General features: G+C 37.3%; 1 protein-coding gene across 1 annotated transcript; it reads right to left on the minus strand.

The window, feature by feature from the left end:
- Positions 1-19288: 19288 nt before the first annotated feature.
- Positions 19289-50462, minus strand: LOC149283232 (mast/stem cell growth factor receptor-related protein Kit-like). Its single transcript, XM_089497784.1, has 22 exons — positions 50401-50462; positions 38298-38362; positions 36833-37105; positions 36019-36300; positions 33667-33798; positions 30756-30917; positions 29164-29353; positions 28813-28928; positions 28600-28714; positions 28036-28220; positions 27334-27440; positions 27114-27240; positions 26336-26440; positions 26132-26242; positions 23827-23977; positions 23050-23129; positions 22640-22767; positions 22356-22478; positions 21110-21221; positions 20912-21011; positions 20252-20357; positions 19289-19411 (listed from the first exon to the last, which is right to left on the minus strand). The coding sequence occupies exons 1-22, from the start codon at positions 50460-50462 to the stop codon at positions 19289-19291; spliced, it is 2955 nt and encodes a 984-aa protein (XP_089353910.1).
- Positions 50463-72089: the final 21627 nt, after the last annotated feature.

The following is a 72089-nucleotide window of genomic DNA, read 5'->3' on the forward strand; positions in this document are numbered from 1 at the left end:
TAGATCAGGTTTGATCAACTGTTTTTTTCGTTAGATCTACTCTAAAATAGGCAATATTAACAATCTTTTTCAGGGGGGGCTAACCCGTAGCCAGCCCCCCCTCAACAAAAATTTCAACAAAATGTTACTGATTATGATAGCTCTACGTTAGATCAGGTTTGATCAGACAAAATTTTTGTTAGATCTAGTCTAATTACTGAGATATTGCATATTTAATGAGGGGGGGCTGGCCCCCCCTCAACTGAAATTTTGATTTTTTTTAATGGATCTTGGTAGATATTCGTTAGATCAGGTTAGATCAACAGTTTTTTTCGTTAGATCTACCACGCAGGAGGCGGTATTCACAATCTTATTTTGTGTGCGGGGGATGGGTACACATACGGTCTGGCCCCCCCTCAACTGAAATTTGGATTTTTTTTAATGGATCTTGGTAGATATTCGTTAGATCAGGTTAGATCAACTGTTTTTTTCGTTAGATCTATCACACAGGAGGCGATATTCACAATCCTATTTTGTGTGCGGGGGATGGGTATACATAGGGGCTGGCCCCCCCTCAACTGAAATTTGGATTTTTTTTAATGGATCTTGGTAGATATTCGTTAGATCAGGTTAGATCAACAGTTTTTTTCGTTAGATCTATCACACAGGAGGCGATATTCACAATCCTATTTTGTGTGCGGGTAATGGGTATACATAGGGGCTGGCCCCCCCTCAACTGAAATTTGGATTTTTTTTAATGGATCTTGGTAGATATTCGTTAGATCAGGTTAGATCAACAGTTTTTTTCGTTAGATCTACCACGCAGGAGGCGGTATTCACAATCCTATTTTGTGTGCGGGGGATGGGTACACATACGGTCTGGCCCCCCCTCAACTGAAATTTGGATTTTTTTTAATGGATCTTGGTAGATATTCGTTAGATCAGGTTAGATCAACAGTTTTTTTCGTTAGATCTATCACACAGGAGGCGATATTCACAATCCTATTTTGTGTGCGGGGGATGGGTATACATAGGGGCTGGCCCCCCCTCAACTGAAATTTGGATTTTTTTTAATGGATCTTGGTAGATATTCGTTAGATCAGGTTAGATCAACAGTTTTTTTCGTTAGATCTACCACGCAGGAGGCGGTATTCACAATCCTATTTTGTGTGCGGGGGATGGGTACACATACGGTCTGGCCCCCCCTCAACTGAAATTTGGATTTTTTTTAATGGATCTTGGTAGATATTCGTTAGATCAGGTTAGATCAACAGTTTTTTTCGTTAGATCTATCACACAGGAGGCGATATTCACAATCCTATTTTGTGTGCGGGTAATGGGTATACATAGGGGCTGGCCCCCCCTCAACTGAAATTTGGATTTTTTTTAATGGATCTTGGTAGATATTCGTTAGATCAGGTTAGATCAACAGTTTTTTTCGTTAGATCTACCACGCAGGAGGCGGTATTCACAATCCTATTTTGTGTGCGGGGGATGGGTACACATACGGTCTGGCCCCCCCTCAACTGAAATTTGGATTTTTTTTAATGGATCTTGGTAGATATTCGTTAGATCAGGTTAGATCAACAGTTTTTTTCGTTAGATCTATCACGCAGGAGGCGATATTCACAATCCTATTTTGTGTGCGGGGGATGGGTATACATAGGGGCTGGCCCCCCCTCAACTGAAATTTGGATTTTTTTTAATGGATCTTGGTAGATATTCGTTAGATCAGGTTAGATCAACAGTTTTTTTCGTTAGATCTACCACGCAGGAGGCGGTATTCACAATCCTATTTTGTGTGCGGGGGATGGGTACACATACGGTCTGGCCCCCCCTCAACTGAAATTTGGAATTTTTTTCATGTATTTTGGTAGATATTCATTAGATCCGGTTAGATCAACTGTTTTTTTTGTTAGATCTATCACACAAGAGGGGGTATTGACAATCCTATATAGTGTGCGGGGGGATGGGAATACATATGGGTTGTCCCTCCAACCGAAACAAACTGTTGATCTAACCAGATCTAACGAATATCTACCAAAATCCATAATTGTTTTTCCAAATTTCAGTTGAGGGGGGGCCAGCCCGTATGTATACCCATCCCCCCGCACATAAAATAGGATTGTGAATACCGCCTCCTGCGTGGTAGATCTAACGAAAAAAACTGTTGATCTAACCGGATCTAACGAATATCTACCAAAATCCATTAAAAAAAATCCAAATTTCAGTTGAGGGGGGGCCAGCCCCTATGTATACCCATCCCCCGCACACAAAATAGGATTGTGAATATCGCCTCCTGTGTGATAGATCTAACGAAAAAAACTGTTGATCTAACCTGATCTAACGAATATCTACCAAGATCCATTAAAAAAAATCCAAATTTCAGTTGAGGGGGGGCCAGCCCCTATGTATACCCATCCCCCGCACACAAAATAGGATTGTGAATATCGCCTCCTGTGTGATAGATCTAACGAAAAAAACAGTTGATCTAACCTGATCTAACGAATATCTACCAAGATCCATTAAAAAAAATCCAAATTTCAGTTGAGGGGGGGCCAGACCGTATGTGTACCCATCCCCCGCACACAAAATAAGATTGTGAATACCGCCTCCTGCGTGGTAGATCTAACGAAAAAAACTGTTGATCTAACCTGATCTAACGAATATCTACCAAGATCCATTAAAAAAAATCAAAATTTCAGTTGAGGGGGGGCCAGCCCCCCCTCATTAAATATGCAATATCTCAGTAATTAGACTAGATCTAACAAAAATTTTGTCTGATCAAACCTGATCTAACGTAGAGCTATCATAATCAGTAACATTTTGTTGAAATTTTTGTTGAGGGGGGGCTGGCTACGGGTTAGCCCCCCCTGAAAAAGATTGTTAATATTGCCCATTTTAGAGTAGATCTAACGAAAAAAACAGTTGATCAAACCTGATCTAACAATGATCTAACAAATGCCATGATCTTTTGTAAAAAAATTTAATATGGGGGGGCTAACCCGGGGGAGGTCAACAAGGTAAGTAGGGTGAGGGAGGGGGGTGCAGTGAGAAGGGGCAGAGGAGGGTGAGAAATGGGGAGAGGGGTACATATTGAGAAGTGGGGAAGGGGGTACATAGTGAAAAGGGGGAACATAGAAGGGGCAGATAAGATGGGGAGAAGGGGTAGTGTGAATGCGTATGACAATTAATGAGTTAATGTGTGGATGAATTGCTTGAATGATTTGTGAGACTGCATTAATGAATGTGTTAATGATCTGTGTGAATGAGTGAGTAAATGCAAAGATGGTACATGAAGGGTGGGCTTTAACAATAAATAAATAAATAAATAAAAATGGGCTGCTCTGGCTTAAATGCCCGGGCCTAATTTTTGTGCCAGTCCGGGCCTGCGGGTGACATTCAAATCCCTGATAAATACACACAGAGAATCATTAAATAAGAGGTGGGTTATAATAACACAACCATGTCCGAACAATATAACAACTAACTTCTGTTAAAATAACAATGGTGCATAAGCAGGGCAAAGGGTCCTATACAATCATCTCCTGGGACTGATTTATTGTCAGACTTAGATAATAGTGTCCTTCCTCTGGAAAATATCTGGCTCAGTCTGAAAAAATGACAAATAAATAATAATTATTAGACAATGTGTAAATATATATATATATATTTACAGTTCTAACATAGGTAATGGGCATGAAGATGTATCCTCTTTTCATGAATTTTTTTCAGTGATGCACTATACTTGGTACTTACAAGCTTAAAAATGTAAGACAAATAATAAAGCATTATTAATTGTTATTTTACAGCTGTTTTTGGTGAGATTTATTTTAATATACATCATAACCTTCCAATTATGTTGAAATATTATTGACACATACAAGAGATCATCATGGGCAGCAGCCAAACTGCACTGCTTTAGAACAGGACAAGTCCATTCATTGGATGCAACCATCCAATGAATATAATATATAGTTCTTAAAATATGTGCTGTTTTAATCTACAATTTACAAATCCCCTTCTTACACATAAAATCTTGAATATGTGTGACGGCTCTGCGATGTACATTGTACACTGTGAATAAGAATGGAGATCATTGTTTGTTTCTTTTCTTTTTTATTATTCTTGATGTATATATATATATACATATATACATTTTATATATCCACAAAACTCATTGAAACATAAAATATTGGTGGTTTTGTATACGTGCCAAAAATGCTCAATCTTAATACTACTACAATATGGGTAGACAATCGTTAAGATGACATCATAGTCACTCAGTATCAAAAAACGCAGCTGTTGCTAAAGTCAGCTTGTATAATCTCATCAGACAGGACTAAGTCTTCTTTTGTCTTCGATTTATACTTTTTAGATGTTTTCATTTTCTGTGTATCTCTGCAATTTTTCTTCTACGCCTTCTTATATATGATTGATATAATAGTGGGTAGGATCCACCCGCAGTATGGTTGGTAACGTTATTGGAGAAAAAGAGTGCACTTGCTCTGCAGATCCCGTTCTTTAGCATCTGGCGGCTGGCAGGATTCACGCAGCCATACACTGAAATAGCGTGTTGCATGAGTGTAGCGTGTGGCCTTAAATTGCCAGATGGATTTTAATCCCTAGCCAGGCCCTTCTAATGGTCTTCATGCTCCAGTGCTAGTGTCAGTGTTAAGATTCTAGAATGTTCCCTCATGAGGTTACACAAAAATGGAGGTTACTGTATATAGGATCAAATTCACCATAAAATTCTTCAGGAGACCACAAAGTCTCGTTATATAAAGAAAAACTTTTTTTTTTTTAGCAGAAGGTTAAATCCTCCTAGATCACAGAATAATTCTTGAACCCTACACAACAACCAAATAATACGGTACTTAAGTCTGGCCTACAGGCATTACATTTTGTTTTTCCAAAACAATTTAATGCTCTTCAGAAAGAAAATATACCAAACGTACATGGCGCCCACATTGTGTTCATCTGTTTTCCGACGAATTGACAGGAACTAATCTCATTTACAAATACATTGATGTGTATTATCTCTGTCAGAGAACTAGGAAGTTGTGATATGTGTTAATGTGGAAGACAATGGTTTGAGTGACATTCTCAATAGAAGGTTCCCAACTGTTCTCACTGTTGTGTGATATTAAAAAGATTAAGCCTCCAAGGGAGTCATTGGAAGTGGGTTCCATCCTCCCGCACACATACAATGGCCAATTTGAGTACAGCAGATGGTATATTATCACATTTTATAAAACTGTAAGGGAATATGGTTTACACTGACACCAATAATGTATACCTACACAGAATGTCCAAAGATGGATAATATCGAATATTATATTTGTATTTTTGTCTTGTGTTACAAAGTAAACATGAATTTTTACTTTTTTATATTTAGGATTAAACAATAAGATTTATTATTACATATGGTCCTGCTCACTGCCTTTTAGATGGTATAGGTAATACTACTTGAACCTGTATGGATTTTTGGTGAGTTTTTCTTTGATCAATATGACGGCTTGAGGCACTATACCCAGTAGGCAAGAAACAGTTGTATCCAGGAGGCAAGAAATGTTACAGTGGAGTTGCAGCGTTTATTTATGCTTCTAGTCATGTTGGACATCTGCAGACATATATTGAACCGTTCCACAATATTACAAACCACACATTGACCGTTTGAAGATGACGCTGCTGACATTAATTGCTAATGAATTCTTTAATTGGTTATTGCCAGGCATTCACAAAGGGTTTGTCATATTACTGGCTTATTTTACTATATAATGTACAGCTAGTGTTGTCTCATTGTGTAGTACAACTGCATGTGCAGCAGCATATTCCAAGACACACAGTAACAACTTACTGTGGATCCAAAACATTATGCATACATGAAGAGGGGGGGGCATTGGAATGTTATATGTCACTTCATTCACGGGCGTAGGAACCGGGGGGGACGGATCCCCCCCAGGCTGCAGCTGCATTAAGGTCACACTCACCAGTGTGCTGTCTGTAACTGAGCGCCGGGGCGACGGGATATGACGTTTATATCCAGCTGTGCGCAGCCGCACTGCACAGACTGCGAGCGGCAAAAAGGAAAGTTGGAAGAGAAATCAGAAAGGAGGAAGCGAAAGCATAAAGGAGGAAGAGAAAGGTAAGAGATGTGGAAAACGAAGGTGGGGGGGTATGATGTGGAAAACGAAGGTGGGTCAGGTGGGTAGGTAGGTAGGTGGGTGGGGGGGTATGATGTGGAAAACGAAGGTGGGTGGGGGGTTATGATGTGGAAAACGAAGGTGGGTAGGTGGGTAGCTGGGTGGGTGGGTGTCTTGGGTATGATGTGGAAAACGAAGGTGGGTGGGTGTCTTGGGTATGATGTGGAAAACGAAGGTGGGTGGGTGGGGGGGTATGATGTGGAAAACGAAGGTGGGTGGGGGGGTATGATGTGGAAAACGGGTGGGGGGTCTGATGTGGAGAACAAAGGTTGTGGAGGGGGGTCTGATGTGGAGAACAAAGGTTTGGGGGGTCTGATGTGGAGAACAAAGGTTTGGGGGGGGTCTGATGGTAGATTTGTGTGTGCATATACATATGGTGAGGCATGTGTATGGGTACTTGGGCAGGCATATGTGTTTGTGTATAGGGCAGCTGTGTATATGTGCATGTATGTGCATACGCGTGTATGGGCAGTGTATATGTGTACGTCTGTATGGGCAGTGTATATGTGTACATCTGTATGGGCAGTGTATATGTGTACGTCTGTATGGGTAGTGTATATGTGTACGTCTGTATGGGCAGTGCATACGTGTACGTCTGTATGGGCAGTGTATACGTGTACGTCTGTATGAGCAGTGTATACGTGTACGTCTGTATGGGCATTGTATACGTGTACGTCTGTATGGGCATTGTATACGTGTACGTCTGTATGGGCAGTGTATATATGTGTATATAAGGAGTGTATTTGTCTTATAGTGTATACGTCTGTGTAAGTATGTGCAAGGGCAGTGTATATTTATGGGGAGGCGTGTGTGTGTGAGCAGTTTATGTATGTTTGGGCAGGCGTGTATAAGGGTAGTGCATTTGTGTGAGTGCTGGCAAGTGTGTATCTGCAGGCAATTGCAGCGTATATGTGTGTTTTTGTGGGCAGGCATGCGTAAGAGCAGTGCATATGTGTGTGTATGAGCAGGCATGTCATACTTAAAGGGAAGATAATGATTCCCTGTAACACATGTTTAACCCATTGTGTGTGTGTATGTTAGTGTGTGCATGTGTGTGTATGTTATTCAAGTGTTTAAGCGTGTGGATATGTTCCTGTGTGCATGACGTGTTAGGAGTCTTAGATTGTTCCTTCAGTACATCATAGTAGTCTCTGTGGCCGTGTCCAGTGGGGTCCATCTGTGGTTGTAAGATTTTTCTTTTTTTGTGAGTTTCTGTGGGAATTTTCTCCCATTCATCTTTTATGAGCTGAAGGTGATAAACCAAGACATTTTAGACAACACTATGCTTTTAACTTTGTGAGAACAGTTTTGGGGACGGTCCTTTTCTATTCCATCATGACTGTGCCAGTGTACAAAACAAGGTCCATAAAGGCATGGTTTGCAAAAATTCCCCACAGAAACACTCCAAAATCTTGTGGAAGTCGTTCCCAGAAGAGTGGAAGCCGTTATAGCTGCAAAGGGGGACCAACTACATATTAATGTCTATGTATTTAGAATGCAATGTCATAAAAGTCCCTGTTGGTGAAATGGTCAGGTATACCCTACCAGTAAAAAAGCTATCCCCCCCAGATTTTTAGGGGTTCCTACGCCCATGACTTCATTGTCTTCTCTCCGTGGTGTCCTGTGTCTTAGTTGTCAAAGAGGAATAGCATTTCCAAGGCTTTATTACCATATTTTGGTCAAGGTTTAAGGAGACAAACCTTCCTTGGCAAGTGCATCTAGCCTTCTTACGTGTGCTTGAAGGATGACATTTTGTCCTTGCAGTGTTTGTTGTTAACCATATATTGTCCATATACTATATTTTAAAGCTGAACTGATATGAATCCATAAGCTATAAGAACTTGTTTTTTTCTTTTTCGGTTCCGTAAGAAGTAGAGCATGTAAGTGTCAACTAGATATGACACAGGGACACAAGTGTTCAACGGGGCACAAAGTTGTAATGTTAGCCCTAATGCAATGTGGTTGGATTTCTTTATGTACATGCTTATATACAAATCTGAGATCACTTAAAGCTTTGATTTCAACACAACCTGATTTTAACTTTTAGCAATTGTGACAAGAAGACAAGTGGTTAACATTTCTTGTATTGTCTATATTTCTCAGTTCCTTTTCTCTTTCCACTAAGGAATGCCAGGTTGGTCATCTAACATACCGGGCCGATGTCCTAACTCCAATGGCAGATCAGGTTCTGCAGCATGTGGCCACCGGCTAGAAATGCAAGCATAAAAATGTAATGCGCGTCCTGTCATATCCAGCCGTTGGCTGCGATTTTGTCATTAGGTGGCGACTGACCCTAAAATGCCAGGGCTGTTATCTCTGGTCTGGCCCTTCCACTAAGCCTCGTCCTGCCACTGAGAAAGTGCTGTTCCTCCTACTGTACCGAAAGCGTTAAATAAATCTTGCCTTACAATACTTAGATGACTATATTTGAATCCGTTTACACGTCACGTTTCACAAATGCTGTACATTACACTTCATTTAATCATGCATTCTAATTTATTTTATATTATGTGTCATAATCAATGCCATCAAAGGCATTTAATTACGAAACGTAAAAGGTATGTTGTTTCTGCTGCACTTTTCTAAAGGGATAGAGTGACAGTGTTTACCAGAAAATAGTGTCAATTAATGTATCTGGTTTTAACTGAATAGTGTGTTAATTATTAATGACTATGTCTTGCATATAATGGGATAATTGCATTTTAAACTGCAGAGCCAAATTACTATTTACATAGATTAGAGGAGAGCAGGCTGTACATAAATTTCTTGGCAGCTTGTCATACCTGAATTATTAATCTGCCTTAAAGAAAAATAGAAACATAGACAGTGACGGCAGATAAGAACCAGTAGGCCCATCCAGTCTGCCCAACGATGATGATGGAAATAGTCTGTAGTTCAAACTGTTGTGCTATGGTACTGGATAAATTTGTGGTTTAGTTGTTATTTTCTGCTGGATTGGAGCTCATCTTTTTAGATCATCACGTAATACTTTGGTACCACCTGCGCTCACCAATTACACAGTATTATTATTAGTTTATCATGTCCTTTTTCTCATAGAGTGTCATTATTATTATACTAATAAGACCCCATAGTCCAAAAATCTAGGTATTATAAAGATTACAATTTAAAAAGAATAAAAATAAAAAAATAAAAATACAAATAACAATAATACCGTATTGGCTCGATTATAGGTCGCACCCTAGTTTGGTGCTATTTTAAAGAAAAATGTATTTTTAAAGAAAAAATACACAGGGGAATAGTAAAACCTTATTTTATCTAATGAACAGGAGGACATGTATTTTAACATTTTTGGTATCTATTACACAGTTATTCAGCATGTTGTTATATACAAACAGAAAACCGATAGCCATTGTAAGGCCCCCCCACCTTAATTGATAATACACCTTACTTAAAAAATATGCCACTCTACCCCCCAGATATGCCACTCTGCTCTGCTGATATGCTTTATGCCTCACAGATATGCTTTGTGCCCCACAGATATGCCACTCTGCCCCCACAGATATGCCTTTTTTGACCCATAGGTATGGCACTCTGACCCCTGATATGCCACTCTGACCCCCTGATATGCCACTGCATGTCCCAGGCTTAAAGTGTGTGTGTGGGGGGGTGGCCTATAATCGGGCAAATACCGTAATTAGAATAATAAATAAGTACTTACAAGTTGCTTACTCGGGGCAGTGATGTAGTTAACCCTCCTCGGCTGCCTTACTCACTGCAGAGCACCAGAATAAAGGCGAGAGAGGACGAGTTGGCCTCTGGTTTTGTGGCAGAGGAACTGCTGCCCTCTGGACTTGCCTTCCGAGGCCTAGGCCAGAATATGTTGCTGCTTCGATGCATTCTACTGGTATAAGTGTGCTCTACAACTTCACATGGAAGAATGAAATATTACTGCCACACTAATAAGATATGAATTGTAGTCTAGATCATTTTATCATCTATAATACAGAATCGTATGAGTTCTGAAGAGAACTGGTTCGGATACCAATGCTTAGTGACTTTGTTATTAATAAAAGGGTACCCAGATGAGTTAAGTAAAATATTGATATGGTAGCCTATCATAAAATGACATCACAGTCTTGACAAAAAACAGTGTAAAACTTTTTTTCTGTTTAACAAAGAAAAAGTACTTTAAATATTTTTAATGATGGTTGCTTCATTGAATCGTTGACAAATTTCTATTGATACATCTGCAGTAATATAGGGGAGTGAAACTTTAAAAGGGGCACATTTGTAAAAATGGCAGCACATACAGCCAGATTCGATTTAAAATAATTAGTTTCTGTTTCACTTAAAGAGATTTTTTTCTTTTTAAAAAAGAGAGCTTTTGCAAAGTTGATATGCTAGAAAATATCAGTTTTCAGATGTTCTGTAAACTCAATTATGCCATCTACTTTACCTGTTAAACATTTCAACTTACATTTCACTTTGTTTTCTGGTGATTTGCTTAAAAAAACATGGCTTGCTGCAGGCAACTTAGTTTCCCACAGTGACAACCATTTTTTCTTCTTTTTTTTTCTCCTTTGCTGGGGTTTTAAATATACTGTAAACAACCCCAGATATAACTGTTAAACGCATCATTTGTGATGTGATACAGGGCATTGCGTAGAAATCTCAGTTATCACAAGTATAGTTTATTCATTCTTGGACATTCTAACTTTAGGACTCACAAAAAAGTACAAGGAAGCTTTAACCCTCTGGCTGCAACTCCCAGCAATATTCATTGATTACTTTTGTTCCAGCTTTTGTTCAGTTTCTCTTTCACGTCTCATATCATGACTAGGAGACCTGAAGCTTTACGAAACAAATACTCATCCATTTATAAGATACCATATAACAAGATGCTTGTGATCAGTCCATGGTCCCGCATAAAGGTCTTGGTTTAGACAAGAACATTGATTAACTGTTAGGCAGTAAAACTGTTTATATACTGTTTATATGTGGATGGGCACCTTACATTATTACCCTTTTTCGTTCCTTTATATATAGAGTGTGTTTTTCTGTATAAAATACAGGAGTGATCTTGGGTACACATCCCGCTATAATACTCATATTTTACTTAGAACAAAGTATTCATTAGCATGTTACACAGAAGTCATGTTATTTTGGACTCATACATAAAACACACTAGTCACTAAGTGTCATAAAAGGGACAAAATTGTATTAAACATTACATTTTTAACAATATCAAGACCATTACTATGTAATACTACCATGCCACCAACTAAAAATGAGCTTTATGTGTTCCAAGGTTATTTGCTAACTTCATATCTTATATTATATATGAAACTCTGGACCAACGCCATTGTTTAATCCGTTCAAATATTCTATTCAGTAAAATAACAATCTGTATCATTCAAGAAAGTATCCTAACCCACATCAGTGTCCATGAGACAGCTTGTAGAAGTCAAGTCTGTTGTTGCCCACCCCTGATCTCAACTGGCAAACTCTATTTGCACCTTCAAAGATTAGCCCACCTTTCAATGGGATCCCATTAAAACATCTAGTCTAGATTTCATTAATCTGCATTGTTGTCCTTGCAGTTCCGCAGTGTAATGTCATCGTTAATGATCTTGAGTATCAATGACACAAAATTAGGTAACATAACACACTCTAAACTAGACTGTAAGGAGATTTGTTCCACAAAGTGGCAGGTGAGTTTTAATGTTGATAAATGCAAAGTTATGCATTTTGGGGGAAAAATACATGTTTAAATTATACCATAAATGTGGTCGTGTTGGGAAAACCATTAAACGAAAAGGATTTAGGAATAACTGTAGACTATAAACTAGCAACAGTGTTCAATGTCACGTAGCTGCTGCAAGGGCCAGTAAGATATTGGCATGTATAAAAAGTGGAATTGACTAATGGGAGGAAAATACAATCATAAGAACCCACCTTGAATGTACAGTGTAAGTCTGGGCATCTGTTCTTAAAAGGATATTATGGAGCTTGAAAAAGTGCAGAGGCGGGCTACAAAGTTAATAAGAGAAACACCGTAGGTATACGGAAAGGCTAGGGAAGTTAGATTTGTTTACATTGCAAGATATGATATTATTATACAAATACATATGGGGACAATACTAAATGCTCTCTGATGACCTGTTGGTTAACAGGACTGTGCAAAGAACAAGAGGTCATACATTCAGACTTAAATAAATAAATTTTCACTTATAGCAAGTGAAAAAGGATTCTTTACAGTAAGAACAATAAAGAATTCACTACCCATTGTCCTATCAAATTTAATAGATGCCTTTAAATACAGTATGAGCTTGATGACATTTAGAAAGAAAAAATATACAGGAATACAATTGGCTTTAAGGACAGGATTGGAATTCACTTCAATGCATTTTCCATATACAACATATGTAATGTGTCTACAAAGAAGACCGTCCCCCCATTTCCATCCCCTTATGTGCTGGGACAGGCATTAATTTGGGTATTATACATTTAAAAATGATGCCAGTCACCAAAATTGGGATAGCATACAGCCTGGACATAAAAAGCTATTGCTCCCTTTTTTGCAAAGTTGCCTTTGTAAGCAGAAAAAGCAATTGGAGTTTAGGACAGAAAACGCATTGCCACGGTTCTCTTCTTCCTTGAAGTAAAAAGATCCCTTGGTTGTAAACTCACCAAAACAATAACACTGAACAAAAAAGCAAAAAAAATATTTTCACAAATCGGTCTCCTAGTTGAGAGAAAAAACCAGAAGACTCAAACATAATTTGAGTATTATTAGATTGATGAAGAAATGTTAACAATTGTAATATTGTTAAAATTACAGAACACTTCTGGTTGACCGGGGTATCTCAGATACATCGCAGGCTAGATGAACTTAGTGGAAAAATATCAGCCATTTCTGTAATCGGCGCCTTGAAGAATTTTACTAAACTTAATTTCCTTTGACCATTTTAAATAGGACTGGCTTAGGCCTGGCGTATGATAATCATATGACACAAGCAGATGAGCATTACACAATCACTGCCATACTTCATAGAGTGATTACGGGAAAATGTGCTTGATTTTGGAAACATTAACATAGCAGAGGCTGTTATATCTTACTGGAATCCCAATACAATGTTGCTGTTCTGTTTAATCATCTAAGTAGGGCACACAGGAAATTATATGCACCAATATGAGGAAGTATTCTAAGATCTTAAAATGTCATTTGATGTTATTTTCTCAAATCTTACTAAATCTGTTCAAAACATAGCACCTTGTGGTCATTGTAGCACGAAAAGGTTGCAAGTCTGTGGAACTATGATACTTCTGCACCTGTAATAATTACAGTCATGACCAAGAGTCATGAACAACAGTCTTCAGTAACGGTCCTATTACCATAGATGGTAAAAAAAAAAATATTTTCTGTTTTTTTCAGAATATAGAAAAAGTCAAGGCCGAGGTAGAACTTGAACTACATATACAGTAGCTCACAAAGCAAATATATCAGTAAACAAGTCCCCGTCATACAACGCTGCAAAAATGATTATATTTACTATCAGCGTGCATAAAAATTCTCCATAGGATCCACCATCTGGTGACATATACAGGCAAGAGTCATTATGTCAGGTCTTGGGAAAACATGAGTTTGGAACAAGAGGCAAATATGATTAAGACCTTCTGGTGCTAATTTGTCATCATTCTGACCCTGGTAGTACCCCAACTCTTCCTCAATAAAAGGACACACCTGACATATTCCAATAAGGAAGCCAGTCCAAAGAGTCCAGTAGTGCCACGTTTATGGCAGGCAGTCATTGGCTTAATGAGGGATGCGCTAATGACTTCCAGAAGACTTGTCACAAACAACAAGAGCCGTGTACAGTGTGATGGAATCCCCAATATTTATGCCTTAGATAGGTGTTTTTTGAACGATATTCGCTGGCATGAGCTGAATTCTTTCTTGTTTTAAACACTAGCTATGCGTATTGCTGTATTTATCAGTCCATTTGTAAGAAATATGTACACAATTATTGGGTTATGGATTTTCATTGATAAATGTAGTTTAAATCTTGAAACAATTGGAAGGGATTTCAGAGGTATCTCCTTCAAATGAAATATATTAGCTACAACTTGCCATTAAGTTTTTAATCGGTTGACTAGGTAACAAGTCCAAGAGGCTGTGCCTAGATCACCAAGAACTCTTGGAGATGCCATGTTTAACTACTAGTGGGAAGATCCAACACAGGGGGTTCCTGCAGCGAAAGAAAAACTACGTTTTGGTACAGCTACCCTTATCTCCATTATTGAAAACCGTCTAGTTCTTCCCTTTCTGGAGAAAACACATGCATTGAAATGTATTTGTATAGAGGTACGACTCTCTGCACTGAGCTGACAATCCAAGGTGATAAACATATGGTATTCATTTTATCGTTTGTTGCTTAACACCAGACATCCACCACAAGGTTCTTGCTGAAATGTACTTTGAAAGAGACGGTTAGTACAGACACAACCTTTGATGTTTTGTTTGTGGTTTTTTCCCTAGGCTTGTACTCTATTCACCATATTACTCTAAATAACTTCTCTGCCACAAACCACAGCATGCAGAAAAGGTCAAGCTCATAAAACATTATCATGTTACTGTTGTGAAAGTAAAATGTTGGAGTCCAGCTGAATGGTTCAGTATCTGTGTATTTTATGCGATGGAATATAAAGAAATGTAATTGTAAGCAGCCATGGACTCACAAACCAGAAAACAAAACTGTATATGGTAATTTGGACCACTTACCACATTAACACTTTTTTTTCAAATGTCTCATTTGACTGTTACTGGTGTAAGAGATGCCATCACAACATTTTAGAAGGTAAATGCAATGTGTTCTCTGAACCTTCACATGCTAAAGGTAACCTTTCCAAATTTCTATACACTTCCACATATTTTATCAACTCATTTGCCATCTCATCTGTCTGCATACATTTGTTTATGCAAATATTCTTAGAACAACTTTTCATCCACATGTAGGTCCAACACACTGAACATTTCAGATTTAACTATATATTGCAGGAAACATATAAAATATCCTTATTTATTAGCATATGCAACATGATCCAACATACAAATTGATACAAATTTATTAACTAAGGCAATTAATGTTTTTTTAAGGCTGGCTAGCAAATATTCATAATTTTGTTGTACAAACCGCATCAGCTTGCTAAGACTTCGTTTTTAAATTACCAACCCCCATCCCGTACCACAAGCACTATGCATATAAGCTAAGATACATTTCTTTGCCAACACTGGAAACCTAGGCTATCTCTGTTCTAATGGCATGTATGTCCCATGGATGTTTATAGGACAGTGGTTGCTAGCAGATTTGCGCATTGGTTTCCCTACAAATGCATTTTCGGGCCAAATTTTACATTTTCGTCCATTTGTCTGAATAACGAACCAACAAATATGTGCAATACAAAAATCTTTGCCCACTTGTTTATTGGTTCCTTGCTCCAGCTGCCATTTTAACACACTAAAGAGGAGGAGAATCTTACCATTTTGCCTGCGCTAAGAGGAGGGACATAAAGTGAGCTGATCTTCGTTTGTCCGATCAGCTCACTCCTGTCACATCATGCTGAGGGTTTGTCCAATGGCTGTGCTGCATCTTTCAAAGAAAAAAAAGCAGACTAGTAATGAAGAGAGCCTATATAGGAGCAGAGCAGACAGGGGATCCGTTCATTTCACTGTGACTGCTTTATGTGCTGTGCTGCATCTGAGAATTTACAGACAGATTGTTCTGTGAGACTTAGTGAGCCCCAATCTGGCATTTCTCACAATGTCTAAGACTCTCTAAATTTTGATTGGATTAAGATCATAAATTAATTTAATTAAGATCATTTAACCAGTCTACTAATATCCTTAACCTAAACCCTGTAACTCTAAGCTAATTTTGACCCACTTTCTTCCATCCATTGGTCTCAAATTCCCTATTCAACTTCTTTCTTGTTTCCATGGCAACCAGACGAACAAATGGAATTTTTGAAAACTAAAAAGTTGGATGAATTTCGTCTGAACCCCCAAAAGCGAACATGAATTTTCTGCCGGCACTAAAGTCTAGTTCTTAGTAACACTGGAAAGCTTGTCGTACGTATTTCTCATCGTATTTTCTTGACTCATAAATGAAACCATACAAAAAAAGTACTGTATGGAGGCTTCATCAAAGGTTAGCCTAGATTCTCACAAACAGGTAACAAAGTCAAGTTAGGGATGTTCCTGTATAGCCCACATTATTTTATATTCATCCCATCGCTTTAATGTTGTTAAATGTGTGACAGTTGCAGCCATAATAATCCCACGCTTGGTGACACAAAATGCTTGATTACATAGAAATAAAATAAATTACTGTACTTTCAGTTTTACATGAAAGTAGACAAGTAAATAAAACAAACTATGTATCAACTTTAAAAATGTATCTTTTACTTTGAACACTGGGGCAAACTGTCCAAATACTTACCCTGCTCCTAATTGTTATTGTGTATTTCTGCTGACAAGAGATGTGGATACATTTTAGAAAAACATTTTTTTTAAAGTAACACAAGTGCTCAAAAATTAAAGAAAATGTTCTTTGATCCAACTTCTTACAAGTAAAGAAAAATACTGCATGTGTGGTCCCTAAGTGTTCCTTGTTTGACATACAATACTAATGTTCTGTATAAAGAAAACATTTGTCCTAACACAGTCTTTTGCTGCAGAGACCCAGACTACTTCTACAGGCAACACCTTATTTAATGTATAAACCTTTCAAAACTATAAACTTAAAAAAAAATACTAAAACAACTGAAACAGAGTATCACTAAGGAACTCACATTCCAGAATACTTGTGATCACACTTACGTTTAATTGAGCAATTTTTTTTAAATTGATGAATAAAGTATATCATGTATATTGTGTAGGCCTTTTATATTACAAAGGCTAGACCAAGAAAACAAAAACAATAAAATATAATAGGATAGTGAATATTTTTTTTTATTATTGCGAACTGTGTAACGCATACTACACATATTTACATACATATAAAAATACTATAATTCAGGGGCCGGGCACTTTGCAAAGAAATTATTGCTACAATCTCAATATTTACAAAACTTAAAATAACAACAAAAAAATGAAATTTAACATCCAGTCACAGTGAAAAAAAAGCTGTTATATTTAAAAAAAATGTACAAAAATAAAACCTCTCCGAACCTTTAAAATATAGGTGTCGAAATTAAGTGCCCTAAAGTACCGATAGAACAATGATATTAACAAGTAGTCTGTATAACAGCGATCAAACAGAGGGGTTTTACAGCAAAACCTGTGAAGGTGATTCACTGGCAAAGACATATAAGACAGTGGGTTACTCCGTAAGGCACACAGATCATGTGCCCATTCCTCAAATGAAGAATATATATATATATTAATCTATTTTTTTGTCTAGAAGGTAGATAGACACTCAATACAGATTCACAAACCTGCAGTAACATTCAACCTCCTGGTCTTATTTCTTTCTAAGTAAATCTATGCATCTGTCTACATAATTCACTTTCCCAGAAGCTATATGTTCAATGTATGATTTCTAGTTTACTCACTAAGGAGAGACTATGTAAGAGAGTCGTGTTCCAGCTTCTTGACTTCATTATACATTACAAAAGTCCAACCCCAGTGAGCTTCTGTTGTAAGGGGGGGCTTGGATGGCCGTGCATAATGTATAGCTAAATTAACAAAATGTCTTAAATGTCTCACACAGTGAATCATTTATTATACTGAACCAGTTCAGCCTGGCTAGACAAACTGGCCTAATATTGGCCCTTAATCAATAGTTAAGTGAGCAGAACCAGACTAGCCATCTGGCATTGTTGGCTGGTTGCCGAAAGGGGCCAACATTGGCGCTCCAGGGGCAAATCAGCTCCAGAAACATAACTAGCGGCTGTACATATCCAGCTGATGGTCGCATGGGTCAAGGCCGCTGGCCTTAAAGTCTCTGGGCTGCTAAATCGTCCCCACTCTGGCCCTGGAAGTGAGAGTTAAAATCACAACTCTCCTGCAAACTCTCCATTTAGATGACAAACCCATTTGTTTTCTGAGAATATAAAAACTAACTCAGAACTGAAAAAAGGTGCAAAGATACAGAGTCCAGTCCAGTGCAAATATGAAGAAATGCAAAATTGCTTTGAAACATGTACATCTAGAGTAACGCAAGACTTAAGGTTGGCTACTACGTCTGCACTAACATATGACCTACAGGAGACTTGGCAAACCTCTAGTATTAAAGCTGAAGGTTTTATAAACTGATAAGTTAAAATAAATACCGTAATGACTGTATCTATCTCTACGATCAAGTGCCTGAGAAATATTAACAATGATATACAAAATAAGAGTGAACATGGATATGAGGTGAACAGATCCTCATCGCAAGACAGCATGCATTCTGTTGTAAAGTTTTGATCTGCGTATATGTATGAGTGTAGAGACAGACAGACATAAATAAACACATCTGAATATACGAGCAAGACACAGCTATCCGAGGAACTTAGCATCCCGTAAGAGTAATTGAGAATGCGTTTTTTTCTTTCCTTTCGGCAGACTTGTACTGGATACGGTTTAAACCCGTCTTCGTGGTTTTGGAGGATCAAAAGTTTTTTTTTTTTTCTAACGGGTTTAAAACATTGTTTCAGTTACAGGAAATTGTAGAACATTTTGATGGCCAAACGTTTATCATGCAATAAAATGCTTAGTCCGTGACGAACAGAACACGCTGCCAAGCAGTATTTTGCTTTTTTTTTTTTTTTTATAACATCGTCCAACATTCTGTAGCAAAAAGAAAAATAAATGCGTTGTAACAGACAGGTACCACTGCACATGCCAGTCATAATGTGGTGGCAGAAGTGAGGTTTTCTGTTGCCACAGGGGTTGGATAATCATCACTCTGAAACACCTTTCACCCCTTGGCAGGTAATCTTCTGTATTCCCATCGATGCTGTGGTCCTATTTAACATACTGGAATTATTTTAACATTAGAACTGATTCCCCTGACTGTTCATAGGTAGATGCAGCTGAAGAAACGTACATCCAGAGCCAACAGAATCCATGCTGCTTTAGAGTTCTTAACTATGCTGGCTCAGTGGTCTCCAGGTACCAGTAATGGTTGTGTTGAAGATGTGCTGCTCCCAATTGAATTTATACGCACTGAGTGATCCAAGGGTACTTGATTCGTAATTACAGGAGAAGTATTTGAGAGTGACTGTTCCAGAAAGAAAAAAAAAAAAAGAGACAGATAAGATTTAACTAACAATATAACTCTGCATTACAATTATTTAATTAAAACTAATTAAGAGAATGTTATTAGTATTACACCACTATTTCTATACATGCAATATTATCACTTTGGCTGCTCTAGTTGGCCAAAGGGAGAATGAATGGTAGGGTACTATTCCAATGCTAAGTCAGCCATATCTTGGTCTACACATTAAACGCTAGAGTTTCTAAGGTTATAATTAAGTTGTCACACTTCTAATGAAAAACTATTTAGTATAGCTAGTATATCAGTACCAAAGTAACAGCTCTTATGCCTTAAGGTGTAATACCCTGGTATTAGAGTAATTAGCAGAGCAACTTGTCAAAGCAAGAACCTATTTGTGAGGTACCACACAAATACGTGGACTGATAAAATCAGAGTGTTTAAATGAGAGAGGGACATGTAGACAGTTAAGTTAACCATTTTTTTACAAGACATTATTTGATCTTGGAAGGTCCAGACCTTGGGGTTACTATTTTACAGAAGGACTAAAACATGAATTGGATAGGCTTCCAGTGGAAGGACTTCAGGAATAAAGCCTTACTAAATAACATATAAAGTATGTAAATAAGTATGATGATCTCACTAATATAAGGCATATAGCTTGGCTAAACAGTAAATCAGTCTACAGATACGAGAAATCTTAAAATGTCAGCTACGCTAAGATTCTAGGAAGTGAAAGGTATTGGGTCCACTTGAAACCATTAACGTGATTAAGCAGCATTTGGTCCATAGATCGCTCTTCACAGCAATATTGGGCTATAGGTGATAATGAAGTGCACTTACACGTCCTTTGCCATCTGACAGCTGCTGTTCCACCATCTGTACAATTTGTTTAAATGTTGGTCGCTTCAGTGGGTCTGCATTCCAGCAACTTTTCATTATTTCGTACCTGGAAAAATAATCATTTCTCTTATTAACAAAAAAAAATGAACATCTCGTTTAATGTAAATTGCATTATAGTTGCCTTTTTAGATATCCCCTTAAAGATCTTACTACACATTTACTATACTACTGAATATAACTGTTCAACCCAATGCATTTCTAAAGCATCCCAAACTCACTAAGACAAACAATACTCGTCTTTGACGTCTTTGATCGATATGATCGATATGATCAGCTCTATACGGTGACAATCTGGGAACTCTATCTCCTCTCCTCAAATTTAGAGATACCATTTTGATAAAAAAAGAGTGTACAAATTTTAATACAATCACTCTGATATATACACTACATATTCTAAATGATACTGCGACTAAAGTATATATGTGAATATATAAAGTGAATATGTCCCTCTCAGATATTGCTTAATTTCCTTAATAGGAAGTTTCTAGAGCACTAAGCCGCAGACCGTTCATTTTTTTCATGGGAACATCCTGCACATTGTAAGAACAAACAAAAAATGGCCCACAAGACAATGGTAAAAAAAGCAATTCTGGTTCTTACAATTCAGCTGGTGCACATTCTGGGTTTAGCATTCGATATCCATCCTTTATCATTTTATAGAACTTGGAATCCACCGGAATTCTGGGATATGGGCTGCTCCCTGCCAATACATTAATTACAAATGAATATGCGATAAGGAAATAGGCAATTAAAAATAATCATCAGTGTCCAGAGATCAATTAACAACTCGATAAGTACCTAGAGAAAATATTTCCCAGAGGAGTATTCCGTACGACCAGACGTCACTTTCGAATGTGTACACACAATGGAAGATGCTTTCAGGAGCCATCCACTTCACAGGGAGCCGGGCCTAAGAAACAAATTACAGAAAAATATTAATTTACACAAGAAAAATCGCATTCACAACTTTTAGCAGAAATACCGGTAATTGCATTTATCCAATGTTACTAATTTGGTGATATTTGTTATCTGTAAGGTGCTATTTTTGATCTAAAGAAAAAATAATTGATAAATGCTGGTATCAATTCAATTTAATTATTCTGTCCGTGTATATATATATATATATATATATATATATATATATATATATATATATATATATATATATACACGGACAAAATAATTAATATATATATATATACATACATATTTATTCATATGATTGATAACACAATGTTGTGCATTTATACACGCAGCTATAAAACCCAAGTAAATCTTTTATTACACGATTTTAGGTTAAAATAGGTTACCCCTCCCTGTTTATATAATATTTAATACAACAGAGAGAAATGTGAAATGTGTCAGACACGTGTAAATTGTCTTCTTCCATTCCTATTATACAGACCAAGAAAGCTATTGATTTGTATATTCCTTAAGTTGAGGTTGATACCTTGTATTAGGCCAACATTGAAAGAAATGTAAAGTTACATAAGCTTTGAGTACCTCAGTGGTCTCATCATTTTTTTTTATTCCATCTATAGAAGAGACCACCAAGGTCCCTAAAGCAATCTAACTAAAGACACCATTTTCTCTTGGGCTAATACAGCTATATCCATTTTCTTTTCTGTATTCTGTCAGAGAACCGAGTTGGATTTGGTTTCATACATCCATGAGAATGTACTATAAAGTGGTTCATGGAGAAAATTTCGACAATAAACGTCTTCCTTATAGACTCTTATAGAAGGAAATACAAGAATCGCATTTTTCTACCTTTTTTGACTAACCTATTTAAGAAAATCAATACATTTTATTCTTCCCTAAAATGCACTTTACACACAATATCTGCATTATCTACAGCAAAAATGTATCTATTAGCTCTGGTAAAGTGTAATTTTTAAAATAAAATACCTCATTATAGCGCCCGGTCATTATATACGCTGCAGGAGAGGGTATTCTGATGCAATTTGCTGTCTACTCGATTTTTGTCTAAGTGAATTGCAAAGTGCTTAGTAGCACTAACCAGATTACACCTGCTTGGACTTACATTTCCCTTGACCACATAATTCGAGTCGTTCTTAATGTCTCTTGCGAGGCCGAAGTCACAGATTTTGGTAATTCTGCCGTGAGTGAGGAGGATGTTTCTCGCTGCTAGGTCTCTGTGAATGCACTGTAGAAAATATGACAGAAATAAATATTTTTAGGCATTAAGAATATTAGCTCAGGACGTAGTGCTATCTACTATGGCAGGTCCGGGGGGGGGACGACCCCATGAGCCACCCGGATGTCCACTGCTCACACTAATAACCCAAACTTCATAAAAGCGCTTACATTTTTAGAAGCAAGGAAGTTCATGCCCTGAGCAACTTGATACGAAAAGCTGATGAGATCCTCTGTATCCAATGCTAAATCATCCTCTTCGGGCATAGCAATGCTGACCTCCTGATCAACATACGAACCTATTATGGAGATTATATCAAGTTATAAACTTTATTGTACAAGACTTTCAAACAAGTAGTTCTTTTGGCCACTATAACGACTCCATTATTCATCTGAGCCATGGCTCTAACTCTGTCAAATATGCAGAAAGTAAACAAAAATGCAGAGCGTGAACAAAAACAGAATTTCGCAAAAATGTAATTATTTTATTTTAGCTTTGGGATAAATAATGTGCCTTTCCCGTGGCGTCCTTGTAAAAAGTGACTATTTCTTAAGACCTAGTGGAATTCTATGAAATCTACCTGATCTCCTTTTGTCTTTTTTAGGCGGGACAACGTAAGATACCCCTGGCTTCATGTCCATGTATTCACTCAATCCTTCACTGAAGAACAAGAGGAAAGATTGGATTCAAAACATCGTCAGTGTTTACATTTTCACAAATAACGAAACCACGAACAAAGAAAAGGATCCGATTTGTTTTATTTGGCAGGGAGACGCGCATTGCAAGGCCTGACGTTCGTATTCTTGCCGTACAGGATGCAAGTCTAATTGCAGGAGATCGGTGACCCACCACTACACATGTCAACAACAAAGCCAGCCGGGACATTAAAGAAGAACATAACCCGTCGCAATGAATCATAATATTGCAGGCATTTTACCGAGTTACACTGAAACCCCACCTGCACCTTTTGGCTTATGCAATTTCTTCCCAAATGCCATATGCTGGCTTGTTTACAAAATATTGTAAGACCAGGGCCGGCATGCCGTATATACTTTTTACAGATGTTAGGAACAGAAGTTAGAACAATTTGATACTATCAGTACGGGGATGAACAACACGTCTGTCTCAAGGGATCTTGTAAACCTCTGTAACTTACATTAGCTACACAATCTTCCATACACTGTACAAACGCACTCAAAGTATAGGTTTTACACGGAGAAAACACATTAACGCACACATGGTTTAAAGATTATTATGTGTATCAGTATATAAATATAGATACATGGATGTACATATATATATATATATATAGAGAGAGAGAGAGAGAGACAGATACTGTTATGCATTTAATTCTTACCAAATGTGATCTCTTGAATTAAGAAGGTTCTTATAAAGTGCGGTGTCTGAATGTTCTTCAAATTTTGGACAAATAAACGAATCCCGCTTTCTTCTCAAAAAATTCAAAAGATCTCCATAACAGCAATATTCAGTGATGACGAGGGTTGGTCCTGTTAAAGAAAAAGTATTTCATTACAAATAGTAGTCTGATAAACAGACATAACATTTTTTCTTTTCAAACATCTTTACTGTTGTCCAAGCAGGAAAGTTTTACATATAGCTTTGTAAATGCTTTTGGAATCTTTTTTTTATTTATTTGAATCTTTAATTTGATCTCGCTAGTTCTGGGAAGTAGCACATTCTCAATCTTTATTCCATAGGGAGCTATCTGCTCCGGTCAAGGACCTGACTAATATAACGTCTATATTAGACACATCAGTAAGTTGTATATCATCGGACGCTTCAGCCAGCCTCCAGATACATCGACGTGTTTTCAAAGGTTCATACTAGAATTAGAATGCCACTTAATAAATCATCATGCAATGAAATCGTCTCTCAACAATGCAAGGACCAGCATGCTTTAAATATTGGCTTCCAACTATGGAACAAGTTGGAACAACTGGAACAATTACAGCCCCTGGTATATGAAAAGGTGATGGATTCACACAGATGGTGAACATGAATTGTCTATTGAAGCAGATACTATTAACTGTAACAGAGTGGTAGCGTCTATACCTTACTAAAATACATCATTAAAATGACATTGGTAAGCTTTAAATAACAAGTCTGAGAAATGATTCTGCTTAAATTTTTGTTATTCACTCAGATTAAAACGCTATGTTCCTTGACTTTTCAAAAACTCAAACGTGTAATATCTGCTTTATGCCAAGTCCCTCTTATCTTGTGAGCAGCAGTAACAACCTCTGAGAACATGACATGGATTACAAAGGAGTAATCCTCCCTCATACGATCTCTGTTATGTGTCCTGTAATTAGAGGTCTTGTCTGTTAGTATTGTAAATGATACCTGTGTCTGAAGCGCATATGCACCAAGAAGAGGGCAGGTAGAGATCACTCAATCGCTATTTTTAACATTCCAATGAAATGCCAAAAATACCATGGCCACAAAATACTTAGAAGAGGACTTTCATAAAAATGTCTCCTTAGTTATATTTACTAAGCTGCCATCGGCTTCATTCCTCTAAGTCGCAGCCGACCCAGCTGTTACTATTTCCATCACCCACACATGGGGGGATCCAGAGCCTGATCTCGTCAACTCCCTACTTGCAAGCCGACATACAATGATCGGCCGCTATTACAAACGAGTGGTCATCTCACTTCATCTGAAATAGCTGGCAATCATTATAAACTTGCAAGTAGAGAGTTAAGATAAATTAAGTTTTCTGTCCCTGGTAGCTGTTTGAGTAAAAAATGTTCTGCTGCCTCTGCTCCTAAAAAAATGGCAAAATGCCACCCAGTCGCCCTCCTTCTGAAATATATGTAGTCAGTCTCACCACCACCATAAAATAAACTCAATAACAAAACTCAATATTTTATGTTAAAAAACTTACAATAAACGCCTGATTATGCTCCTTGCCAGTAATGTGGGGTGACGTTATGTCATGTGGGGTCACACACAAGATGGCTTTCTTAAGGGGAAATGGAACACCCAATTTAGCCCTATTGCTGAACCCTCCCCGATCTGCCCATGCAACCTCAAACATCAAAAAGCCGTATCAGCTGTAGGATCTCTTTATCATTGCGCCAGCTCAGGAAGCTGCCAACGCAACCCACAAAACACCACGTCACAGGGTGTGCTCTGCTTTCATGGCTGACACCTCGGTGGTGACCGTATCGACAGGCTGTGTATTCCAGAATCACACTAGACACTGAGCCCCTTTCTATTAAGAGATGAGAGTACACACAGAGGCACATGCGTGTTTATCACTTAGCGTGGCAGACACACGCAGCAGATTGCAACGAAGCATCCTGCTCCAACTCACTGCTGAATAGATAGCGTGTCCTAAGCGCAATGATTGATGCATTTGCTACGGCGCAGGATGGGGCAGGACAAGTCCACAATAAAGCTTCAGTTGTCATGGACTCCTTAAAGGCTTAGTCACAGTGAGGATTTAAGTTTAAATTGTAATTATCTTTAACCCCTTTGGGCAGCCAGGTGGCTAATCGAGCCAGGTTATAAGCATAGAACAAAAAAACAAACAAAAAAACCCTATTTACCAATATTACCGATACAGTCTGGGGTACTGTATTTGTTTTTGTATTTATCTAAAAATACATAATAACCATTCCAACGTAATAATTTACCTCCCACAGTGCAGGCTCCCAGGAGATTCACAATATTTTTGTGGTGTCCAAGATAACTTAAAACTTTCAGTTCAGACATAAGGGCTTCTCTCTCCGTTGCGTGAGCACTGGCTGCAAAAGAAAGACAGGTTTATGTTAGCATCAAGTTTAAAGCTTCAATGTGAGAATTGGGAGGCCGAATATAATGGATGCCCGCAGACTTACGTTTCAGCATTTTAACGGCCACTGTCATGGTGGTGTCTGGTTTTGAAAGACCGTAAGCCGTAGCTTCGACCACTTTTCCAAAAGCTCCAGCACCTAAGATTTTACCTAAAAAAAAAAAAAAAAAGGTACACGAGATATATGAGAACACGAATTTCTCTTTAATGGAACACACTGTTTACTTCATTCCGTAGTTCCATTAAATAGAAAAGAAACAGTGATCGTTTGTAATTTCTTACAGCAGTCAGATTCTAAAAAAGGTTAAAAGGGAATATGTAATAAACACATACAAATTATATTAAAACTCCTACGTGTGAAGATAGTAGCACTGGGGAAAAATAGATTTAATAAAAAGTTTTTTCATGATTTGTTTACATTTTTTTTTTACCCGTCTTATTCTTAAAATTAATTGTCTTTTGGATCTATTAGACCTCATACAGTGCTTTGTAAGTAGTACTGCGCGGAAGCCCAATTTTTTACATTTATGCCACAATGTTGCTTAGGGGTAGCGTGAGCTATATACATATATAAGGTTGGTAATGTATCATTTTGGGAAGTGAGTTGAAGCAGTACTGATAAGGATAACTTGCTAGGAACCTTTATCCATATTAAAAAGGCGCAGATTCAGCCATAATCCTGGGTTTGGTTCATGGTCTTGTTTAAGCGGCCCCTTTGTCAAGTAACGTTGTGTGGATCCGGGAAGCGTGTACCACTTTCTTACGAGTTCGATGACATGAAACAAACTACAAACATACAACGCGTAAATACATAATAAACTAACCAAAGCAGAGTCTATCTCTGGGAAACTCCCACTTGTTATCGTAAGGAAGCTGTGTTGGGTCAATATAAACATAATTATTGCCATTGATTTCTTCTACCACTTTCCACTGTATCTCATACTTTGGTTTCTGTAAAGAAAAAATAAAACATTGTTAAAGGCTCGGGTATAAGATAAGTAGCTACTAAAAAAAATAATAATAATTAGAAGGAAACTGTCATACCTGCATGTATTTGTACATAAGGACTACAACAGCAATACACATCAGTACCGCGGCCACAATAAAGCCAATCAGCAGAGGAGTGAACAGGGTGTGGGTGCTAATATTTTCTGGGAATGAAAAAGACATGGGAATAATGAGCTCAAATAGAATTACAATGCGATAAATATTAAAAAATGTAAAAAGAGCCTTTACCAAAAAGACTAACAAAATCCCCTAGAATTCTTTAAATGTCCAAATATCACCAATGGTTATGTCATCAGAAATACAAAAAAATTGATTATACAGGATTATAATAATAACATAGAAGGATAGTTAAATCTTCAAACAGAACATTATATTAGACTTTATGTAATTTCATGCACACGGCTAGGTTTCCCCATTATTAAGTAGGCTAGAAAGCTGGTTCTCAAACTGTTGGACACAGATCACCTTTGGCCTTCTTGACCTTTCGTGGTGGATCTCAGGGTGATCCAAATAGCATGATTTATATATGTATGGAAAACAGCAATTAAGAGATGGAAGAAAATATTTACATTATCAAGAACTCTAGGTATTTAAATCCTTATAGTTAGTTAAATTCTCTGGTTTTTTTATGGCTTTGAGGGAATCCATCAAAGAAACATAAGGAAAACCAATACTGTTGTTTAATCCACTATGTACCAGAGAGCTCCGAACCCAGCTTCGCTTATGCCGTTGAATTACCTTGAATAGCCAGGCTAAAAACCGATGAGCTGCTATGAACCTCATTGTAAGCGATGCACTGCACTGTGCCGTTCTTCTTAATAGAACTCACGTCAATGGTACTTTCTACCACCATGCGTCCAAGTGATGAGTTTTCCTGGCTGATCTTAATATCCACTGGTGAAATCACTGCAGAGTCTTGGCACCTGGAAAAACAGATATGGTAAATGCTGCTTATTATTGTCTATTATTTACTCAAAAGGCATTTTCAGGCAACAGATCAATTTTAATAAAATATTCAACATTTTCTCTGGGTCTCTCCCTAGTCCATGAAATATCAAGTGAAAGTGAGTTGCTGTCATAGTGAAGGAATACTGTATGGTTTTGTTCACCCGAGAACCATATGGGGTGTTGGGCTTTAACTCCTAGTTTCCAATCTATTGTGAAATATTAGACCCTCATGAGGCCATTTACATGTCTTAAGGATGGATATTCCCTAGAGCCTTCCTTTTGAACATTCCAACATACTAAACTACTAATTAGTAGACCCGCACTTCAAAGGTGTTGCTCGTTCAATGAAGTTACCTTTGCTCACTTCCAGGACAAAAATACCAGTCAATGGATGGAATGGGGAATCCTGCCGCGACACACTGCAGGAGCCCATCACTGATTCTCACCGCTGACACGATTTCCGGCCTTGCTGTAAAGAAGAGAAACAAATTGGTGTTTACCGCCAGCTGAACAACATGCGGTAAAGTGCATCGAATGGCGCTATACAGCTGATAGAGGACAACTTACTTTTTACGAAAATACTGAAGGTGACAGAAGTGTTGGCATCAGAGTTGGAGACGTAAAACGTGTAATCGCCTTTCTCAGTTCCTTTCAGGCGAATTAAATGTAGCTCACTGACGTACCTGAAGAAATAAGAAATCCACGTTCACAAATGTATTCATTTCTGTTCTGGTTTGGGGGATAATCATCACGTAAGCTTGGGAGTTTAAGTGGCATCCTGCGCTATCAGGCAAAAGCATTTTACGTTAATCTTATAGTCAAATTGTATTGTATTGTTCACCCCCTACTGTAATAGCGCTATGGAGTCTGCTTTGTATACAAATAGGTCACTGACAATTCCAAGCAACATCGTTTTACCTGTTGAAGCCGTCCTCATGTGACTGCACAAAATGGTCCGATGTGTTTAATAATGTTTCATTCATGAAAGTCCATACTTCTTCATCTGGTCTGGGGTACGCGTCGATGAAAACTTTTAAGACAAGGTTGTCTCCTGCACTGACATCTATAGTGGTGTTATCTGTGATAGTCAGGCTGATGTACCCCGTGTCTGATTATAAAAAGAAATGTGTATACACGTTATATGAAACGCACAAAAAAGAAACATTAGACTGTGAAGAATATACAAAGTAGCAGCGACTGTATCTGGGGCGTTCCAAATAATGGAGAGCAAATTTGTCTTTTGTAATTACCAATAATGTCTTTAAATGTCCCCCATACCAACTTTGTCTTGAAAGTTAAACTTCAAAGAGGCGAGGATTAACGTAAAAAAAATAAAAAATGGGTTTTCTTCTTTTCAAGGGAGGAGACATACTGCATGAAGTAAAGATTGAAAAACAAGTTCCTAGGCTTTTTTATTGAATCCCTTAAGATAACATCTACACTAATTTGCCTAATGGTTTTCTTTTTAAACACAGTGCTGTGTATAGAAGACCGCTCTTCCTCCAATCTTATGGAAAATTAAGAGTAAGATGTGTATAGGCACTAATGTATGAATCAAATACACAAAAAACAAAGGCAATAGTGCATGTTACCATCACATCAAAGATATAGGTCACCAGCAACTATTCTTCATATATCACCCAAAACATCTCCTGCTACTGCGACTATTTGGGTTACAAAATAAAATGTTCCTTCCAAATTAAATAGGTCATCAGCAAAAAATAGCTATGCAGAAAAAGTGAGCCACAGTGATATAGTATATTTATATATATTGTGACAGAAAGCAGGGGATGATAATGGAAGGAGTGTATATATCCCCTTATATTTTGCAGGGTGGTTACCCACAATAGGTTTTCTAGCCCCAGGGAAATGTACTGTTAATATTGGACTTATTAACGTCTGTTGTTATTTGTGTGTTTTGGGTCCCTGGGGTGGAGCATTTGGAGAGTAGGGCGGGCCAGTGCTCCACTCCACAGTTTATGAGCAGCCGAAGACCAGCAGGTGGGAATCCAGTCCGGAGATTCCTGGATACTCTCCTAGTACTCACCTGGTTCCACTAATTAATGGGAGAGGCAGTTAAGTAGCCTCCTGGTCTCAGTGCAGAGGAGAGATCATTTGGCTCCCTGAGAGAGAGGGAGAGAGCTACCAAAAACACTAACTGCTGCTATTATTGCATATACTCTGTTGTTTTGTTTGTTGGGAACGGATAAGCCGTCCAACTGTAGTTAGGTTGGAGAACCGTGTATTAGTTAGTGCTCACAAGAGCAAGGTTTTTGTTTTGATTTGTTTATTTTTCCTGTTATGCCTGTGACGAAAAATAAAAACAGGCCCAGCCTTTTATTTTACCCTCCTCGTGTCTGAGCCGTCTCTGCAGCCTTGAAGACTGTGTGTAAGTAAAGATTCCCGGACAGAGTACCAAAGTGAAGGGGTATTCTGTCACAATATATATATATATATATATATATATATATATTATATATATATGTATAAAGTGAAATATAGTAATATACCTATAACTTCTAAAGTGAAGGTGACGTTCACTTGACCAATGCTGTTCTTCGCTTGGCAGGTAAATGTTCCCGACTCATTAAACTGAGCGGCATTGCTCTTCAGAGTTAAATTCCGCACGTAGTTGTTCGGAGAAAGATAGCGACTGTTTTGCATGACGTTCTGTCGAGAAATGATAAAGTTGGCTTAAGTAAATGAAGTAGAATTCCCTCAATTTATTTTAAGACGATAAATTAAAAATCTTAAATAACACAAGATATAAAACTTTCGACCAGCAGAAGTAGATGGTGGGTTCAGCGTTACACACACACACACACACACACACACACACACACACACACACACACACACACACACGTGTGACTGCGATGTTTATAGTAGTTATCGAACCATTACTGATTATACTGCCGCCTTTCTTTCTTTCTCCATTAACATACACTAAATAAGCATCTTGTATCTTCTATATCTGTGAATGCTCAAAGGAAATGTACTAAATCCGCCTTAAGATAGGAAATGATAAATTATGCTGTTGGGGATCCTATGAAAGGAAGGAAGGAAAAAAAGGCCACATATAACAAATTAACTGTTCACTTTCTTTAAAATGCCAGAACATGCTCGTTGGGACAGAGTATTTTTTGGTCCATTAATCATTACATTTCAGTATCACAGCTAATTAAATCTAAATATATTACGCAATAAGCAAAATAAACCAAAAAGCCCTGTTTTATTGTATGTTTCTATTTATTGAATTTATCCAATATAATGTTATAATATAATGTTATGGTCTGGTACGATAATCAGAATTATGCCCTGGCTCCTACTCCTTGACCCCGATATGATCTACAGCTACAGTAATGATGCTCTACAAACCACCACGCTTATGCTTTCATGTCAGCCTCTCAACATAATCATTCTATAAATCTATAATCATTTCTATAAATAGAAATTAATGAGTGTTATCAGTGCAAATATCGCCTCACCGATATGCTTAATTGACGTTTATAGTCATATGACACAAACTCATATGATCCAACTTTGATATCGTGTTTATGACGAAGAGCTAAAAACACCAAATAATAATGTTTTTACATAATTAAAAATAACTAATCTGTTTATTACAGCCCTTAGCATTCTAAAGTGGAACAGAACTTTTAATGGGCTACAAACAGAATATAATCAACCAGTGGAACTTTCTACAATGTATAATTTGGTTAAATAAAGTCAGAATATTTATTGTCCTTTACACCAATTCTATGTAATATATCACATATCAATCATTTAAAATGATTATTTATTGCTTTCACACTAGCACAGATCTAGAACGGCAGAACCATTTTAATCTTTACTCACGTCTCTATTTAACATTAAAGGAACATATCGAGAGAAATCTCCGACGATACGGCCAATAATATCATTATGTATCATAGATATAGAGGTATATGAGATGTTTTGGCTTCCCGCTTTTACTCCACAGCCCCGAAACATTCTAATAATAAAAACAGCATTCTCGTAGTTACGTCTGCGTTAAGCCAATAGTCTCATAAGGAAGGCCGTCTCTGTAAATTAATCTCTCGTGAAGGAGCAAATAGTCGTTTATTAAAGCAAACACTAAATATTGACTCTAGCAAACTGAAGAATATATTCATCTGATGAACAAAAAACGATTACGTTCACAGAAATGTAAACAAGCGCTGTATTCCAGCATCCGCGGGGTCTGCACCTTACAGTTTAAGAAGTACAAGATGTATCATATCTTATCACTAGAAATTGATCTTATCATAAGAATTTCAATGTATATTCGTTATCAGGAGGCAGTATATCCCATATTAAACAAATCTAGAACTGACATCTTCATAAACAAGGAACAAATCACTTAAGCTAAAGTTTTTGATGGTAATCCTTTTTTAGGGTTAATTTTGTTAAAAAGAGGCTTATATTATTTGTAAATCTTGTACGCATTGCGGAATCACTTTGTACCTCTCACACGCCACTGCGCTAATATTTCTTTTCAATATATCATGAGATTCATCATCACCTCTACACTAAATAAAGGTAGAAAAAGCCTTGAATATTCTATGTAAATGTGGTTGGTCTTAAAGCTCCTGAGTGTTTTTGTCGACCTAAGATGAAATTTCTAAAATAATTTTATTTCAAAACAGGTTGTTTTTTTTAAGGAATGAATCGTAAAACTCACCAACTGACCTGAACGTGAGTTACTGATCGTAAAAAACAACCTTTTCAATCTCTTCTCTACTGTCTTAAGTAATTGTTTATAATACAAATAAAACTATATAGACGTGCGTATCTATACATAAATATAATAAAAATGCAGATGGGTTTACGACCTGTTTATACTTCTGAACGAAAGCAAACGTTCGCGTTTAATGCTCATTCTAGTATTTTCATTTCAGGCTACAGAAGTCAGTAGCCTTTTAATTCCATTATACTTTATAGCGGAAAGGTTTGAAGGCTACTATGACAACACAGGAGTCCAGTGGACTTTTGAGATATTTTTTCTAAATACTTAAATTCTGTTGCTTAAGCCTCGGAAGGGTTTACGAAGCTTAGAAAATGACTCCCTTGCACCCCCGAGGCGCATGTTACGAAATTTACAATTTTCTATTAGAAGCGAGCGGAGGATTGAAAACACCAACCAGCTGTTACCATATTACGCTACGTCCCTCAAATACACGGTCTTTTGAGATCACAAAAGCTTTTATGTGTCCAAAACAGCAAATTATGATATAAACTGCATCACCGTGTTTTAATAATTGATCACTGTTCGCAAGCCATTATTCAAAGAGGAGATTTCATTTGTAACATAGACAGACGGATAGAATTTGAGAGAAATAGGGCTTTGAAAAGGAAAATTCAGATTTTGGGAAAGCATAAAGTGAACACCGCTTACCATATTCCGTTGGTCAAGCCAACTAGCTTCCACAGTACTAAAAACATCCTTCACAACACAAGTGACCTCCAAGGGTTCTCCAATCTTGACGAGTTGCCTGGATTTTGTCAGGTATACCGTGGGTAAGGTTTTGTGAGCTGCAATGACCAATAATTGGGTGATTATTGTAATTATTTATGGGTTTATAAAGCGCCATCGTGTTCCGCAGCGCTGTACAAATGGGTGAAGACATAAAACTGTATTAAGTAAAACATATGCCTCTTTAAAAACAAAAGAGCGCTGTCCAAATAGAGGCCCACGAGTTAGACACGACCCCCAAAGCTTATTGCCCTGTAGCCTTTTTGTTCAACAGCCATTGATGACTTATACTATACAGAAAAATGGATTATTTGACTTATTTTGCCATAACTTTATGTTTGAGTCAGTTAACCTTTTTTGTAAAGGTAAAATAAATGACAAAAGAGAGGCTTACTATTCAAAACTTTACCCAGCTTGTACCCCCTATTCTACTAAATTACGTAACTACTTAAGAAGCCAGTGTGATGTATGCCATTCTCTAATAACTCCGGACAACACTGATTTGAGGCATTATCTAAAGTTCTAATCATTGACAAAGCGTTCAGTTACGTACTAATCCCTGTAAATGTACAAACGCTTTGCATTTCACATTTCACTATGTATACAAAACATACCTCGGCATTATAATATATACCGCACAACCTCTATTAAACTTCACCTTTCAGTTTTAAGTGTTAATTATTTAAACCGCAGTAAATACTCGACATTTGTACTACATGTAGCTCAGGCACAGCAGGGCAAAAACATGACTATATATAGTTAGATAACTGAAATATTGTACTAAAAGATGTAAATGTCACTTAGGCGAGATTCAGATCTTGTCTCATTGGTTAAAAATGAACACGAAGGTTACTTATTCTAGTGCACAACATTCATTTGGTGGTGTGTTTTGGAAATAAAAAAAATAAATAAAAGAAAAACTGTAATTTTTATCTGATGCAAATATACTTTACTCAACATCAACCGAATCGGTTTACTTATAACCAACACCTGGCGAGAGAACGCATTTCTGTATTCTTCTTGGCTGAATGTGACATGAGATCATCATCAAGTGTGTTCACAAAACAAAAACCGTCAAACCAGTTTTGTGATCCTGATGACGAAAAAAAGCTATATATTGCCTAATACTTTCAGTCTAGGTTTTACGTATTTCCCCCAATCATGCCAAAGGATTGGGAAAAACATGAATTATATTTCTAAATAAGCGTAACTATAAAACCAACATATTACATACGGTAATTGCCATAAAGCTCATTTTGGTGTGTGTGTGTGTGTGTGGGGGGGGGGGTGTTGGACACTTTGCAAATTGATTAGGTTGAATTATGAATGTAGCCCTATTGTTTGCTTATTAAAACCCTTGTTTTGACAAGAGTAGTTAGATCCCTCAGCTATCTTGCTCCCATTTGCAGTTATATCTTCAGAGAGATAAAGCTGTCTCCATCTATCTATTACAAGTGGGGGAGAATGTGTCGGTCTCATGGGAGGTATTCGGCATCATTAGCACTCAGGGTCACGCTGTAAATGGATAAGTCTGTACTACTCCTGTAGCTGAAAATCATGACTTCATTTAGTGAAGTGAAAGAATAGTCATTTAGCCGGTGGCTTTGGAGAAAAAACAAGCCCATTGTGGTTACGAGCATGTCAGATATCGCACACATAACAAGTATGAACACACCCTATTGGTACCTAAGAAGACTTCAATTCTCTGATGTCTGTATTATGAAGAAGTCTAAGAATGCAAGGTTCTAATGTTTCTTGCTATTTTTTTATTTTTTTTTTAATTAAGAATAAATAACAGGCCAAAAAACTGCTAAAAAATGCTAATGAGTTAATGACAATCTTATTTTCCAAATTAAACATTAAATTCAAGCTATTTTCTGAATAAAACTGACCAAGTAATTCAAAATAATTTGTAAAGTAAATTAAGTTGAACCGTGTGGATGCAAATATATATATATATATATATATATATATATATATATACACACATACGCACCAACAAGCCCAAAACAAGAGTATAAAGATTGATCCATATTTGTAATCTATATAGCAATTCAATTTAAAAATTAGTAACATAATTTCACAGTAGATAGGAACCATTTGGTACATCAAGTCCGCCATGTTTGATCCCTTATCCTTGTAGGCTTATGCCTATCCCATGCACATTTAAATTCCATCACTGTATTAACATCTACACACTCTGTTGGGAGTCTGTTTCACTTCTCTACTACCCTCAGTGAATTAGAACTTACATTTAAGATTTAAACAAATTAAATTACCTGGTTTTACATGCAGTTTAAATTTGGGAGATGTCCTCACAAAGCCGTTTTGCGTGGCAGTGCATACGTAGCAGCCTTTGAAATGCATCTGTACATTTTTAATGGTGATTCCAATCTCAGCGTCTGCAGTATAGGTGAAATCTTTTGGTAGTGGTGAATTATCACATGTTTTTATTCCAAAATCCACAGCATCCGGATCAGCAAGAGGACAAATCCCTCCAGTATCGCTCCCTTCAGGTGCATCAAAATAATTAGGGGTTTCAGAAAATGGGTTTGTTGGGTCTGTAAAACAAATGAATGACGATTAAGTGCATTAGCCTGGATTAAAATTCTTCAGTAAAGTATAATTTTCCTTTGAACGAGCACACCCAGGTATGCTTACTTCTCACCACCCCATCTGCTTACCTACCTATCAACATTTACATATTTACTGGCATGTGTAGGATGTGCATAAAAGAGACAGAACATATATATATATATATATATATATATATATATATATTTGTTTTTGCAATATATGTAGCTACTGTATATGTATTCCCATGTGTCAGCAGCAGAGTAAGGGTATATTACTGTCTAAGATAATCCTTCTGTTTGTAGATTCTACAGGCGTATTTACAAAGACGCAATATTCCGCTTCTGTTAACTCGGAGTAGCAAAGCACCTCGTAACTCATCCATTAATAGTACCCCTTCACTACTAAAAGACAGATCCAAGCTTCATTTCTAATTAAGATAACTGAAATGTACTACAGGACACAAATGAGAAGAAAGGCCAACTTATAATATGATTTCTGACCCCCAGCATTACTTACCTTTCACAAACAAATAGAAGGAGACACTCTCCTGGGTCACCGTATTGGTGCATTTGTATCTTCCGGTGTGTCTGGACTCAGCTTTCCAGTTATAATATGCACGATCAGTGTTACTCCCATTAAACGACTGGGTAACCAAAGATTTTGGTTTCCTTCCAAGCCTATGGTAGGTCCAGCTCACCAGGCTGGAATCTTTGCATATAAAGTGAAAGGGCTGACCAGCAGCAATCGTTGTGACATTCTGGAAATCAACGATTGAGGGAGATGCATCCCCTAAAAATAAATACATTATATTGTTAGTAAAGGGACACTTGAAAATAATGATTGAAGTATTTATTTTTGCTACTATATAGGCTACAAAAGCAAATTAAAGACGCGCCAAATGAAAACACTTCAAACCAGTAATATCCTAACATCACAGTCTACCATACTATAAAACCGATAGCAGATTGATAGCAAATAGAAAAATTCTAATTTATTGGGTAACCAAAACTTAATGCCACAGTAAATAATTAGTAGATTCCATGCCTTCCATAAAGTGCCATGTTTTCTCAGGTCTACGGATGGTGAAACACTCAAATTTGGTGGTTCAAGTCTGAATAATACATATAATGTTTACAGGTGACCTTTTTTACCAATGAAGAAACATTTGGTTTACTTTGGGAAGAGTACCTTATATACATAGAGCCAAAATATATAGTCCAAGGGCCATGCAAGAAATGTAACGATAAAAATACAAGCTGAGCTACAGAAGCACGTAATAAAATGTATTTATTTAATATCTGTGACCTTGTTTAAAGCTCATATTCTCATCACGCGCTTTATTTAGTCTGGTTACCATGTTTTGTTCAGGAGATTTGTCCGTTATCTAAAGCTATAAAATCTACATGGAAGAGGAATTGGTGCTTTGACCCCCCCTAGTTCCAGGTTGCACTCCTCAATTACTGACAGACAGGCCAAGCCAGAAACTGAACTTGATCCAAGTTGCCCAGAAGGAGGAGGAAGTTCTATTTTTCTTCCTCTTGGAATAAATGCTCATATCAATGTATGTGTATTTCCATTTTCTGATCGTTCTTGCTGCAACAGCTGTGTATTACTGTGTATATAGGCCGGCCCGGCAGTAGAACGTTGTAGATGAAGAAATGTTAAACACAGCAACATACAATAGCATTCCTTCACATTTAGAACACTCACTTCAAACCAGAATAAAGGCCTGCAGAAGAGCTAGATAAGTAGCTCGGTAAATACATCTTCAAATTAGAAAATATGTTTTCACAGATAGCAGTTCGCAATCTATTTACGTAAGGTCCTGCTGACTCCAAATTTGAAACAAGAGATAATCACCCTTTTGTGCTGAAATGTCAAATAAAAAAGGTTTTTGTAATGATGAAAGGATTCAAAGGTCAACAGTTAATGCCTCCGGCCAAAAGACATTTACGACCAGTAGATGGTCAGCTACCTTTACCTGTTCTAACAAAGTTAGATCTACTTTTGAGATCTACATCTGTATCATGTACGTTGCCAACAAACCTGGATTCAAATATGAAAACGCCACAAAATATGCTTAAATTAAGTTTGTTTGAAGCAACTCTTCAAAATGTTATAAAACTGTGGGAAAATGTTAAAATACAGAGATTCTGACACAAAATTGTAGGAATTTTTATCACTACAGTACCTAAAGAAATGCTCCTGCTGATTGGATCATTCTACTGGTTGCCATGGTAATAAGATTACTTTTCTAACTCTAGAATGACTTCTTATCCATAAACCTGATGTATTCTCATCCCCCGACTAGCTAAACATGTATTGCAGTCTTGTATGGTATTGATTGAATACTTATTTTATGATGGCATCAGAAGAGACGAAATACTTGGTAATAATAATAATATTTATATATGAGCATAAATCCTTGGTGTGCCCTTTTATACTTTTTATACTCTTCTCACTTTTATATACATTGAATTTGTTTTGAAGATGCTCCCAGCTCTGGGCTGTTTAGACCATTCAACGTTTCCACAACGCTTAAACAATGGGTTTTAAAAAACCTGGAAAGACCTGAAAAACCCTGCCTCCCGTCACTGGTTTGGCATGTTGCCCACTCCATAAACTGTCTTAACAATAGAAGAAGCATAAACGGGCAGTCACCAAAAAGCAGGAGGACTGTTGCTAAAATTACAACAGGGGAAACGATTTGCCTTTTAAATTAGTTATTATATTCAGTTCCGGGATTTAATGATGAATTCAAGCGTCTGGTTCGCTCATTTCTAACTGTAAAAGCAAATAACCAGTATTCCAAGCTAAACATACAAACGGTCTAATTTTAGATTAACCTTTTCAGTGCCTGTGGGGTGAACAATGTATTTACACAGCGTAAAGACTGAAAACTCTGCCTTTAGTTCAGGGCTAAGCAACCTGTGTCACTCCGCAGTATATCTTCATGCAGGATAGGTGTGGTGGCCTGCAGAAGATTCGAGGTGTGAGTCAAGTAGTCATATTCTATTGTTACAAGGAATCCGCATCCCTCCATCACTGGAATCCCCAACTAGATATTGATGGACCCAAAACTTTATTCTTTATTAGACTTTATAAGACTTTATTCGTGCTTAATTCACTGTTACAGAGTAGGGATTTATGAATGGTGGCAGTCAAATGGATCCAATAGCCTTTATGAAATTGATGACTTGTTAGAAAGTACAGATATTCTGAATTGAATCAAATAGTAGCATTAAATGGGATATACCAGTGAGGAAAGTTGCAGTTTGGAAGCTAGAGCACTAAATCAGAGGAGAATATCAAGTTCCAGACTGCGTGACCACAGTCCATTCATCCTGAGACTGAAATAAAAACTCAAAGTTCTCAAGTATCTTCATGGGAATTTTGAGGCCACTGAAAAACATTTCTCAAAAATATCTGTATGAACTATTAGTAAAAACAGAATTTTATGTAGTACGTGCTCACGCACGCAAGTATATATCTAAGGACAGTCCACAAGGGCCAGAGTAACAGAGGTTGCCTTCATAGAGGAATGGACCTAACACCCGCCATATCTGTACCGTTTATCCTATATAATGTGAGCTTCAATAATAACGTCGTTACATTTGATAGCTTTGCATATTTAAGTTATTTCACACTATATAGCTGAAGCATTAGCTATACTGCAGAAAAAAGTGATTGCTCAACACATGATGTCAAGTGGAGACAGAAGCATGAAATAAGATTTAATCCGAGTGGCTGCAAACAGAGATTAAGAATAACATTTAAATTGCAAACTGTAGAACAAGCAATTCTTACCGTGCCAATAAAACACAATCTAATAGGTAAACTAAACAGCAACAACAGAATGTGGTATGAAAAATCTACATATATGGAAGGATAAAGAAAATCTAATCCATGCCCAGTGGTATTAGATAAAAGTTGAAAAGTTATACACTGTAAAATTTCTAATAAATGAAAAACTCACATTCCCAACAGGTGTTTTAAGCCGCTAATAAATCGTTAAAGCCCTTGTATAGTTCACTGCTCGGGATTTATTGTTACGAAACTTTATCTGTAGTGACGAGCCCCTCGATTTCACGTTCAAAACGAGTGGTCTCAAATAAAACAAAATGACCACACATGTGGGAAAACACTTTATCTCCGCTTTTCTGAAAGCTTATGGGCAAAATCCATCACAACATCTAAATAGAAGCACATTATACAACATATGGATTTAAAGGTTAACTCTTTGAACAAAAATATACATTAAAATAATATATCACTTGTCCTCAGTTGTTGATATTTAAAGAAAATAAGAGTCCCCGGGTCTTACAGACCCCATTGTACAGCGCTACAGAATATGATAGCGCTATATAAAACCCTAAATAATAATAATATAATTGTTCTCATTTTCAGCCAAAATAAAACATTTCCGCACTTTTTATTGATTACTCCATGTTTATTTACTTAAACATATGGTAAAACAAGCTGCATTTAGGCAGCACTGTTTCGGTATTTATTTTGCTCACTCGTCACGCCTAATTCTGCCTGTGTTGAGACACACCACAATATCACCACAGATTAATTCAACTGTTTGCAAGAGATTAACCATTTATGGCACTCTCGGAGCTAATAAATTGTGCACTACTTTAAAAACAGAAAAAAACAACTATTATTTTTTAATGTCTATTTCAAATATTGTCAATAATGGTAGCGGCCACCGTATGTAAACCTATAATGCAATCAGTCCTTTGTATCCTGTGGCTATACTTTGAATGTCAGGATCTCACAAAAAAATGTATATAAATACTATTATAGAAATCAGGTACATGCAGTGCTTCTCTGGAGCTGAATAATAGTAACTATTTGTCCGTACTCTGCATCTAATAAAAGGTTTTAGATAAGAAAGAACATCTCATATAGGTTTTTATTACTAAATTTTCCTAAATAAAGTGTTGTGCTGTATACGTTTTACTGGGTATCTGGAATTCCTTAGCAGCGTTAGCCTACATGGAAGCCCTAAAATCCCAGAACGCATATCCATATCATGGGCTTGTCAGAAGGACACCTTCGGTATTGATTAACTGGCAAGCAACTAAGTAGCTCTCTCCCACTTTAAGAATTATCAAGAGGGAAACATCGTCCATAAAGACAACACACACTATGATGTGAAACAATCTATCCTGTGATATAATCAGGCGTGCAGGAATTATGTTTCGAAATGCGTGTTGCTTGTTTTGTAGTCATTTTAGTGGGTCTCTTTTGAATAGCACAGGTGGCTCAATCTTGAGTGAGAAGAAACACCTGCACCGATCTGAAAAGTGCGATTTGGTTTAGTAGGATATTTCGTTACGAGGGTCGGTAACCTTTGGCACTCTTGCTTCTGTGTACAGTTTCCAAGGATCGCAACCCTTAGCAGTTTTAATACTGGAACTGAAGCAACCAATCAGTGGCCGGAAGGCACTCCCATCCAAACCAATGGGAGAACTGTCCACATGTCTACTTCAATAGCTCCCATCTGCAGCGCCTGCCAAGCCAACAATGGAGACACAGGTCAATGCATATGGCGGGATCCTGTGGAATCTCCCATGCATTTATAAAGGGGGGACACCACTCAGCTATCATATGTATTAAAGGACGTATCATGGCTGGAGTGCCCCTTTAAGTAGTAAGAAAAGTTACTCTTTAACAAGAACCTATGTCTGCGTAGATATTGGTGACACATTTGTACACAATCATGTGAAAAGCACACATTATTAAGTACATAGTGTGTTGCTTTGAGTTTGCTATGTTTATTTGCTTAAGAACACTGCGTTAAAAATACAGCTTACACACAGGAGGCATTTCTTTCTTTAGACATGTCCCCGTTTGCCGTAAAAATTATAATGTTTGGAGCCATTATCTTCCTGTGGACATAACTGAATAGAACTGGGATAATTCTGTAATAGTCTGTTGGCTTTCAGAATATGCCTTAAATATCTAAAAATCAGCGTGCTTTATGCCACAGACCACACAATCCCATTGTGCTTTAAAACCCAATTAAGGACTATTGTGAAGTGTGAAACAATATGTGTATACAACCATTTCCAAGGCATACTTGTTGAAATGTTGTATTTACGATGTAGTTAACATTGCTAAATTGCTTTATACAATAATAGCAGCAATTTCTACGTTCCGTGGATTTATGTAAACAGTCCTTATGTTATTATAAGTTTATTGTATATTATTCAAGCACTCCCAGGGAGGCCACCGTCAGCAAGTGTATAATGGGCAGAAAAATGGAATCTTTCAAACTCAATGAGCAGATATGCAAAATTCTAGCAGAATTTCTATGTACCCTACTGATTTATATAAAGGGTTTTTAAGATGATGTATGCTCTGCATTTAAATGAGACGTTCCATTTTAGCCTTACTGTTTTTCTTGCTTCTATATTGACGAGCCAGACTGAAGGAATGATAAATGCTACCGTCATCAGATAAAATCAAGAACACTTTTTCATTGAAAAAGTCACAGCGAAAAAAAGCTTTTACAGTAGTTTATATACAGCTGTCCATTATAAACTTTCACGCAGAATTCCAATCGAGGTATACAACTCATTGACATTATCGTAAAGCACTTTGAATAAGGACTTGCGTTGTGATGCCAGTGTTTCTTAACAAAGGACACAGGAGATGTGCTCTTAAGGTACATCGAGTCACTGTCTGGATCGAACAATTGAAAGAAAGCTTAGTAATAGGTATTCACTTGACCAATGTCCCATCTTTTTGTAATGCTTCCGCTGAACAGACTGTCACACACCTGCAAACCAGGTGACATTATTTGACATTCTTTTCTTGAAAGCCTAGTAGGTGGATTCTGTTCTGTAGCGTTCTTAAACCCAGCGTGTTTTCTTATGTCCGTCATACGCCTCATCTATATTTATTGTTTCAATCTATAGATTCATAGCCTTCGTAACCTTTTATAGTAATAAAAGAGGTTTAGTTTTCAGCAAAGTATATAAATGGAGAACACCACAAAAGCTTATATTAACAAAACAATCAACCACAGGTATTAAGGTATTGTTTACGCATGTGTGCATTTATATAAACCAACCCACAAACCAACCGAAACAGTAGTGTTAATCAGAAATACAGTACTGTATATAATCCTCTTGATTCAAAATCAGATACAATTAATCCACAGTACACAAATATAACGTAAAAAGCTAAAGAGGAAGCAACATGTGTACACAAATTCCTAACACAAATGGCCACTAATTTCATAGGAAGGTAACATAATAATAATAGTAACAATAACAATAACACATAACTGAACAGAAACTAAGTATTTGTACATGAAAAATGGGGGTCTCTGCTAGATGACAATATCTGGTGCCAGTAGTAGGCAGAATGTTTTTTTAATGGTAACCATGAAACACAGGTATACAAAGCCGCTGGTTCCATACACTCATGTGGAGGGATTGGATTTTTTTATCTGTAGTTTTTGTGAGTATTTTGCCTATAAAACAAGTCTCGCTCATAAGAGATCAAAATGACACTGCAAAGTCAACTAGCAGCCCGCTACACAAAGAAAATGTAATGGAAGGTATTACCACTCATGGCATACATGGTCCAGCTTGCCAACCACAAATATAATCACAATTATGTCATGAATCATGATATACAGGACATTATCACTGTGACTCAGTGTCCAGCAAGTTAGCACGGGTCTATTGTAGGTCCCCCTAAGTGCCTTCTAGAGTCTTATTTGGACTCCGATTCAAGTCCACGCATTCAACTTGAAGGTATCTCAATGGTTGGACGTGTCTGAACTGTTCGTGGATTTGCTAGGAATCCTGATTAGCAGCTAAAATCCAATTTGCTACGATAAGCAGACACAATTGGATTTGGATTTAACAGGAAACATCAGCGAGCAGAACTCAATCTTCAGAAAACGGCACAAGCCCACGTTCATATGCCATTACCACCGTTTCATCTCTTAGCTGCCCTATTAATTGTGGGGCTATAACCAGAAACAACTATAATTAGGCTATTTTTTTAAATGAAAGACTAACAATTGATTTGCTACTTTTGGTTTCCTAAAATGATTTAAATAAATACAACATAATACAAAAGCTACTTAGGATTAAACAAACTGAAAGACATTTCCCTGGTAATGTGTGCAAGGAATACGTTGCTAGTGATGGGAGGAAGGTTCTTCCAGGATGTTATGAATGCTTCGTTTCCTGATGTCTACTCTATAAGACGAGGTTGGAGGAAATGAGTCAAATTCCTGAATCGTGCCGTGTGGCCAAACGGAAAAATGCAAGGTGTAAAAACCATAAAGGGAATAAGACAAAAATCCTAAATGTTTATTGTAATCACAACACAACTCCTGCCTTAGATTAGCATATATATAAAAACCAGGGCCTTTGTGTGAAGCCTAATAAAAACTTTCGGAACCATTAACAACTGATCAGTCTAAGAGACTTCCTTGGGGTTCTCGTCTTACAAACACAGGTTGATATTACATTGTGACACAGACATACAAAAGCTAGACCAGAGACCATAGGTCGCCAACAGGTAGATCTACTAGTATTAAGATCTACTTCTTCAAGGTTGGCAAGGATCCTACACGATATGAGTCTATGTATGGCTGGCCAGGCCTCATGAGATCAAGGACTAACAAGAGCTAGTCTGTAGCTGGCTGAGCGTCATGAGATCAAAGACCAACAAGAGCTAGAGAACTAAATGTCTACCATGATGAGGGATCTGAAGATCAAATTATAGACACTATCTACTTATACATGTGGTCATAGATATGCAGAAAAAGTAGTACGAACCACTGCTCCGAACATGCTGGTATAATCATGATATAGAATAAGTCTAAACAATAGTTCAGTAAGTCTTGTTTACATATACGGAATTTGATTGCGCTATATAAAACAATAAATAATAATAATAATATTCAATTATTCTAAATACTGCCCCCTATCTGCGTCTCATGTAACTATTTTAGAGGTTGTCAGGTGCTTGCTCACAAAACCTAGTGAAAAACACTTTATTTTTCCCAAGTGAACTGTAAATCAAATCCCTTGTTTTGCATGCTGTCAAAACAATTCTATAAATATGCTTTTTTCATCTTCATTAGGAATCACTAATCATGCAATCAACTGCTACAAAAATGACAGACATGCTGATTACTGGCTGTGGATGCCCGACCTGTTCATCTAACAATCCCTTTGCAAATGCCACAAATAGAACATACGTGTACGGTACAATACATATCGGAGCAGCAGGGGTTAAAACAGTGTTTAATTTTCTAAAGGTCAGAGGGGTAAAATATCCTGAAATGGAGCTCACTTTCCAAGCAGGAATGCCAGATAAGCCATTTAAAAAAGGGCAGCTATGACTTCACAATTCCTACAATGACACAATCAATATTATTAAGTGTATGGAGTCCTACGCAGCACCTGCCAAAGGCTACCCCACAGTTAGTAGAAGTTAGAGGAAATTTTATTAAGCCAACGCTGGGAAAGTGAGCCATTTAAACATAAATTAACTTAAATTAAACACAGGTTTAACTTTTTCATCACCAGAGCGGTGTGTTTTATCATATTTCCCAGCTCTCATGCAGATAAATAAACTGCCATAGATAAGACTGTTTAAAGAGAACAGCTGTAAACTGATCAGGGTGGATGTTTACTGCCATGTCATTAATATGGGGGAAAATGAACTAAACTGTGATTAGGCAGATTCCATATACTTTGGAACCTATTTGCCACAGACACAGTAAGCTTATAGCAAAAAGCCTTTCAATGTATAGAGTACAATCAGCGGGCCATCAGTCCTGTATTATTAAATAAAGGTTCTTCCTCTGGTTACTGACTTTTACATTGTAACGTAAGACTTACACACATGTATTTTCTCATAGCCAGACATCTTAGACAATGAGCTTCTGTGTTGGGTCCTTTACCTCTTATCGCACCAAGCTAGTAAAGGATAATGTGAATTGTAGTCAGCAACAGTTGCCAAGGTTAACTATAACATGGAAAATACACAAGAGCCGTATCTTCACACCCTGTGAGTGTTGATGGAGAAGAGTGTACTGTGGCCGCAAGCCATATTAAGAGTTCTGATGACTACAACTCCTAGAATCCTCAGCCAGATGGCACCTCATTCCCATTTTATTTTGGGGCTCCAATGCATGATTTTCTGCCATAAGTACTTATAGCCCTAGAATCAGCTATGTAAGTACAGTTATGTCATAAAGTTTCTGTTTATTAGCACAATACCATTAAAAAACAGGAACACTTGCATATGATTCACGGGCCATAGACTGAAACACACTCACACGTACTGATTACTCCCAAACTGGAATAATGTGAAGTATATGGGTTATTTTAGGTCTAAACTGTGAGGGTTAAATGCTTGTAAATTCCTCTGCATATTTACTGTGAGAGACTGGGATATATACACCGGTTTATAGCAAGCAATTCCCTCTGACAACTCTGCTAATTGCAGACCTTCCACGTTGGTATTATCGTGAATATTACGTGTTTATTAGTTCAAGCGCCACGCAGAAAACTTTGCAGGTTTTTATCTTTCATTTTATGGCTGTATTATCTCTGGCCCCACAGAGTAAATGCAAAACATTAAATAATGCCTTAAAGAGGAAGTTTCATTAAAACATGCAATATTTCTTAACTTGGAGAACAATATTAATAGTGCAGACAGGTTTTCAGTTTCCAAATGAGTGTCACTTGTCATTAAGCATAAGGGTTAATTCATTAGGTGCTCTGCAATTAACTTAATGTAGGAGGTGGAGGGTTTGCAGAATGCTTACTAATCTACAATTGCTGGTCTGGGTTGATTCTTTGCTGGTTGCGATTTGGATTTGGCTCAAGCTTAGCTTGACAGAAATTACATATTACAGGTAAGGCTGCCCTTAAGTTAAGTAACTTCAGGAATGTTTCCGTCAGGTGTATTCAGAGATGCCGTTCAGCCATGTGTGGTGGAACCATAAAATCCATCTATGAAGGCCCAAATTCACCAAAAAGGACTGAGTTGGTGGTTCATAATGTAATGTGGTATATGCAATTTTCTATCACTTTAACTGGCTACAAACTCGTCAAGTTACTGAATAAACCCCAATATGATTTACCTTGAAGTGACAATGGTCTAAGAAGCATGGGACTTCAGGTCAAACAAGTTGACCTTTGCTAAGGGTAAAGAGAATACTGCAAGACACTCATTTTTTGGCACTCATATCTTAAGTTACTTTGAGATGGATATGACTCTTAGTCATCCTAAATGTTTCAAAATGCCCTACATTTGTGTTAATTATTATATCTTCTCCATACTATATCTACTTTGAGGATTTTGTCGTAGACTGCAGTTAAACTGTGTATTTAGTGTTTAGACAACTGCTCCATAATGGCTTGACATAACCTCTTATGTGGTTTATGGAAAAGAGGTGACATTCCTATAACATACATGCAGCAGAAAATGTTCATAGACTCCATGGCAAGTTTACAAGGGAGCTTCCAGAGAATATTTGTTGACTCAGTTTGCAAGTGCAGATAAAGCTGTTTCCCAATCACCCTTGTATTTACTATGCAATGCCTATATAATTGTTGCCACTCAACCGGGATGGGATTTTTTTTTTTCTTCAAAACTAGATAATCCTAGAGATTGGTGAAGCATAAACCACATACCTCAAAATAATTTGTCATGATTTAGATCCTGGAAAGAGTAAGGTTGGGATATCTGAGTTATTATCTGGGCTTCTTTTCCAAAATTGTATCAAAGACCCTGTCCAAAAGGCTTCCTATTAAACCGCCCTCCCGAGATCAACCTTCAAAGATTAGGTAAAACTATTTCAGCACACTGAAGCTACACGGTGAGGATGGACTCCTGAGGTTTTGAGCGCCTATGTGACCCCATCATGATCTATGACTATGTGGGCTTCTATAGACTTCTATTTTCTTACGAACTTGTTGCAAAATCAGCTTCCACAAAGACAACTCCATCTTCTATCTTCCTATTCATAACTGGTCTTTACTAGTTTCTCTAGAAGTCGCCATGACATACATGCCTCTATATCGTGATTCATACATGACATACGCAGCTACTGGTGACATGAATGTGAGGTCCAACCAATATCCCCTTGGAACTTCTACTCCGACACAAAACAGGCAGCATCTCAAAATTAAATGCTTTAGATTGTAAGTTTCTTTGAGTAAGGTTCTCCTCTTTTTTTTTTGTTTCTGTCCAAATCTTTACATTATGCATTGTTATATCCTGTTTACCCATTATAAAGCACTAGGGAATATAATGGTGCTATAAAATCAAATAATAATAATTATTATAATTAAGATGAAATTCACTATATCCTTAAAAAGCTTTTTTCAATGTTTTCTTAACAGCTCTTGAAATGTTTCTTGACATGTTGCTTTTGTTTTCCTAAATTAAGCAATATCATAAATATTTGATACATTTCAATCTGTTGTTACTTCTCTAATCATTACACTGCTGGGTTAACTGCTTATACATATTTTCCATATGAATTCATATTTTATTATGTCTGGCAGTACGCGATGCTCCACAATTCCACGTAGGAAAACCTTTGCATAATTCTCTTTTGAAAGGACGGTAGGGGGCGATTCGTTTTGTTGTTCCACTGTATCTTATCTGCTGTCTTGTAACCTTAACAACTCAACTAAGGTACTTATTTTCGAGCAACCGGTACAAAGAAGTGTCTAAGGTTTCACCAGAGTTTTCATTTAGTTCCACGGCAACCTTTCAAAGCCACCAAACAGCTACAAAAAAATCTAACATGCCTAAGTGCATTTTTTGCTGATTAACCCATTCACCTCCACAGTAAAGCTGGCAAGGTTTTTGGGCAGATCCACACTAAATTACCAAATGCGATGCCTATATGACCCATAGCTATTTTTCAACCAGCAAAGCGACAGCACCATTAAAATATATGAACCAACTTAAATTGTGCCTATAAGTTATTATAGCTTGTTCTTTTTCATTTTATTTGGAAATAATAAAATAACAATAAAAAAAAAAATCCAACCTGTTCTTAAACAAAATGTATGTAACATTGACACAAAAAAAAGCAGAGGAAAAAAAACCAACCCTTTGTACAGCGCTGTGGAATATGATGGCGCTATATAAAACAATAAATAATAACTATAATAATTATAATTAAATTGTTCACAAAATCTAGTTGATTATAAGAGGCAAGGAAAATGTGTTTAGGCTCCCTGCAGACAGAGCTGATTAAGATTTCTTACTCCTCAGTACCTGCAGCAACCTGAAATATTAAAATGAATAATTCCTCTGGCACATGCACAACAGGCGATCGTTACAATATGCAAATAGAAGGGTAAGCAAGAAATCCATTACCAGGATATGGGAGGTTTGTGGTGTTCTCTGTGATTCTGGAAATTCAGAGGGTGCAGTTTGCCCCCCGTATTAAATGCAATTAAGATCAAGATGTGACTGCCGTGTTTTATTGGTCACCCACCACTAAGAGCCCTGCAGCATTCTTATTTAATAACAGCGGCTTGTATTCTTACTACAGAGTAGCTGTTTTAGACGATGCAAACAAACACACACGTTTCACCTGACTTCAATATAATAACTGTTTTCTTGGAACAACAAAGCAGGATTTAACTATTAGCGATAATAATAATACATAACATAATACATTAATCTGATCATAGTCATGATCAGATTAAGTTAGTTTTAAAAGTGACACTTGTATGAGTGATATAGAAAAGTCGTAGTTTTATTGAGGACTATGACATTTAACTCAATGTAGTGTTTTGGGGCGTTTATTTACTACAGTGGCGTGCTATCCGATGTCAATACTCAGCTGGCTTGCAGATCTGTTTCGGGTGTTTTTAATCAAACGTGTATATATTAAGGAGATCATCAAATTAATAGTCTTCAGTAAAGTTAATAAGTAGGGAAACTCTGGCATCGGGGTCACGTTCCTTTATAGAATGTTCGAAAGAATGAATCGCGAAACAAGGAACTCTAAGCAGGTGACACCACCGAAACAACACATCATCGTCAAACACAGAAGGCGACCTCACCGGAGAACGCACACAATGCACAAGGCCATTAGTGATGTATAAACATCTCCAAAGACTCCCATCTCGTGAGTTAGATTAGGGATAGAAAAGAAAAAGTTCATGCTGACCTGTATGTGCCTGATAGGTGAGAAGGAACAGCAAGCAGAACAAATCCCAGCCCATATTGGACGCACAGGAGGATGGCTGTCTCGTAGCTCCCGTGAAAGCTTTCTCTCTCTTTCTGCCTCGTCTTTTGCTCACAAGTTATCACACTGACCTCGTCAAACTGAGCCTGCAAGGTATAGTTCACGCACTCTTCTCTAAGCCACGCCCTGTCCCATTCTCGCAGCTCCAAGCCACGCCCCGTCGGTCTCTAGCCCTCCTCCCTCTTCTGTAAATCTCCGCCCCTCTCCTGGAGCTGCCGCCTGACCCCTTTACCCATTCATCAGCAGCCCCCGCTGCGCACTCGGTAGTGTGTCCGTCTGCATGTGTAAAGACACAAGCACTTTATTGTGGTAGCCCCCAAATGGCAGCCTGTTCCCCCCTTCACTGTCGAGACCATAAATTTGACTATTAGTCTTCCCTAGGGTAAAATTACCTAACACGTGTACTAAAACCTCAAGCAAACCTTCAATAGGGTGTACCCCAATGTATCACAGACAGAATGCCCTTTATTATTATCCCATTCAAATACATAGTGACAGACTATTAGCCCACCTTCCAGACAATTTTGTCCGTGACAAAAATAATAATACAAATCACCACCTTTACTGGGCGCCTTACAAATAGGAACTTAGAATTCTGTCCACTCCTATCACTCCCGGTATACAAAAACGATCATTCCAACGACTATTTGTGTCATGCCCCTCAGAACATAAACTGCAGCAAAAGGAATGGTGTTGGCCGCTGATATATGTATAATGTTGTTAGTTATTCCACCCCAGTCGCTGATATATGTATAATTGTGTTAGATTTATTCCACCCCAGCCCCTGATATATGTATAATGGTGTTAGATTTATTCCACCCCTGTTATTTCCCTTTCCCTCCGATTTGCCTTATCTCCCTCCCTGGCTTCCCACTGCAGACTTTATGTCCCACACGCCTTTTGTGCTTGCCCCTTAGATAGGATCTTGTGACACAGAAGACACCCTCAGGGGGGTCTCACTTCACCTTGAATTCCCGCTCTTTGCTTGAGTTAGTTTGAGTGTCTGTACAAGCAAGAGACAGTCTGCCTGGCATTCCTCTATTGGTCAACAGAGAGTGATGAGAGTGGTGATCCAACAGACCCTGTAGACATGATGTCCTTTCTTCTATACCTTCCAGAACTCCTTAAAAAGAATGTTTCAAGAAAAAAATGTATTTTTCCATAAATACCACTGTAAAAACTTCACATTCTTCACAGTAACATTCTTATATTAAATCTTTAAAAAAATCTGCTACAATAAATGTCTATTTTAAAATAGCAATGCATTTAATATTTTAATTACAGACTAGATACTCAGACCATATATTGCATAATTGGTCACTGTTATAAATAAAAATAATCAAAAATGCCCCCAAAAATATAATACAAATAAATCCCCTAGAAATAAACTATATGCTTCTCCTAGCATAATCTTTCTTTTTATTTTCTGGAGGCATTTTGTTATCTTTAACAACATAACAATATAATTAATTCAAAAAAGGTTTATGCATATGACATATACATCATGCCTCTAAGAAATAATGGCAAATTGAAACGGCTTGCTTTTTTTTCATCCATATAGGTCATATAAGAAATTGAAGCAGGTAACCTTTGTGTAGCTTCGGGGAGTTTCAAATGCCATTCCACAATTTAATTTAAAATAACATATTTTTGCTTCTTAAAAGCGATGAGTTACTAAAACTGTTATTTATTTCCTATTGACAAATTTGCTATTTTAATTTAATAAAAGGGCAGGTGGTTTCTTAGCTAAGCTTTTTTGACCATTTTTTTTTTTTTTAGGATCTAAAACGACAAATCCTAAATGTATTTTAGACTTTTGGAGGAGATATAAACAATTCCCGGTAATTCAACAGCTGAAAGTTTCAGAAAATAACTATGTGTGTTGTTTTATAGTAAAGTGATGGAGGCAAGAGAGGGTTCCTCTAAGTGAAGGACCATCGCTCGGTCATACCTGGCTGGGGGCTTTCTAAATGACCCTGAGACTCTTTAAAGATTAACCACTGAATGGCCCACCTGTTCTCATGTTAACTTTGACGTGTCATTATTTAAAGATACACTTAATCGAGTAACATGCATTCAAACAGGGATGTCAGCCACGACACAACGGTAGCGATGCACTAATTAGGAGTCTTAGATATCTCCAGACATTCAGTTAAGTACGAATGAGTCAGCTCCAGACTGTGTGGCCCTGAGATTTTGCCCCTTCACCCTGGACACCAAATGTTAAATTTTTGCAACTAATTGCAAGAGAAATTGTTATAGCTATGTCAACCCAACTGAAGACAGAATCTTCAGCCAGATACCAGCCAAAGCCAAATAGATTTAGAGTCACACAAGTTTTAGTGGCCTCACAATGGATGTCCCCCAAATGCAGCATTGGAAACACAATTCCTAGTCCTGCTGAATGCCCAAGTCCTTTACAGAAATAATTATCTAATCAATTAAAATTTACCCTCATTCATAAGTTTGGCTGGGAAGGCAATTGTCAAATGGCGCAAAAGGCACTGATAGTTTATGTGATTAAACATAAAAATTACAGGAAATAATTTTTAAAGCAGTCTATGAAGGCTGTTTCGACTTGGCACAGTGTAAATGAGACAGTTGGCGAGATCCCACTTGTTACATTGTTACAAACTAGGGAGTATGATCGCCCAAGAGGGCTTTGCGGTGGGGGGACCGCCGCTCCCCTCATTCTGCCGAACCCTATATTTCTCTGTAAATATGTGTTCTCTGCAAACAAATTGTATTTTAAATCGTCTATGAGGTTCCACATGTCTAGAAAATAGTGACCCAGGTTAGTTTTGGTGGCACATACCTACTTACAGCGTCTACCAGATTCTTCTTCTATATTTTATCAGTAATACTGGTTGATGAAATATAATTTAATCATTTAGTTTTGGCATTAAGCATTAAAAAAGAACAATTGTTCTAGATCTATTTAAATTAAGGGACTAGATTCAAACAAGAATTACCCACATGGATTAGGAAATGTATTGAAATTATGCAGCAATTAAATTTACTGTAAAATCCATAAATTAATTAAATAGGTCTGGCTTTTGTGGTTCCATCAATTAATTAATTGTCAGCTTATGTTAAAATCACAATTTCTTAGCAGAAAGAGACTGGTATTCTTATATGTTTTAACTGGGTTTTTCAGAAATTTAATGCATGCGCATTCACAGAAAATGTCTCTTTTCAGGCTCACCTAAAGCCACAGCATAGATTAATTTAGGTGAAAACTATTCACCAAGGAGTTACATGACATGCAGATACACATATTGTTAATCCCAATGAAAGCCATCGTTCTGAAGGGGCACATAGGTATTGTATAAGAAATCCAAACTCTGCACCCAACAGGTACCAAAAAATCTTTTGAGGAATTGTGAGGAAGACAAAATGCATACGTGGTATTTACAAAAAGGATTATTTATCCATTTGGGAAAATTTCTATGTAAACAGTGAACTAGAGATTAACCTGCTTGGGCAGGTATGTAATATATACATATGGCCCTCTCATATTAATATCATTTCAGATTTCATTGGATATCATGCCATGGTGTATGGTGATGATGTGCGCATACCATGGGAGAGTAACAAAACATACTAATAACAAAGAAGGTAACTCAGTAAGAAGTAAAATACTAAAGCAGATATATTCAAGTATCTCAAGGTAAATAGAATACCGGTATGTAGTTCTATTAACTGATCCACAGATTACTACAAATGTAATCAAAAAGATACAGATTCAGTAGGTTAATTAGTAGTGGTACATTCTTAACCAGTTGTAAACATTGTAACCAGGTTACATGGTCCTGAAATAGGTGGCTTCCCTTGCTAAAGACACTTGTGTAAAACCAGGCAGGTGTGTAGGTTGAGGTTAATCATGAATAATGCCACAAGCTATAGGTGACACTGATTTCTCAACAATGGCAGCTGGACTTTATATGAATTTATTAAAAGCCACACTTAAACAAGGTCAAAATGTATACATATTCAAGAGGTGACACTCATCCTGTCTTGCATGTAATCTGCTGGCAGTTACTTATTCATGGTCTATTGGCACTGTGCGAGCTGCATTTCACATAACGGGCACAGCTGTGCCAGCTAATCTAGTGGGATAATTACACGGTGCAAATTATTTATGTATCCATGGCAGTCATCTGAGTCCATTTTTAGTAGAAGCCCAAGTCTAGGATGTAGGGAATATTACAATGGCCCTATCCCCTCATTTTATAATATAATATATAATATAATGTAATAGGGTAGTGTAATATAGAGGTTGGTAGTTCTACTCTACCTCTTCTACCAGCCACCCAGTGTGGTGACATGTTTGGCCTCACGTGCTTTCCCCAAATCTCAGTGTATTGACTTGGATGACTCAGTTTTGCACAACAATATGTTCCGGGAGAAATAATAGAGATGTCATTGTCTGCATTTAGAGCTATGGTTAACTACACTCTTCTTAAAGGTTATTACAATAGCTTAGGACCCCAGGCCAGTGCAGAATTCAATGACAATAGAAGTGTTTGGAAATAACGTGCTGGAGGAGGTGTGTGTCCTGCAGGAGGCTTATGGTACCTAGAGGGTTTGGACTTTTGCTACAGATTTTTTTAGACCTATGGCTTAGCAGCTGGCAGGTTGTTTAATGTGATATCGCTATTATATTGGCATTGCTGGCTTGGGGAATTAATGTCTATTAATGCCAAAAAAGGTATGGTAAACACACTACCCACAATTAATGTCCAGTGTCTCTCTTTGGGTCTGCTTGGGTGGGGGTTAGTTTGGGATGCTGCTATGGGTCTAAGCAGTCATATCAGTACAGCTGTATGGAAAACATAGCTGTAAATATAGACAAAAACAGTTTTATTCCTATAAATCATATTGTGCGGTTGGTCATTTCTTTTATTTTTTATGCGCTATTAAAATATTTTGCCATTTGTCTAAAACAATACAAATGTTTCTCTTAATGAATTTTTATAATATGATCCCACCTGGTTTGCTGCTACCAAGTTGTTTGTCAAAAAGATAATTTCATATACATGCAAAGCAGTGCTGTTTGAGTAATATATATGCAAAACAGTTGTACAATCTTGGTGTTTGGCTGATGTACAGGTGTTTTTTGGAAAAAGGAAAAGGGAATCAGGTTGAAGATATAGGGGTTATAAAAACAATAAACAATTGGTAAAAAGGAGAATTTCAAAGTGTTCCTTAGCTGTAGTGCTAGGAGGCTTCTCCGACTGTCACAGGAGCCTAAAATAGATGAATACACCGCATTTTACTTTAGACTCAAAATTGTTATATTACTCTTTAGAGGACATTCTTTCTCCTGATAGTGTGGCTTTATTGTATTACAAGAAAATTTGAATGATCAAACTAATAAGTTAACAGTAAGTATACTGTTCGTTTGTATGTAAATTTAAAATTTAACAGACGTTTCTATAAAGACCTAGTGTTGTCTTTTGGGTGAATCTCGTAAAAGTATTTTATTACAATAGAATGCATAACTGAATGAAATATATTGAAATTGCATTCAAACACACATAGATGTTCAACATGTAGATGACATACAATTGTACTGTTTATTTTGAACAAAATGTTTTTTAATAGTGCCAAGCTAGAATTGTATGATACTAGAATCGGGTAAGTAAGTGGCGCTGTTAGCCAAGTTCTTTTAGAAGTGTAAGCGCTAAGTATTTTGTGCCTATTGATGTAGGGTATGTAATCCAAGCCCTGCTAAGCGTCTACCAGATGACCACTTTCCATCCAAAATGTTTTATGTTTTCACACAATGAAAAGTAGTCAGCAGTAATGATCTCAACTGGAACTCTACTAAAATGCATAGAAAATGAGTACCGGTATTTCTAGGTTTAGTATGGTAATTATTGAATGTTTTAAGTGAGAGTGTACAGAAGCTTGAGATCAATATTCTTTGTGATAGAACTCAAGCCCATTTGAGCTCCATTCCGATGCAGAGGAAGTATGCCTAGCATGTGGGGTCAGTCACGTGATCTCATGATCTCTTCTATGATGGTGTCGGTATATATAAATCCAAAAGAAAAAATCTGAAAAGTCTGTACAAATGTTTTGGTACATTTTTTAAGAAAAACAAAGCTAATGCAATAAACAAAATTATTTAATTCTAGTTTTAATAAATATTTGCCAAAGGAGAACATATTGTACCAAGTAAAAATGACATATGATCAGAAAGAGAAAACTAGTATTTTTAATCAGTCTATTTCAAGTATAAACATGGAACACTGGCTGCATATTTATATAAAGTAAAATCATATAATCATACATTGAGGGATTTAAAGGAATTGTTATGTAAGATTGGAAATATATTGACTCTAAGGCACCTGATTTCTGATCTGTTATTTTATGAACACTTTTATTTTTTGTATATAAAGATTAAATATGTATCCATTTTTTACAATAAATGCGCCTATTCACTTTACCTGAACAGATACAATTATTAGGTTTAATAAAAGAAAATATATCAACACACATATAAACTCACCTCACTTCTTAACTTAGCCAGAACTAAGGCATTTGTCTTCTTGAATATAATGTTATAAGGGCATTTTTGATTTTCACAAGCATGCAAAATTAGCACAATTGCCCTCTAGAGCTTCAGTCAAGTAATCTCACACGTAGCTCCTACCGTTCAGCTATTTACAATCCCTGTTCCAAGTGTTATGCACAAAGATGTGAGATGTACGATCTACCCTGAGCGTTGGAATTGTGAGTAACACAACTCGGAGGTAATGTTACATATAAAAGTATCGAACCAAGGATATCATTTCATGTAAGGAGCCACTCTAACATCTGTAGATCCAGGTTTGTTTGGTGCACCAGCTGCACCACTTTTTAGTCAAAGAAAAAGGAAACTTGAGAAAAAGAATTCCATGAGGCCTTACGTCTTATGGTACCTCTTCTACAAAAAATATCAGATGATATATGTAGTGTGTATATAGTATATATGAACGTGTACATACAGTATACAGAAATAAATGTATGCATAAACATACATACACACAGTGCACATTGCAAAGACAAAGAGGGGTACTTTGTGTTAAGGGGTGCATCACTGACTACTGCTAATTCATTTTTATTATTATTTTCAACAGTATTGTGGGCTAAAATGTGTAATGAATATTCTGTTTACTTAGTGATGTATCTTGGCTGGGCGCTGCCCTAGATCTGACCCGGGGGAGCACACCAGCAGCCCCTCAATATCTCTACGGCTGCTGTCCCGTATGCTGAGCACTGGGATACGATTTCATACCGCAGCATACTGCAGCTAGGCACAGTCTTCCATAGTGTATATGGACAGGTTACAAGGGAGATCCCCCCAACCGGCCCATGTAGCATGCTGGAAAGCTTGATCACCCAATAGGGTGATCTGTTGCATACCTGAAGATGCCGAAATTCGCCACTGTTTTTACTTCAAAACGAAGAAAAATAAGCCACCTACCAAAGCTAAGTTATTTTTAGCTCGGATAGGATAAAGTACCAAGTTTAACTATGTCACAGGGACAGGCAAGAAGATCAAGGGCAGGGCAATTAGCAATATCTTGCATACTGTCCTAGATTATGGTAAGCAGTTTTAGATAATACCCATATTTTGTCTACCAGCATCCATATGATGGGGATAACATTTTAAATGTTATTTACCTTGATGAAACCCTATACTTTGATGCAAATGTAAACACTGGGATTTTGAGGCTTATCCGTGACCAAAGGAAGTCAGTTTAAGACACATCATGGATGATAATAGGCTTAATAGGATTACAAGTATAGCAAATGTACGTAGGAGTGAAAGAGCAAGTGCATGTGGTCAGAGCCGGCCTTAGGTGTTCTGGCGCCCTGTGCGAACTGCTCCTCTGGCGCCCCCCCTCACTATCCCCCCTCTGCCCCTTCAAACTACCCCCCCTCTGCCCCTTCAAACTACCCCCCCCTCTGCCCCTTCAAACTACCCCCCTCTGTCCCTTCAAACTACCCCCCCTATGTCCCTTCAAACTACCCCCCCCTCTGCCCCTTCAAACTACCCCCCCTCTGCCCCTTCAAACTACCCCCCCTCTGCCCCTTCAAACTACCCCCCCCTCTGTCCCTTCAAACTACCCCCCCCTCTGCCCCTTCAAACTACCCCCCCCCCTCCCTACTTCTCCTTATCCTAACTTACCTTGAGGAGTCCTGCCGGCATCTCATGTTGAGCGCCGGAATAGTCCAGCGATCAACATGAGGTGCCGGCACCGCGACGGAGTCACAGAGAGTCAGGGGCGTTGAACGGTTGCTGAGAACTTCATGAGCAACCGCTCGGCGCCCCTGCCCGGGTCATAAATGAAAACATTGGGGGGTTTTTTGTTTGTTTTAACTTTATTTAACATCCTCCATGTTAAATAAAGTTAAAAAAAACTTTATTTAACATGGATTTTAAATAAAGTTAAAAAAACAACAAAAAACCTCCCCGATGTTTTAAGCTAGGTCCAGAGGGGGCGGCAGCGGACCCCACGGCATCGTCGTCGTCGGACCCCGTGTTGTCGGCGGGCGGCGTCGGCGGACCGGGAGGCGGCGCCCCCTGGAGTGTGGCGCCCTGTGCGGTCGCACAGGTCGCACACCCCAAAGGCCAGCCCTGCATGTGGTATTTGGAAGTACAAACTAACCAACTTTCCCATATTTCAAGGGTATGACCCAAACCAGCATTTGTTCAGCCTGAGCTTGTCTTTAAAGTGTTACTAGGAGAAACTCAAAAGATATGTTCTGCGTTCTTTGTTTATCTTATTTTGATTCTCCAAGCTTCTGCCTGCTATACACTTCATGTTCATCCCCTAATGTTGATGCTGCCCTATTCTTGATTAAAAAAAATCAAATGACCCAACCAGCAAGTAACAACATCATTTTACCTTAACAAAATTAACGAAATCCAGAGTGTGTCACTTAAGGCTGAGTTTTGTATGTGAGGCTTGATGTGGCAGAGTGTGGTTAGTGTGTAGCATGCTTATCAAAGACAGCAGAGGAGTGTATATGCACAATTAAACCACTTTTCCAAAATACACAGTTAATGGGTTTAAATGCTAAAATTCTTGAATAAAAAAATGCGGAAAACACTCCCCCCAAAGCAGGATACTTGATGCCCCTACAATTGCAGAGATAAACCGAGATAATGCTGGTGTTAATACTGTACTTTTCTATTCTACATCCATATTAATGCATATGGTGACATATGCTTATGGTATTAATGCATACATGGTATACGTTTGAATGGAGAGTAGTCAGCGTTTTGAGTTTTTCTCAGTGTGGCAACGGGTTTGAGTTTGCATCGCTTGGTCTAAAGGGGATCAATGTGTTTGAGTTTATATCTATGTGCTGTTTTTCTGTGTCTTATTAAGGGAGGATTGGGACCATAGAAATATGTGCCTTGTGCCATGTCACTATGAAATAAAGGGCTAGTATATAATTATTTCCATGGTTGGGTTTTATCCCCCGTCAGGCCCGGGCTGTGACATATGATACATTCTTTGCCATATTCTTTATTTCATGTTGGTTACTTCAAATCTGTGTAAACTGAACAATCACTGAAAAAAGTGATTTTCTTAATTTCCCACTTTTGCTTAAAAACCTGCCACGTTTTTCTTTATCAACTTTTGTGAACCTCCATACAGTACAGATAAAATTGGTCACTTTAGACGTTCATAGTTTAAAAGCAAGTGTGTTGGATGGAGAAATAGGCGCAGATTACCTGCTCTGCTGGACCACAACAGAAGAACAACCATCTGCAAGGTAAATGTGAGGGATTCGGGTGGGTGCTGCCCTATCATAAGTCAATCCATGTCTCACCTGTTCTAAGAAGGAGATTCAGAGAAAAATATATAGCCCTCAAGCACCAATATGCCTAATGTGGCTTCTCAGAGGGCATTATGATAACCCCATCATAATTATGAAGAAAAAAGCTCTGGAACGAGTGTTGCAAATGCAAATGGGGCTACTTACTGTTAATGAGGACACATCTGTTGTGCGTCGGAGAGTGTAAGATGTATTCAGTGATGGTGTAGTTCCTGGTAGATCAATTGTGGGTTCGAAATGGAATCTGGTTCTGTTTATATAAGAAAAAAAGAGAGAAATAAAAAAAGCTTTGGTATACAGACAAAATTAGTTTTTTGGCATCAATATTTTTATAGTACTATAATTCCATAAAGGTGGTAATAGATTCCCCATTAGGAGGTCACTACATAGTTTGAAGAGTACAAAGAATCATTGAAACAAAAATAGGAGACACTCATTTATTAATCATTAGGGTTTTTCTGTTTGTGTCGTCAGTCCACGCCCTGTTGTATTATATTTGCATTCACAACTGCTAGGAGGGAACAGTGTCATCACATAATAACATCTGCTCAGCGCATCTCAGGTATAAGTTCAAAAACAGGTGTGTGACTCTTATTATCCATACTTGGTCAGTTCCGATCTATCTGCATATAACACCTGTTGGCTGTAATACTGGGAGCTGGGAGCAATCCTGTTCGATTGCATTTGGCACAGCTGAATAGCCTTCAGGATTCAGGTCCACGAGATAATCAGCCACTAATTTCCACTTTTCTGCTGCTGGTGTTTTTTTTATACCTTTTTGCACATCTGGTATGCTGTGTCTATCATAAAACGTCAACAAGCTTAGTCATGTTAACTCTAACAACAATAATCATTCTATGACACTAATTCCAGCTCTGTCCTTTTTACCTTTTATTTGCCATCTGTAATATTTTTTCTAAGCAGCAACGTTATTTATATTAGTTATTGTACGGGTAGTAATTGCATTTTTGGAGTCTGCTCATCGTCATTCCATTTGAACCTTTCATCAATTTCAGATTTTTTTTTTTATTTCTTTAAAATTTAACCTATAAAGATTTTATTACACTTAAAATTTATATTATTTATAAATTAGTTGTACTAAATAACATAAGGATAAGAGGCGGGTTATTTTTATTTATTTCGTTTTAAAAAATCATAGTTCATTTTTGTTTGCTTTTATATTATGCCAGGCTAATAATCTTGCAATGGAAGTCCCATTAAGTGAGACACCTATTTAATTCCTTACAAGCAGGGATTTCAAGTCGAGTAGAGCTTAATTAAATATAAAAAAATGATATTGTTAATAAAAATAAATAAAAGAAGCATTACGAGAATAGAATTCTAAATGTCAAACATTTACGCTAAACTGCTGAAACCACACTAACCACAGTTAAAGAGCCATCACCCATCGAGCTGACTGGGCACATTCTACAGGCTTGGTTTAAGGCCGGTGGTAAAAGTGTTGCATGCATGTAGTTTGATAAAAGTGTTGCTTGTTTCCTGTGTACCCAGTTAGTTTGTGGTGTGTATTGCACTGACACACTTCACAGACATGGGTGGAGGCTTGCTACTGCCATGTGTGTGTGTGTGTGAGTGTTGCTATGGAATTGTCTTCTTCACAAAAAAAACCTTTCAAATAATAGTCATTACATTTTTTTACATGTTCATTAATCATTAATAATACAAGCCCTCTGAACTTCTGCATGTGAAACACACTGCAGGGCCCCAGCTCAAGAAGGTCGTCTGACATTAGCATTGATGGATGGGCTAAGAGAAAAACCATTGGGAGAACAGTGATAAAACTGGAAAAGTCAGCCGTGGTAACAATGATAACCAGATCAAGTAAGCCCTCGTGGTGTGACATGTCCATAGATAACGTGAAAGTCCATTTTTGAAGAAAGAAGGTGTTGCTAACAAAGGTGCAGGATGAACCAGTTTCCTTTAGGATCCAACCCTGTTTCTAATTACAAAGGTGGATTAAGACATTGCTTTTGAAGCATTTAAAGAATGTACCAAAGTGCATGAGCTTCTTGGACATCTCATTCCAAAACCACGGACCACCATGGAGTTGGCTCCGCTCCCTTTGTAGTTATAACAGCCCTGCTCTGTGAGTGTAAGTGGTCTACTGCATTGTGGCTGAGCGGATCCTACTCCTACATGCTAAACAATACTAGCGCTTCCAGTGGACCGGGGCAGAAATTTCTTTTCAATGCAACCCATGTTTGTCTATGGAGATGGCGATGTTTGTCTATGGAGATGGCTGCCTATGTGCTTGGTTTTATACACCTGTTACCAACGAGTGTGGCTGAAACACCTAAATTCAATCAGCAGATATGCTTTTGTGTGTGTATATACAGGGAACTTGGAGTCTCCAGTAGCAGGCATTATTCAAAATGATTTAACATAACCTTGGAAGAAAGGTCAGGTCACCGTCACATGGGGGGTTGGGATCTGGTTGCCCAGGGCACAGGACAGCCCTATGATTTAGGAACCGTCTCAGGCAATCCAGGACAGCAGTCACCATACCAAAAGCCTTTATGAAGATTTTAGGCTTACATGCTGTTCTGGTCACTCCCAGGTTAGTGGCAAGAGAATTGCAACTTACTTTTGTTTTACATAAGAAAAATAATGCCGAAAATGTCCCAACCTAAATTGTAAAATAACGCTGGCTAATTATTATAATTTTATTCTTAGGAAATTAAAATGTTTACTGGAAAAAAATCTTAAGCCTCATTTCAGAACTAGAATCTTAATTTATTCGTATAAGATAACACTTTTTTACATTTCTGTCTAGACTGCATGTCTAAGAAAATTATCTTTTGCTGGCATAAATGAATTCATTAATATTTATAATGTTATCTGTCCAATCCGGGACAAAAGTTGTACATTTTGTGAATGCCTAATAATCATTCTTTTATTAAAAAGTCAATGGTCTATATTGGTCCCTTAGCTTATCAAAAAAATAAAAGCCTGAAATTTCCCTTTGTATTCTGACCTTGATTATTATTTTTCTCTCTCATTCCTAAAGATATCATTAAGGAATTCATTCTCTAGATGTTATATCTCAAATTTCAGACCCTTTACAAGAGCATTTCTCTCTCTACAAGCTGGCTTCATGTTTGTACCACTTGTGTCCTTTGAGTTTCTACAGTCACTGTCCAAAAATAATGTTTTTCTTTTCTCTGAGTAAACTTTGGGTCTATATAACAATATTTGGAATAGTAAAATGTATGTTTCTACTAGTTATTGTCTGTCTGATTTCCTGTCTCATATAGTACCGATCTGGTCATCATGACCATTGTTACTGTTACAATGGCAATAATCAGAGTACATACCCCCTAACATGTTAGATGCCCACATCGGGAGACCTGTCTTAGAGATGTGACAATAGGTAGGGCCAGCTCTGGCCCGCCTTTCAGAAATAGCCACTATGCTAAGTTGCAGAGGGTTGTGACGTGGCCACATGGGAGCTGTTGTGCCCATTTATTTTACAGCTCCCTTGGCAGGTCAGCCAACCAGGCCAAGATCCACACAGTCTGTCAAAAGCAGGACCGTACGACTGATGGGAGGTTTATGCGACCCACGCTCATCTAAAACCTCTGTCCCATTTTACAGCACTGCATATATATAACATTAACGTCAAAAGTTTGGGGTCCTCTAGAAATGCCCTGCTTTTTTAAAGAAAAGCAAGTTTTGTCCATTTAAATAACATCAAATGTATCAGAAATACAGTATAGAAGTTGTTAATGTGTAAATAACTATGGTAGCTGGAAACAGATCATCTAAAATGGAATATCTTCATAGGCGTACAGAGGCCCTCTATAACTCCCATCACTCCTGTGTTCTAAGGGCACATTGTGTTCGCTAATCCAAGTTTAAGTTTAAAAGGCTAATTGATCGTTAGAAAACCCTTTTGCAATCATGTTACAGCTAGAAATAAGTGACCCCAAACTTTTGAAAGGTAGTGCTTGTAAAAAGGAAGGCATGAAGTGAAATGGTTACATTTTATAACAGCCCTATATATATTTATAAAGTTCAACTCTTTATTCCCACGGAAAAGGGGAAACACACAAAATCCATTTTATTAACATGCTACGGTAAAAGGTTGGCACACAGAATAACACTCTGTATGCACCTAAGCTGGCTAGCGTTTTAAGTCTTCACATAAATTGATGCTTTGGTTTACAATAACAAGGGCAAAACATGCTTAATGGTGCCTACAATGCTAGCTTTGCATATGACAGAGTGCCGCAACTCGAAGATGACTAGCGGATAATCTGATGTGGTGTAGCTGCTTTATCTGAGCTACTTGCAAATATTCCTCTTAAGGACTACTTAAGCTCCATATATTTGATAAGTAAAATTAAAAAATTATTCATCCACCCATCCATCAGGGTTTTTATATGGAGTTACATTTATTTTAGGTATCAATAGTATTTTATACTGATTTTATTAATATAACATATAGTGGATACTAACACATATATTTCATCCTACATACATATACAATTTAAAACTGTTAATTAAGTTGTTTACTGATGTTCTCAAATGACGAACATTGTAAACATGAAATGGTTGTTTGGTGTTTTCATCACTTATTCAGGGTAACATTATTCAAAATATTATTCTAGAAATTAGAATTCTGTCTATGTTTTCCAGGCTAGACCTGATAATTACTAAGCAACATTTACGTCAGACATTCCTATTTCAGGTAAATACGGGTTTCATTTGAGCCAAATAACTTTTTATCATCATATATATGCCAGAGCGTCCCTAAGTGGTGAAGACTGGATGCTTTATTAATACATTAGTATTGGATATTCCATTAAATTAAACCTTATATTCATTATGTGAGCATTGCATAGTTAGTATAAATCCCAAAACCTTCCAATCTCAGATAGACACATCGTAGAGATCAAAACGTTATAAAAGAGGAGATTAAGGTTAATATCGGATTCGATCAATAACATAACTCTTGGACTATCCACATATTTTATTATTTTCATTGGCTTTTGACCAAAGCATCACAACAGATAATTCTTGTTTGTTAAACGAACAATTTAAAGAAATATTTTCTAGAACTCTGACTCTTTCTGATTAATCCTTTACCTGATCTTTCTGCTATTATGCTATAATCCTATCTACCTAAATCTGGTAATTACTCAGTCCCTCCACAACAAGAAAGAAGCCCGGCTGGTCTCAATACAATTAATGATCTGAAACCCGTCTTCATGCATTGAAGAGGTATAATATCACCTCATCTTTCTTTTATCCTATTCTGTCACAGTCTGAGATGGGTGGGTTTGGATTATGTGAGAATGATAATGGCTATTTTTGCATTATTTGGCAATATCATAACTCAGATTATATAGTAACTAAATGCAGTAATGGATTATTTTATTTTCATTCTCCAGATAAATTAACACATAATTCAAAAGGGAGGTTTCATCACATTAATGTTCTAATTAATGTATATTACTATATACTGATGATTACATTGATTGTTAATTGATTTTACATTTTATGGGGATTTTATCATGTTCCTAGGTTTGGTATAGTTTTTAATTAATATACATAAAATTAATGTAATCATACAAACATGTTATTGTAGTTCATTTAACTTGGTTTATACTTAGGACAAGTAAGAAAATCTCAGACATGCCCCAAATATGCACACAATAATATTTTTCAAATGTTACAAATAGAAGATCAATTCTTAAAAGTTTTTCTATAACATGGTTATTTTCATGGGTTTTTGTTTTTTTCCCCACAAAAGAAGAGATTAGATTGGGAGGCTGCGCACTGGACAATACAATACTGGTCAGAAATACTCCACTGATAAGGAACAGAAAGTAGAAATCAATTATTAATGGTTTCATCTCATATTTTTCTTAAATTTTTCTGATACGGCATGGAATGGTTTATACTCGCTGGAGAATAGTTAAAATTATGTCATGTTTGGGATTTTACTGCTACTTGCTTTTGGTTACATTTGTGCCTTCAACAAGCTCCATGTCCATGGTATGCTTATTTTTCCATATCTTGAGCATAACTAATTAAAAGTATGGCTAATTTGTGTTACTATGCAACACGTCAGGTATGCATAACATATGCATTTTTGGGCCATTTTATCATTAGACATTTAACTTAACGTTTTTTATTTGGTTGAAACTGACCTCACCATTATCCAGACATTTTTTTTTTTTAAAAAAACAGGACTGCAGGAAAATATTGAAAGAATAGGAAATGTGGGAAAAATATATATGGGCAGATGCAGAAGAGGAAACAGGTGCATACATATTAAAAGAAGGTGTCTAGAACAATTAGAAGAGGAGCAGGGATGGAAAAAAGTTTGGAAGGAAAGCAAACAATGAGAACAGGGGTGGTACAAATGGTGATGGGGAAGATGGAAAGAAATACATGTAAAGAATGTTACTCAAAAGCAGTTTCAGGCTCACTCCAAAGCTGTGATGGTCCTCACTCAGAGATAACACCATGCAAAAGGACAATCCAACCATCATATGTACTTTAATGCATATGAAAGCCGAGCGGTAAAATCCTCCACGTGCATTTGTCCTTCTTCCAGTTCCTCAGTTATTCGCGGCGCAGGAGATGTGTTCGGCACGTGATATAATTACTGCCAGTCAGCTCTGGCGCAGGCTTGTGAATGCTACGTGCCAATCAGCAGCCAATCAACGGCAAGAGTCCCAAGTACTGATCAATCTACTAATTACATACCAAGGGTAAAGCAACACACTAATGAGAAAAATAAGGTACTGCGCAAAATTTACAAAAGGCACCTCAATATGTGTGAGAATTATTACCATTATAACAGAAGAAGACCGGAGGAGAGAGAGTTTAAATAAGTAACAACTTTATTATAAAAAAAAAGTAGTATCCTCAATAGAAAAATACTTTAAAGCTCCCGTTGAGAGCACCCGAGGAAGTTGATGGTGAAACGCGTTGTGCTGAATACACCCATTGAGGACGTGGATGCCAAGGAATTTCGTGAGAGTCCGGCTGTCACAGTATGGCACGATTCCAATCCTCTCCACGGGAGCGTTAAAGTATTTTTCTATATTTTTTTAATTGGTATATTAAAGTTGTTACTTATTTTAACTCTCTCTCCTCCGGTCTTCTTCTGTTCTACCGGTACACGGAAGAAGCTCCATTCCATTCCCCAGAAGGGGCTCCATGGGCTTTCCAACAGAGGAACCTACTGAAGAGTCCACTTTGATAAATTTAAGTATTGTTTAATTGTTTTGTTTAACTTTTGTAAATTTGGCGCAGTACCTTATTTTTCTGTTTTGTGTACTATCCTTCACCCACTTGTGGTCAGTGTGTTGGGTCTGCAGCACCGAGGTATTATACCTGTTGAAGTAGTGTCATTATACCAGATATCTGGCATTTCTACTTCAAGCTCTGAATATCACTCTGTCTTTTTTAGCAACACACTAAGGAATTTCCTTTCTGTGACTTTATTATTATGAGTAATATCAAGTAAATTCATGCATTTACTGAAAACATCGGTTTGACCTATATAAATATAAGCAAATTATTCATTATTTCTTTAAATGTAGCAGTTTAGTTTTCAGAAACTGAGCCTGCGTCCATAAATCGTTCTATGCGTAATCCATTATGGAACACCCCAGCCTGATTTTATCAAATACAGAAAATAAAAGCAATTATTTCATCGCAATGAATGGAAGCTGATTACTACATTGACTTCATACATCTATTAATTTTTTTTATGGCTGGGAAATGTTATATTATGAAAACACTGTGAATCATTCGAATACTCCATGTGATTCCTTTAGTGACGTACAAGCAAAGAATGAATGAATGGAGTTTTAGAGTTACAGAGTTTTGTTGCCTGTGGGTTGAAGCTTACAGAGTGCAACCCACAACCTTGAGATAAAAGATATCCATCATACCAGCTTCTATTGATCTTTTGGTCCGAGCAATAAATTCAGATTTGTATCTTTGAAGCAATAGAATGGATACACATCAGAACCCTTTTACGTTTGATGTGATAGTAGATTAGGACCTGTTAGCTAAACGCATAGGAATTTTAACTGATTTTGCAACACAGCTTTTAAACTTGTATTAAGCTGTCTCCAACTTGGATCTATTTATTGTGAGGTTCCATAGTAAAAGTGGAATCCTTAGTGGACTCTACTGTGCGCCTAATAATATTAATGGAAAACTTGTTATTGATGTTAGCGTAAGCGGCTTTCCCAGCTGAAGCAAATCACAGCTGATGTGATACAGCCTGTAGTGTGAGTCTTTTTATGTTTGCGGATGTTTGTTTGAATGCTGTTTACCCACGTGTTAAACTTATATCTTTATTTTGCTTGTGCAGTTAATAATATACATCAGCCAATATGCAAATAACATAATTACATTTATGTACCAAATATTGAGATGAAAGTGTGTGTTTGGATAAGAAGCCATCCATATGGAAGTCATAGTAAATGTCATAATAAATTGATCTTAGTAACTTCTAGATCAATAGAAGAATATTCTAGCGTAGGACGTAGAGCTATCACTTCTTTTTGATTCTATAGTACATCTGTTGGCATTAAGAGGGCTAATTGTCACTGGTATATTGTTTTACAATTCTTGCCATGCATATTTCTGTGGATATATTTTGTAGATTCTATTTTTTTGTGGTCTAGAATGTATCAAAGTAGTGCTAATACTGCTCACAGTCCGTTAAATGTCCCAGGAGAAGTATAAACCATATATTTTCCACCAGAGTAAGATAAACAAAATAAAATGAGTGGATGTACTAGGGGGCCTGGCTTTGCCAAAATGTACAGCATGTATGCATCTGCTGTGTTGCCTAGGCTAGTGGAATAGAATGCCCAGGCTCCATAATTATGGCAGCGCTCTTCACATCTTGCCAATATACCCAGGGTCATACATAGTTCCTGGCTTGGAAAATTGTGCACCGTCTCATGTTTCTGATGACTCTTGGACCATGAGTCCAGACTCTCTCTGATTTTTCCAGTTTTCCCAGGAACCAATCCCCATAGGTTACAATTTTTTTTCTTTTCTAGTGAAACTATATATGGTCCAGGGTTGCAGTGCAATTTTGTGGATAACTCAGCATGTCTTCTGTAGAAGGGAATGCCCATTACTATCAATAATTGGAAAGGGACCTTTACAGTGTATTATACTACATCAGTGGATGAAACAGTCCATTCTAACTGACAAGGTCAGCAAATATTCTGCATGAAACAACCAGATCAGTGACCACGTATATAAAAATACCTGAATGCCACTAAGGCACTATCCCATTACATTGGAGGACCCCAGATTCCCGGGGATATGTAAAGTGGAGGCCATCCAGCAAATGGAGGTCCTGGTCTAGTTTATACTGGTTCTGTTTTTTTTCCATAACACATACAATAGTAAATGCTATATCCTTGACACTTTGTATACTGGACGCTGCTGGTGGCCGTAGAAACATAGAATCTGACAGCAGATAATTACCAGCACGTCTCGTCCGAACGTTTTTTCTGATATAAACTTAAACCTTAATCGGGTCTTGGTCTTGTTTTAGATCCAGTATAGCCATTTACCTACGCCTTTCTTGGTTAAATTCTGCTGGGAGGCTGTTCTACTTATCTACCACCCTCTCAGTGAAGTAAAACTTCCTTACATTATATGTAAGCTTCTGATCTTCTAGTTTAAAATTATGAGCTCTTGTACTTAAATCTTTTTATATATCCCCTCTCTTTTCTCTCCTCCAAGCTAAACATACGGCGATCCCATAGTTTTTTTCTGGCAATTTTTATTCTGAAACCATTCGTGGCCTATTTTACAGGACCATCGTGTCATTGTTGAGAAATATGTTTTGGCTGAACTGTGTGCTTTGTCTAAATAGATTTAATAAAAAAAGGAAATATTAATAGCAATACACATTGTATTATAATAACATGGGATCTAGTAACAAATCTAGATTTTTTTAACGTCAATTAAGGATACATAAATTAATAATTTGCTATGGAATGAATTTGACAATAATGAAACAAAGTAATAACACAGAACGTACTTGAAATTATACATCAAAATTATTTGCTGAAAACATCACACATGGGAACTGGGACTGGGAATTATAATAGCCAATTTATCCAAAAAATCTGTTTTAACTTATCATGTTGTACTTTTCCTGTGATTCTACCATTTTATGTAACCTATAAACTGTTATAAAAAAATGTTTCCAAATAAAAATAGAAAAATAAAAAAGAGAAAAAGTGTTAATCTCATACAAAATAAAGTATTTATAAAGGGATGAAAAGCACTTTGTAACTTAAGTGCCATAAGGAGATCAATTAAGAGCAATTAGAAGCCTTATTTTAAATGCAAGCTGGCACCACCGTTAGAATAGGCGTGTGATGTGAATGTTCTAAGCTAGATTTTCAGTTAACCTTCATAGCAGTTTTCTTGAGGCCAACAATAACGGATTTTTGATTATATTTTATCTCTCTCATCATTAAGTATGTTTTCAAGAGATATCGTAATGCAGTAAATTCTCAAGTTGCCACAGTGACAGCGTAATGTGTGTTTAAATATGTATAAAGAATACATTTATAAAACAATTAGAATTCACAAGTTTGCATCATGATGTTTATACTATATAGTATAAAGATATATATAGTATATGAATTTACATATCCACAGACTGGTTTTATGCATATTGTATTAAGTATTTTTATGGTAACTGGCCCACGCTAATGCTACGCGGCCCACCTTTCCAACACAGAGGCATTCCACCTCTCTGATCTGTCTAGAGATAATGGGAAATAGATCTGATTATTTTTGGATGTTTTTCACCACTGCACATCTTTCCATTGTGGCCATTTCAGAGAAGGTGCTAAACCAGAATAAACATTTATAAAATTAGATATGTAGATTCCTCCTGCTCATAAAAGGAAACCTGTATTTGCTTTTGCCTTTGCTATATACGGTGTGCCTGCTTTTAAATAAAGAACTTGTTTAAAAGGGCAGAATTACTTTACAGGAATCAGTGGGGTAAATAGTGTTTGCAGCATTGATGCCAAGCATTCAGTAAACCAAGCCTTGTTTCATTTAGAAGTACCATGTGTTCACTGTACCTTGTGTTCTGCTTTTTGTACCTATTCGGCATGCACTACAAATACATTTACTGCTAACACCTAACATTCTGTCCCCCAATGATATAGCCTTATTATGAACGGATCCAGTCATTGCACAAATACTTTGATACGCTAGGCAACCTAGTGGTTATATGTGGAATTACAAGGGAGAAAATCTAGGGGTCCATTGCTTTCAGTTCTGAGCAACCAACTTGGATATTGCCCCCTCTCCCTCTCTTGCCAGTCCTCCTTTACCTAGCATCAGGCTTTACAATTAAACTCTTTCAGCCTCCAACAAGCATGAAAGTAGTGGAGCCTAGTGGCTTTGCCCCAGGATTCACCCTAGTAGGGCGACAGAGGGGACTGTTCCTAGGACTGAATACAAAAAACATTAACCATTTCAATTTGCACAGTTGTACATTAAGAAAATAACAAACGGGTTGCTACATTTTTACACACCACTCCTATTAGAATCTATTGTCTATTGGTAAGCATTTTCTGTGTTGTTATAGTATTATTATTTATTGTTTTATATAGC

Source organism: Sceloporus occidentalis, unplaced genomic scaffold, assembly GCF_023333645.1.
Source record: "Sceloporus occidentalis isolate IW3139 unplaced genomic scaffold, rSceOcc1.0.p SCAF_107, whole genome shotgun sequence".
Lineage (NCBI taxonomy): Eukaryota > Metazoa > Chordata > Lepidosauria > Squamata > Phrynosomatidae > Sceloporus > Sceloporus occidentalis.

Coding starts and splice junctions, on each gene's coding strand:
- LOC149283232 (XM_089497784.1), bottom strand. CDS start 50,462: ATGGGAGTCTTTGGAGATGTTTATACATCACTAATGGCCTTGTGCATT. Junction 29,354..30,755: donor CTTCACTTTAGAAGTTATAG/GTATATTACTAT, acceptor TTTTATAATCAG/ACACGGGGTACATCAGCCTG. Junction 23,130..23,826: donor AATTCAAGAGATCACATTTG/GTAAGAATTAAA, acceptor CTTGTTCTTCAG/TGAAGGATTGAGTGAATACA.